Source organism: Pseudorasbora parva, chromosome 9 (genome assembly GCF_024679245.1).
Source record: "Pseudorasbora parva isolate DD20220531a chromosome 9, ASM2467924v1, whole genome shotgun sequence".
Taxonomy (NCBI): domain Eukaryota; kingdom Metazoa; phylum Chordata; class Actinopteri; order Cypriniformes; family Gobionidae; genus Pseudorasbora; species Pseudorasbora parva.
The window spans coordinates 7,408,841-7,480,929 of NC_090180.1; the positions used below are offsets into that span (position 1 = coordinate 7,408,841).

Consider the following 72,089-nt stretch of genomic DNA (forward strand, 5'->3'; position numbering starts at 1 on the left):
TCTATGGACAAATGAAAGAAAGTCGTAGGCAGTTTCACAGACAGGGCTTAGATTAAGCCAGGATTTGGCCCCATCCATCCATCCATGAGACTGAACTGTACAAATTCTGCACTAATATAGAGGCAAATTCTGAAACCATAAGAGTAGATTTGGAGTGAGTTGGACCACAGCATGGTCTCTCCTTGTGTGGTTGAACCCCCTCTGTTTGAGGCGCTGTTGGAGAGCTCATTAAAAATATGATGGACACTGTCCTCTGCTGGCAAGACAGCGAAAGCCTGCTTTTATAGCAAACATACTACACTCTGATCTGTGTTTGTGCTACAAAACCAAAAACAAGACCTGCCATATACCAGCTATATGTGCAGTCCATTTGCATAGTCCTCGAAATCATTTGGCAAATTAGTGTTAGTAATCATGTAGCCTTGGCAAACATGGTGAGCTTTAGAAAAGCCTACAAGCATGGGGTAAAATCCAGCCCTTAGAAGCACATAGCTCTGAGTCAAACTTTGCGATTGTCAAGTTACGAGTTTGTAACTGATGTGAAGAGTTTGATATATCCACCACCAAAATTCAATGGATACACACGCATTCTAAGATAACAGTTTTATTAAATCCTGAACAGGAGAAGGAGCAAAAAAAGTGCACAAAAAAGGAGTAGAGAATTAGATTCAATGAAACGAATGTTCTAGGAACTTCCAGGTTCTTACCCTGTGGGAAATCAGACGAATAAATAAAGAAAACAATAGCTGCCCTCAAATGACTCCTATACCTGTACTCATACATTCCTCATTATTCCTTACTTTACTTTTCTTATTCATCTTAATCTGCTTATTGCATAACAAATTACTACTAATATAGCTGTATATGTTATTTTATCCATACTGATGCTGTAAAGGTATCAGTAAATTTTTCCCAAAGCTGAAATTTGTGAGAGATTACTTTTTTTTTTTTGAGGAATAAATGGAAATGAAATATCGGGCAGGAAGCCTCATTTATTTTCCATATGTCATCCACCTGCTCGGCAGAGAGTCAAAACTATTGTACGATATCTATACAATCAAGCATACATCACAATGACATATAAGCCAATTACATATTTTCTGCATTCACCACATTTCAGGTGGCATTATCAAACCAACAGCTATTTTGAACAAAAATCCAGGCGTTATTTCAATTTTTCCAGCTAAACAGATTTCTTCAGCAAGAGATATCATACCGTCATGTCTTCTAGCAGCTGACTATGGGATTTCCAAATCTCTCTGCAACAAAAATATGAAAAGATCCTCTTTTGTAGTGGTATGAGATCTTCGCATGATAAAGTTGTACAGCTGAATTATTCAGGCTCTCTGGGAAGTCTCTGCTCCTATCTAAGCAGAAATCTGAGTAAGTACAAGCTAATACAGAAAAAGATGGGGGAAAGCACTAATCTTAGCATAAGAATTCCTTTTTAACAACTCGGCACACACTAATACTGCTAAGTCTGCTTTGTTCATAGCAACTGAAACACAAAGTGGATAGAAAAATAGACCCATGTTGGCACTAATTGATCTTTTTTTCATATGTATTATTTTTGTTTTGGGCTTTTCTGTCACTTTTATTTATAGGGATGAAGTTGTGAAAATGTTGCAAGCTGGAATCAAGCAGCATTCACATGAGAGTAACAGCTAAAACACCTCTCCGAAAGCACCAGCTATCTACGTGCTGTTCTTTCTCCAAAACGCCTGAAATACATCAAATCAAATACGCTAGCTAGCATTAGCCTCCATATACTATGTGCATTTGGATTATGGGCCTCAGGAAGACAGATTTGACAGGGCTGAGGTTACCATAGTGAAACATTCACTAGAATTACTGTGATTACTGTGTCTCGGGAAGAGAAGAAGAAGTGTTGAAACCCACTTCAAAAATTCTCTTGGACTCAGTCATGGAGCCCCAGCATTTGAGCACAGTCTCAGTGCTGTCTGCCGCACTCCCTCCAGTCAAACTGCCACCCACTCACCTACACTGGACTCTTTGAAACTTCAGCCAATCAGGATGCCCCAGGAGGCATGTGTCCTCAGTGGTGGCGGATGTGACAGGGGCATTCATGCGATATGGGAAGAGCTGTAAAGCAGAAAATAGATAGAGGGAGAGGGAAAGAGAGAGACACGGAATAGAAAGAGAGAGAGAGAGAGAGAGAGAGAGAGAGAGAGAGAGAGAGAGAGAGAGAGAGAGAGAGAGAGAGAGAGAGAGAGAGAGAGAGAGCATAAAAAGGAATAGCAAAAAAAGCAGTTAAAGAAGGGAGAGCGCATGGCTGTGAAAGAAGGAGAGAGCAGTGAAAAAAGGAGGAAGGAGAAAGGGGGAGGGATGGGAGACAGACAGAGAGAAAGAATGGGAACATTCCTCCTTCAACACCTCGCTGTGTTTCTAAAAATAGAACAAACCTGCAAAGATTCTGGGACCTTCTTGACATTGATAAATTTTCCCTGCTCTTCAAAAGGGCACAATTTGCCCGTGCAGTGGGCCATGATGCAGTCTGCTCCTCTCAAAGCTTATAGTAACAGCCCATTAAAATGTACGAAATCTCTTTCTTTCATAAAACAAATCAAATGTGCTACGATTAACAATAAGATCGATGAGACCTACAGAATGCAGAATGCTCATAATGAGCAGGTTGTAAAACGTAGCGTGGGGGGGGGGGGGAGTTTGCAATTTTGGTTTGAACCCAGACAAAATGTTTCAATGGGGTTTTCAAACATTTAATTCAATATAAAGTGTAAATTATAAGTTAGCACATATTTCAAAAAGACGCAAAAGATTCATATGTTCGTATGAGGAGGTTACCATAGCAACAGTACACAGCTTCAGTGTAGGCAAATCAATAGTTACTGTTGTAGTCTCTCAATTCACAATACATTTACAAATAGTTGATATTTAGGAAAGGACCTAAAAAACACTTGGGTTGTTCCCAAGCGGCAACCTCCCTTGAAGCCAATACGGAAGTGACTTAAACAGCAATTCATCGGGGACAGGCTCCAGAAGGGAGCAGAATCTCATTGAGCTCCATATTAAAATGTCCAGCTTTACAGCAGAATAAAACATGTTTACAGCCTGGTACAAATTGTGATTTTGGTCTATATAGCTAATTTTGCCCTTCATAACAACTGTGAGGGGGTGATTTTTTATTTTTATTTTATAACTCATTCGTTTACATTATATAAAGCCTTAAAGTTCTGCATAATTAAGGGCGTGGCCACTTTGAGTGACAGGTGGAAGGCTGTTTGTCTGCTGTCTGTTAATCACCTCAGCTCCGTCCACATTCCGGCTCTTTGCCCATTTTCTAATAGAGCTCTGTTTCCACCGAAATGACCTGGAACAATTTGTCCCAGGAAATCTTTTTTTTTTTTCATAGACCTGCTGCTGTTTGCATTTCCATCGCGGTCTAAAGTGCCGTGAATATTAGTCCGGTGACATGGGACTGCACGCAACCAGTTCCCGCTGGATTTTGTCCTCCACAAATGAACTTAATAAAGCAAACAACGCTTAATGCACGCAGTGCAACAGACTTTTAGGCTGAAATAAAATGCTGCATGAACTCAACCAATCAGCATGTTCAGCACCCAGGTCCCACCCCCCGAATGTTCCGGAACTTGTACTACCTTGCGAGCAGGGCCGTTTTGAGGCGGAAATTTTTATCTGGAACTTTATTTAGACAATGCACGATTCCTGAGGAAAGTCCCCACGGTGGAATCGCGTCTTACGCCGCATTCACACGGGGCGTAGGCGTTAACGCTTCCCATTTACTTTGAATGGGTGACATCATCCGTTGCCGAACTGAATTGTGGGTTCCGTGGCGGCGCTTCACTCGCGTTGCAAGCGGCAGAAGTTGAAGAATTCTCAACTTTTCAAGCGCCAGCGCAGGCGTCATCCAATCTGATTGCCGTATGCAAATGTCCTACAGCAGACACTAGCCAATTGCGTTCATTACAGCTCCGTGAACCATCCAGACCATAGACCGTTAAAAATCCATACGCAGCTCCCGGACCACTATGTGATATTCTTCCCGCTGTCGGCGCTTTTTCAGGATTTAATGTACTTAACAGCTTCGTGCACCTGTGCAGTGCGCTGACAACAACTACACGGGCAATCGCACTCACACATACAACCAAATAGGCATCCATTTCGTCTTACAGACTAGCTGTCATAAAAAGGCGCTTTTTTGTGTTGTGTTTTGGTCCAAGCGGTAAGTTAATGTGATTGGCTGTTGTCACTATGACGATCGCGTCAGCACCCAGCTTCAGCCACGCCCTCCGTCAAGCGTTAACGCCTACGCCCCGTGTGAATGCGGCGTTAGGCATCACAACAATGTACAGCATAAACAAAATGGATATTTGTTTAGAAATTTGCTTGAGTTTAAGTTAAGCTGTTATTAAATTATTTCTGTTTTTAAAAAGTTATTTAAGTGAGTGTAAGAAATAGCACGAATGTAAAAATAAAAATAAAACAGTGACACAACTAGATGTCAGTTTAAAAGCAATTTTAAAATAACAAAAACTACGACTTTATTCAGCATTGTCTTCTCTTCCGTGTTTGTTTTCAAACCTCAAATAAAGATTCAAACGATCATGAATCAGCGGATTGATTCATGATTCGGATCGCGTGTCAAACTGCCAAACTGCTGAAATCACATGACATTGGCGATCAGAATTTTGAATCTTAACAAAATTAGTTTTTGTTATTTTTGGACCAAAATGTATTTTCGATGCTTCGAGAGATTCTAATTAACCCACTGATGTTTCATATGGACTACTCTGATGATGTTTTTATTCCCTTTCTGGGCATGGACAGTATAGTGTGCATACACTTGGATACGCTCTCGGACTAAATATAAAATATCTTAAACTGTGTTCCGAAGATGAACGGAGGTCTTACGGTTGTGGAACGACATTAGGGTGAGTAATTAAAGGGGGGGTGAAACACTCAGTTTCAGTCAATCTCATGTCAATCTTGAGTACCTATAGAGTAGTATTGCATCCTTCATATCTCCAAAAAGTCTTTAGTTTTATTATATTTATAAAAGAAATAAAGGCTGTACCAAGTCTTTCCGGGGAAAAACGAGCGCCTGGAGGCGTATCGTGTGGGCGGAGCTAAAGAATGACAAGCGCGCAAAGATTTTGTTTACTGATGTTTACTCACGCGACTATAGCCAACAGCAGAGACATTTGAAGCAGTTTTACTTACCGGCTGCTTGAGGAGCAGGACAGAACCTTTATATCTGGGACCGCTCCGTCAAAAACACACTTCTTTGGTATGATTTGGTAAAGTCCTGACAGCAGTGAACGGTGGAGATCAACTTTGCGACGCGACTGAAGCGATGTTGTGAAGCTTCCCGTCATTTCTGCGTTCAAATCGGTTCAAATGCAGCGCTGCCTTCCCGGAATGCTGTGCTGAAGCGTTGAAGTCGCTTGATGTCACCCATAGGAATAAAGTGGAGCGCAGCGCAGAGTGTTTATGGGCGTGCATTTCCTCTCTCGCTCTAGTCACGCGCGCACCCTACCGGGAGATACAAGGACCTTCCGCTCTTATTAACGTCAAGCCGACCCATACTTGAAAAAAACTCTCCGAAACTTGTGAGAAACCGGAAGGAGTATTTTTGACACAGAAATACTCCATCAAACCTCCAACATTAGTTTTTGAAACTTTGTCTATGTTTAGGATGGGAATCCAAGTCTTTAACAGTGTAAAAAGCTCAGTATGCATGAAACAGCATTTCACCCCCTCTTTAATAACGTAAATTTCATTTTTTGGTGAACTAACCCCAAGATGATTGCTGTATCAACCTGTGCAAAATAAACTGAAGCATTACCGAGTACACCTTTAAACTCGTTGACTGCCCGGAAAGTCATTTCATTATACATTCTTCTGCAGAAGATGACACAATTTACAACCCAATTTGAAGCATTTGGTTAGACAACACAAAACAGAAATGCCTCAAGGACCAGCTCACGTGCATTGTAGAGAGAGAGAGAGAGAGAGAGAGAGAGAGAGAGAGAGAGAGAGAGAGAGAGAGAGAGAGAGAGAGAGAGAGAGAGAGAGAGATAAGAGAGAATAAGGGAGAGGCCAAGAGAGACAGCAGGAACGAACAGGAAGAGAACATGGAAATCCATCAGCCCATCATTATTTATTCAGCAGAGCCCTGACAGAGAGTCAGAGCTAATAATCCAGCTGAAGTGAATTGAGCACCGTGTGTCCTAAAGAGCAGCGAGCAGCACTGCACCGCTTCACTCAGCGAATCAGAGTGGCACAGATCATGGTGCTGAGTTGCAGATGAACTGACTGACTGACTGCACAAAGTTTCCACCTTCTTCTCTCCACCTGCCTCACCTACTGTGAACTTCCTGGCGAAAGTTTGAGTGAAAGTGCCTGGAAGCCATATAACCCGAGGAATAATTCAACAAAAGAGCTCTCCACAGCGCCTTCTGCTCCAGTGTGAGCTTTCCACTAACAAACCCTCGGCAGCTGACGTGAACCCAGGGCCACCAGCCTGACGGGCTGCCCCTGGACGTGGGGAGCGATGAGTGGCGGCGCGCCCAGCGTGCAAGGCGTACGGCCTTCATCATTAGATTGGGTCAAAGCCAAAGGCCTTTGCATTAATCATGGAGGAGATGGAGCACTGCATCTAGGACCACATATGCATTGATATATTCCAATGATGCGAACCCTACAGCATCTCTCAAAGCTCCCAATTAGAGTTGGTTTAGAGCCATACCATGTGATATATGTAACAAGTGCTAACAGGTTACAGTCTAATTAAAGAGTCAAGGCTATGCATCAGCACTCAATCATTTCAATGAGAGCAAAGCCAGCTGCCGACATGGTAGAGCGGTGACCAAAAGTGCATTAGTAATTGAAAGTATGAGTGTATAAGAAAACAAAAACAAGGACAGCAATCAAATGTAGATTTTTCTGTTTTCTGAGAAAAACATTTCAATGGTATCGCCGGTGTAAAACTCACGGCCACCATCCTATGTTTTTTTTGGGTGGTTGCCAGGGTGTTGCCATGCAGTTGCTACTGTGTTTTTTATTTATTTTTTGTTCAGGCTCCAGTAAAATTACAAACTTTTCCCTGGTTACGTACTGCAGACTTATCACATATCCGCCATTATCCAATCGATAACCGCCCTACCTTTCTTTCTTTTTTGATAATCAATTTCCTTCGGATGTGCATCACAATATGGAACAAAAGATCAGTCGCTACTTTTGTTACGTTGCAACTTTACGTGTCTGTCAGCCAGTTAGGATATATTTACAGATATTTGGCACTGATCATTATGTGTCTAAACAGCAAGAACATGTTTATACACCAATCTGATTCCCTTTTATATGCAGTTATTAATTCAAGACAAATTTCATATCTGGTTATCTAAGTCTATAAATCTTATTTCACAACTGTATATCTAATTTTATTTTAATATCAAATGTAACAGAGTATTTGTTTATGTTGGTGCATGAAGAAATCTAATCTATAGAAATAATTTGAGTTGTCAAGCAACTGTGAAATGCACTTAGCAGCCAGGAGATAGAAAGGATATACCACATTAAATGAGCATAAATCAATATGCACTCACTGACTCGTTTTGTGATACGCTCATAGCAGGTTTTGGGAGCACATTTTTAAACACAATCTGAAGGCCATCAGAATTATTTAATTAAACTGCTGTGTGGAATCAAAATACAAAGTAAGAAATGGTATGAGCAACAATCTCCAGTATTTCCGGAAGAGACGAGCAGAAAAAGAACGAGCAAGTTTATTCACAAACTTGAAATAGCATTTGAAACCATTTTAACCTCTCCAAATGCATAAATCGACAGCCTATACAACCTTCCTATGCAGCTGCAAAGGTTTTACATGAGCAGGTAACTACAGCAGGCCACAGGGACACGTGCTTTCCCCTCATGTATTCACTTACGAATAACCAGGCTTCCTATAATGCATCAGTGAAATTGCTAAGAGTGAAATTTCAGATGAAGCCATCCTGGACTTATCTCTGGGGTGATGATGCAATAGGGCCTAGAGACTGGAGCAATGCAGCATTGGTAATTTACTTCAGCACACATCCCTTATCATTGCCCTCCCTGGAAATAAAAGATCACTCGTCAACAAGACCACATACGGTCAAATTCCCGGGCATTATTAGTTTCAAAGCTCTCAAATGGTACAATAAACAACATTTCCATTGCCAAAAGAGAGAAAAGCAGGAAAGCACCTAAAAATATTTCCCCAAAGACACATTCATCCTCTTTAACAATATACCAAGAAAATCCATTAGCCTTATTAATCACTGTCTTTTACTGGGCTGTACCAGCCAATTCCAAGCGCAAACTGCAATTTATTTTTCACCAACACCTCACGTACATTTCAGTAATGATCTGCAAGGCTTTTGGGCATGGAAGCATGCAGTCTAGATCATTGCTGAAGTCTTACACCATGCCACTAGTTTAGATTTTACAAATACTTAACAGTTGAGGCCAGTGGAAACTGAAGCAACGCGTCTCTGAACTCTTTCTGACAATGCAGTTTGTAGTGCACTCATCACGATAGCAAGAACTGCCTCTCATATTGTGCTGGTTCGAATAACGTGCTTTCAGTGATGAGAGAAAGCTTGTTAATGCTACAGAATTATGTGTAGTGCTGCATTAATTCAGTCTAAAGCATGACCTTATCTGCCAGCAGGGTGTATCAACATATTAGGAGAATGCACTTCTACATATTGTTTGAAAATAGCAATTCAACACACTTGTTAGAAAAACATACCGTACAAACCTAGATGCTTTGTGAAAAAGCACACTTTATTAAATATTACGTAAAGAATATATGAATTTACTCTAAAATAATTATGTGAACTGAATGTTATGTTTTCAGACATTTAAATGCGTATTAATTGCAATGAAATGAAAACGTTCTAGTTTACTTTAATGTGAATTTGAACTTGGCATGCTTTAAAACATATTTATCTTAATGTGTAATATAGTAAACATATTAACATTAAATGCATCTACTATTGAATAGTATATTACTAATAAAGGGATTTAAATTAAACTTTTAATTAGCAAATTCATTTTAAAAAATTGCACTTTGTAATAATGTCATGACATTGTTACAAAGTGCAATTTTTGAATATGTACTTCAGGGGCCATATTCACAAAACATCTTAAGGCTAAAAATTTAGAAGAAACTCCTAAAAATAATGGGCGTGTCAGTTCATTTTAGTAATAAAACTAGCTCCTAAATCTGTGAAATGTTAGGAGCAGTCAAGACTCCTAAGTCCCTAAGACCAAAAATCACAAACAATCATAATGGCTGTTGCTGACCTTTCTCCCCTTTCTCTCTTACATTTCGCTTCCTGTTTACACACTATCCTATCATAATAAAAAGGCAAAAATACCAAATGTAAATGATTTTTTTTTTTTTTTTTTTACAAATAATCTCTGATTACCTGTGGAAGTTGTTTCACGAGCTCAAACTTACAAATGATCGGATAGAGCAAATAGATAGAGTAGGATAGAGTAGACCTATCTCTCGGACAGAGAGATAGCTCTCCAAGCCCAAACCCAGAGTAGACCTACTCCCCCGAATCCCCGGCTGGACATAGAGTGAGGAGTCGAGGTGGTGGAGGGGTGCAGAAAACTGTCGAATTTACTAGGGGCCTACATTTTAAAATCTTTATTCGAATATGGCAACATGATACATTCTACAATATTTCAATCGCTGACAGAGACCCCTCCCCTATCAGCCAAGCACTGTGGGAATAGTTAGTAAGCGTGATTTCATCATCCATAGCAACAAGGTCAACCCCGCCCTTACTCTTAGCTGAAGACTTCTTTCTGTTCCTTAGTAAAAGTTGCCCTAAGCAGCTTTGTGAATAGGTTTTAAGAGAAACGTCTTAGCTAAGAACTTTAATTGCTATTTAGGAGAACCCTTCATGCTAAGAAAAAATGTTTTGTGAATACAGCCCCAGTATTTTAGGAAATATGTTTTCTTTAAGTACATATGTGGCGTTTTAGTTCATTAATATATCTACATTTTAAAGATTTGAAGTACACTACGAGTGCATGTTGAATCAAATTAAGTTATTTTTCACAAGGGAAGAGTATCTCCAGGTACATTGATTTTTTAATATTGATTTTAAGCAAACAAATGCTTTCTTTGCAAGCATTTATTAATAAGAGATATTGGTCAATTTCCCATAAGGAAAGGAGATGGGTGGAGGCAAAACTGCTTGACATCATAATTAAGTCTAAGATTTACTTACTGCCTTTAAATGCAATCCACCCATTGATTGCTTCTTGTTTTTTTGTAGCTGAAGCATTTGTAAATTGGATTTCTTTTGCTCCTGTAAAAGCAATTTTCTACTCCAAACTATGTAAAAAATATTAAAATTACTTTTGGATTTTATTGATAGTTTATGCAACAAGATACATCCGTGTTAATTCTTAATGTGCTAATGTTTAATTGCATAATAACTATCACTGTCTTTTAAAATTTGCAACACAAACAAGAGATCAGTATCTTGACTGACCTGGCTGTCAGTCAAGATACTGACTGTGGAAAATAAGTAACTGGAAAAGAAGGGCAATTAACACACAAGTGCCACCGGACACAGACCGCTGAGAAAGTCATGCCTGGAGTCTGCTAGAAGCCATGAGAATAATGGGTCCATTAAATTATGGATTTATGACTGTTGTTGTCAAGTTGGTTATCTTTCTACCTGTTTTCTTGTATGTACCTCTCAGCACCTTTTCTAGTTTGGAGCGGCCTAATTAGGTTCCAATATATGACAACATTGACTGCTTTCCTACACTCTAAAAAATAATTCAGTGGCTTAGTAAATATCACAGTAATAATTAACTTTATTAACTTAATACAATCTCTCAATATCATTAACTTGATGGTTTTAGTTAAACATACCAAAATAATTGACTAAAAATCCAACAGTTAATTTTGTCTAAAATGTATAGTTACATTTAAGTTTTTTTCACTAAAATAATTTAGTATTCAAATAACCAATTATTTATTTTAAATATACTTAATACATTTGCGAAATTTATTTCAAAATATTTGAGAATGGAGAATTAAACCGATCTGTTTAAAGAACCACAAATATTACTTAATTAAAATCAAGATTATTAATATTTAACACACACTAAAGAAATTGAGTCAGTTTACTCGATTAAAACAATGCGCCCCTCCCCCACCCTCTGACGTGACGACAGCTCGACGGTTGAGTGAGGGCGGATATTTGAATTCTCCTCAGTCACCAGAGCAGTTTCTTCTTCTCAGCGTCGCAGAATTGGGGCATTTCCTCTGAAATTCAGGTTTGTATGTTTTTTTTATTATCTATATAATCATTACTGTGCTTAAAGGCATTTTATTTAATTCAAAACAACATACAGGGACAGTGTGAGTCACCTTAAGTTAATGTGTGGCGTTGGTCTTTGAAACGCCTGCTGTGTTGCTCAAAACACACAACTTTATTCGTAAAGATAATGAATATTATGAATTTGGATGATAAAATCTTATTAAAACTGGGCACTGTTTGTTAATTGTCAGGTTATGGAGTCTGGCGCCTCGCAGCATCTTTCAGCTACAAATGAAACGCAGCGGTCTCAAGTTCAAAGTCCACCCGCAGACCGCTAACGTTAGTCCATCTCAGGCCCGAGGAACAGCGCTGATACGGTGGAAATGGGATAACAGACCGGTTGATTACACTTGAATTACTTTTAAATGTTTAATTTTTACTTCTAAAATGTTTGTTACATGAGTTTAAATGTTGTAAAATAACGTATGTCAAAACAGTATGCTGTAACGTTATTGCTGTACTCATCGACAATAAAGGCCATGTCATGTATAAGTGTGTTTGTGTGGACTGTGGAGTATTTTACAAAGGTTTAGAGGAAATTAAAGTTATACTATACAAGTTAGTAATACTCATAAATAAAAACAGTTCATATTAGTCATAAATATTGGTTTTTAAATGCCTTTTACCCATTTTTTTCTACTCAATTACATTTGTTAATGTAACAAATGCAGTTACTCAGATCTACTTAATTTTTTTACTTACATTTACTCAGTTCATATGGTGTCTATAATTGATTTCACTGCTTTAAAATTTACTCAATTTTTTTAGTGTAAAAATGTTTCACCAAAAAAATTGAGTAAATCATAGTATTAGTTTTTAGAGTGTATACTAAATATGATTATGAAGTCTAATGAAGAAAATTAAGGTCAGACGTTATCAGACACAAACATATAATAGACAATGTAGTTCTCTTAAAAGTTAATCTACACGTTTTGTGCTTTCTATTCAGATGGAGAGGTCTGGTTTTGTTGCTTGTTGTTTAGTTCCACAGAAGGCTAAAACAATGTCTCAAACTCTTGTTATAAAACTGTCTGACATCTGATGAAAAAAAAAAAGTCAAAGTGATTTGTGGTCTGCCTTTAGCATAGTCGAGTCAAGAGACTTTCATTGAACAGCTTTAATTTAACTTTGCATACTTTATTAAAAAACATTCACATATTTATGTTTTCCACAGTCCTTTGTTAACTTTATTCCACATTCTTGTTTATTAATTATTGTACTTCATATCTCAAGTACTATGACTTCAAAGGCACTAAAGACAATTGATAAGTACAATGGGATTTGCCAAGACTTGACATGCTCAAGGTTATATATGACTGTAAGTTTTCAGTTTGTAGACTAAATGTTGAATGATTGTGTTATTCAAGAAAGAAAAAAAACACTTGAGGTGTATAAAATTTTGAGATATACCCAGAACAATATGTGAAAATTCAAGGGAGTGAAGTGAATACTTCCTGAAGGCACTATGCATTTCATATCCGTTAAACTTCAGCTCACGGACAGCCAGTTCGCTATTCTGGAGTAAAATTTGTCAATGCAATATTGATAACTGACAGAGACCAATGCAAGAGCTGTCTGCAGATCCTTATAGCTGCTTCACTTGAGTTTCCATGACCTCCTGAAGACCCATCTATACTTTTTTCTTAGCATAGTTTTATTTGGACAACTACACTTAATAGGAATGGCAGTGCTGAATCTCCTCCATTTCTATTGTACACTACATGCCTACAAAAATGATTTACATTAACAAGACATTCAACAAAAAGGACACTTTGAGATGGATAACTGAATATATTGTAGTAATAATAATAATAATAATAATAATAATAAATATAGCTGCAAGCAGCCATTATCGGGGCCAAGCGCAAAGAAGAAGACAAGACATGCCAGCATGGCTGGAAGTCTCAAGCCAACTGCAACAATGAGCCATTAAGGACCTATTAAGTTGATTTTAGGCAAAATAGCAGTCAAATTTTAAATACAGTCAATAATAATGGTTTAATGGTTTATCACTTTCGACCAATAGGTGTCACTGTTACGAAACTGATGTGGTTTAGTCAGATTGAGATGACAATGACACATGCAAAGTTTGGTGTCAATATGTCAAAGCATTGCAGAGATACAGCCTCAAGAGTAATTTTTGCATCATGGCTCAACTCTGTTGCAGTGGTATATGAAAACTGTTTTGTCTATCAATCCGAAATCCATAAGTATTTGTCAGCATGGTCTGAAGACGATACGGATCAATTTTGGTGAAAATCGGACAAACGGTCTAGGATGAGTTTGAAAAAGTAGATTTTTAACAAATAACAAGATGGAGCACAGATATGTTTGCAAAATATGGCAAAATTGGTATCTATCTTCTCGGCATGAGCCAATGAATGTATTATGACCAGTCTCATTACAATAGGCTAATTTAATCAAAAGTTATTAGCATTTTTGTACATTTTATTACAACTTTTGACCACAAGGTGGCGCTGCCCCGAAACTTTTTGAATATCTTCGGGACATAGAGCGGAAGACACATACCGAGTTTTGTAATGATACACTAGTGCATTCTTAAATTATAGCATTAGCATTTTAAACCGTAATACTGCATTGAAGTCAATGGGAATTTCATGTTTTGTTTTATTATAGCGCCACCAAGAGGCACAATCCCACCAATTTTTTTATGTGTCCTCGTAGTGAGCCCATACATATGTGTGTCAAGTTTGGTGAAAATATTTCATTTTGTTTTGGAGTTATAGACATTTATATGAAAAAACACGTAAAAAATGACTGACACCTGACTTTGATTGGATTTTACTACCCCTTACTATCAATATTTTGAGATTTGGGCATTAGCGTATAGCTATCGACCTATGTTTCCGAACTTCTGAGGCTGGTTTCGTCTCGATCGGACTAGCGGTTTCGAAGATATCAGCAAATGTTTTTTAAGCACTAAATTACAACTCTGCGCAAACCATATGCCGAAACCTGGCAAGTCTGGTATCGTTGGAGTCGGCAAGGATTCAGGAGACCAAAAAACACACTCCCATCAAAATATGTCAACCACACCCAAAGTTATAAGCGTTTGAAAAAAAAAATTCTCCACTAGGTGGCGCTGTTTCGAAACTTCTCAGGCTACTTCAGGGCATCGTGGTGATGACCCATACCAAGTTTCATAACAATCTGTTCATGCGTTCATAAAATACAGCATTTTTGCACATAATTCAAAATGGCCGACATCCAAAATGGCCGACATGGTAAAATTGGATATCAGTCGACTCGGCATGACGCCCTGAATCTAATGAGACCAATTTTATGATTTTTGGATAAACGGTTCAGAAGTTATAAGCCAAAATAGGCATTTTTCGTATCTCCGGACAGGTAGGTGGCGCTGCGCCGAAACGCTGCATGTTGCTTCAAGTCATGCTTGTGATGACATGTACCAAGGTTGGTTTGAATACGATAAAGCGTTGCGGAGATATAGCCTTTAGTGTGTTTTTGCAACCTCCACGTAAAATTTGTTTGTGCGTTTATTGAAAACGATTGGACGAATCAACTTGAATTCCATAACTTTTTGTCAACATGCTCTGAAGATGATCTGTTTCAATTTTCGTGAAAATCGGAGCAACGGCCTAGGAGGAGTTCGAAAAAGTAGGTTTTTCAGAAAATTCAAAATGGCGGGAAAATTTGCATACCGGAAAATGACATCATAGGGTGAAATCGAATCGGCTTGAGCCAAGGAATCCGATGAAAAAAGAATTTTGTTTCTAGCCCTTAGGGGTCAAAAGTTATAAGCATAAATATGAGTGAAACTTTGGACAGGTGGTGGCGCTAGAGGGATTGAGTTAGAGGCACCAAATTTGCTATAGTGACAGCTCAGACTGGCCTCTATGAGTGCGCCAAATTTCACAACTTTTTACCATACGGTTCTATGGGCTGCCAGAGACTCCTATGGCGGAAGAAGAAGAAGAAGAAGAAGAAGAAGAAGAAGAAGAAGAAGAAGCAGAATAATAATAATAGGAACACTAACAATTTCAATAGGTGCCTCCGCACCTTCGGTGCTTGGCCCCTAACAAGCAGCCATTATCGGGGCCAAGCGCAAAGAAGAAGACAAGACATGCCAGCATGGCTGGAAGTCTCAAGCCAACTGCAACAATGAGCCATTAAGGACCTATTAAGTTGATTTTAGGCAAAATAGCAGTCAAATTTTAAATACAGTCAATAATAATGGTTTAATGGTTTATCACTTTCGACCAATAGGTGTCACTGTTACGAAACTGATGTGGTTTAGTCAGATTGAGATGACAATGACACATGCAAAGTTTGGTGTCAATATGTCAAAGCATTGCAGAGATACAGCCTCAAGAGTAATTTTTGCATCATGGCTCAACTCTGTTGCAGTGGTATATGAAAACTGTTTTGTCTATCAATCCGAAATCCATAAGTATTTGTCAGCATGGTCTGAAGACGATACGGATCAATTTTGGTGAAAATCGGACAAACGGTCTAGGATGAGTTTGAAAAAGTAGATTTTTAACAAATAACAAGATGGAGCACAGATATGTTTGCAAAATATGGCACAATTGGTATCCATGTTCTCGGCATGAGCCATTGACTGTATTATGACCAGTTTCATTACAATGGGTTAATTTAATCAAAAGTTATTCGCATTTCTGTACATTTTATTACAACTTTTGACCACAAGGTGGCGCTACCCCGAAACTTTTTGAGTATCTTCAGGACATGGAGCGGAAGACACATACCGAGTTTTGTAACGATACGCTAATGCATTCGTAAATTATAGCATTAGCATTTTAAACCATAATACTGCATTGAAGTCAATGGGAATTTCATGTTTTGTTTTATTATAGCGCCACCAAGAGGCACAATCCCACCAATTTTTTTATGTGTCCTCATAGTGAGCCCATACATATGTGTGTCAAGTTTGGTGAAAATATCTCATTTTGTTTTGGAGTTATAGACATTTATATGAAAAAACACGTAAAAAAGGACTGACACCTGACTTTGATTGGATTTTACTACCCCTTACTATCAATATTTTGAGATTTGGGCATTAGCGTATAGCTATCGACCTATGTTTCCGAACTTCTGAGGCTGGTTTCGTCTCGATCGGACTAGCGGTTTCGAAGATATCAGCAAATGTTTTTTAAGCACTAAATTACAACTCTGCGCAAACCATATGCCGAAACCTGGCAAGTCTGGTATCGTTGGAGTCGGCAAGGATTCAGGAGACCAAAAAACACACTCCCATCAAAATATGTCAACCACACCCAAAGTTATAAGCGTTTGAAAAAAAAAATTCTCCACTAGGTGGCGCTGTTTCGAAACTTCTCAGGCTACTTCAGGGCATCGTGGTGATGACCCATACCAAGTTTCATAACAATCTGTTCATGCGTTCATAAAATACAGCATTTTTGCACATAATTCAAAATGGCCGACATCCAAAATGGCCGACATGGTAAAATTGGATATCAGTCGACTCGGCATGACGCCCTGAATCTAATGAGACCAATTTTATGATTTTTGGATAAACGGTTCAGAAGTTATAAGCCAAAATAGGCATTTTTCGTATCTCCGGACAGGTAGGTGGCGCTGCGCCGAAACGCTGCATGTTGCTTCAAGTCATGCTTGTGATGACATGTACCAAGGTTGGTTTGAATACGATAAAGCGTTGCGGAGATATAGCCTTTAGTGTGTTTTTGCAACCTCCACGTAAAATTTGTTTGTGCGTTTATTGAAAACGATTGGACGAATCAACTTGAATTCCATAACTTTTTGTCAACATGCTCTGAAGATGATCTGTTTCAATTTTCGTGAAAATCGGAGCAACGGCCTAGGAGGAGTTCGAAAAAGTAGGTTTTTCAGAAAATTCAAAATGGCGGGAAAATTTGCATACCGGAAAATGACATCATAGGGTGAAATCGAATCGGCTTGAGCCAAGGAATCCGATGAAAAAAGAATTTTGTTTCTAGCCCTTAGGGGTCAAAAGTTATAAGCATAAATATGAGTGAAACTTTGGACAGGTGGTGGCGCTAGAGGGATTGAGTTAGAGGCACCAAATTTGCTATAGTGACAGCTCAGACTGGCCTCTATGAGTGTGCCAAATTTCACAACTTTTTACCATACGGTTCTATGGGCTGCCAGAGACTCCTATGGCGGAAGAAGAAGCAGAATTATCGGGGCCAAGCGCAAAGAAGAAGACAAGACATGCCAGCATGGCTGGAAGTCTCAAGCCAACTGCAACAATGAGCCATTAAGGACCTATTAAGTTGATTTTAGGCAAAATAGCAGTCAAATTTTAAATACAATCAATAATAATGGTTTAATGGTTTATCACTTTCGACCAATAGGTGTCACTGTTACGAAACTGATGTGGTTTAGTCAGATTGAGATGACAATGACACATGCAAAGTTTGGTGTCAATATGTCAAAGCATTGCAGAGATACAGCCTCAAGAGTAATTTTTGCATCATGGCTCAACTCTGTTGCAGTGGTATATGAAAACTGTTTTGTCTATCAATCCGAAATCCATAACTATTTGTCAGCATGGTCTGAAGACGATACGGATCAATTTTGGTGAAAATCGGACAAACGGTCTAGGATGAGTTTGAAAAAGTAGGTTTTTAACAAATAACAAGACGGAGGACAGATAGGTTTGCAAAATATGGCACAATTGGTATCCATGTTCTCGGCATGAGCCATTGACTGTATTATGACCAGTTTCATTACAATGGGTTAATTTAATCAAAAGTTATTCGCATTTCTGTACATTTTATTACAACTTTTGACCACAAGGTGGCGCTACCCCGAAACTTTTTGAGTATCTTCAGGACATGGAGCGGAAGACACATACCGAGTTTTGTAACGATACGCTAATGCATTCGTAAATTATAGCATTAGCATTTTAAACCATAATACTGCATTGAAGTCAATGGGAATTTCATGTTTTGTTTTATTATAGCGCCACCAAGAGGCACAATCCCACCAATTTTTTTATGTGTCCTCGTAGTGAGCCCATACATATGTGTGTCAAGTTTGGTGAAAATATCTCATTTTGTTTTGGAGTTATAGACATTTATATGAAAAAACACGTAAAAAAGGACTGACACCTGACTTTGATTGGATTTTACTACCCCTTACTATCAATATTTTGAGATTTGGGCATTAGCGTATAGCCATCGACCTATGTTTCCGAACTTCTGAGGCTGGTTTCGTCTCGATCGGACTAGCGGTTTCGAAGATATCAGCAAATGTTTTTTAAGCACTAAATTACAACTCTGCGCAAACCATATGCCGAAACCTGGCAAGTCTGGTATCGTTGGAGTCGGCAAGGATTCAGGAGACCAAAAAACACACTCCCATCAAAATATGTCAACCACACCCAAAGTTATAAGCGTTTGAAAAAAAAAATTCTCCACTAGGTGGCGCTGTTTCGAAACTTCTCAGGCTACTTCAGGGCATCGTGGTGATGACCCATACCAAGTTTCATAACAATCTGTTCATGCGTTCATAAAATACAGCATTTTTGCACATAATTCAAAATGGCCGACATCCAAAATGGCCGACATGGTAAAATTGGATATCAGTCGACTCGGCATGACGCCCTGAATCTAATGAGACCAATTTTATGATTTTTGGATAAACGGTTCAGAAGTTATAAGCCAAAATAGGCATTTTTCGTATCTCCGGACAGGTAGGTGGCGCTGCGCCGAAACGCTGCATGTTGCTTCAAGTCATGCTTGTGATGACATGTACCAAGGTTGGTTTGAATACGATAAAGCGTTGCGGAGATATAGCCTTTAGTGTGTTTTTGCAACCTCCACGTAAAATTTGTTTGTGCGTTTATTGAAAACGATTGGACGAATCAACTTGAATTCCATAACTTTTTGTCAACATGCTCTGAAGATGATCTGTTTCAATTTTCGTGAAAATCGGAGCAACGGCCTAGGAGGAGTTCGAAAAAGTAGGTTTTTCAGGAAATTCAAAATGGCGGGAAAATTTGCATACCGGAAAATGACATCATAGGGTGAAATCGAATCGGCTTGAGCCAAGGAATCCGATGAAAAAAGAATTTTGTTTCTAGCCCTTAGGGGTCAAAAGTTATAAGCATAAATATGAGTGAAACTTTGGACAGGTGGTGGCGCTAGAGGGATTGAGTTAGAGGCACCAAATTTGCTATAGTGACAGCTCAGACTGGCCTCTATGAGTGTGCCAAATTTCACAACTTTTTACCATACGGTTCTATGGGCTGCCAGAGACTCCTATGGCGGAAGAAGAAGAATAATAAATAGCTGCAAGCAGCCATTATCGGGGCCAAGCGCAAAGAAGAAGACAAGACATGCCAGCATGGCTGGAAGTCTCAAGCCAACTGCAACAATGAGCCATTAAGGACCTATTAAGTTGATTTTAGGCAAAATAGCAGTCAAATTTTAAATACAGTCAATAATAATGGTTTAATGGTTTATCACTTTCGACCAATAGGTGTCACTGTTACGAAACTGATGTGGTTTAGTCAGATTGAGATGACAATGACACATGCAAAGTTTGGTGTCAATATGTCAAAGCATTGCAGAGATACAGCCTCAAGAGTAATTTTTGCATCATGGCTCAACTCTGTTGCAGTGGTATATGAAAACTGTTTTGTCTATCAATCCGAAATCCATAACTATTTGTCAGCATGGTCTGAAGACGATACGGATCAATTTTGGTGAAAATCGGACAAACGGTCTAGGATGAGTTTGAAAAAGTAGATTTTTAACAAATAACAAGATGGAGCACAGATATGTTTGCAAAATATGGCAAAATTGGTATCTATCTTCTCGGCATGAGCCAATGAATGTATTATGACCAGTCTCATTACAATAGGCTAATTTAATCAAAAGTTATTAGCATTTTTGTACATTTTATTACAACTTTTGACCACAAGGTGGCGCTGCCCCGAAACTTTTTGAATATGTTCGGGACATAGAGCGGAAGACACATACCGAGTTTTGTAATGATACACTAGTGCATTCTTAAATTATAGCATTAGCATTTTAAACCGTAATACTGCATTGAAGTCAATGGGAATTTCATGTTTTGTTTTATTATAGCGCCACCAAGAGGCACAATCCCACCAATTTTTTTATGTGTCCTCGTAGTGAGCCCATACATATGTGTGTCAAGTTTGGTGAAAATATTTCATTTTGTTTTGGAGTTATAGACATTTATATGAAAAAACACGTAAAAAATGACTGACACCTGACTTTGATTGGATTTTACTACCCCTTACTATCAATATTTTGAGATTTGGGCATTAGCGTATAGCTATCGACCTATGTTTACGAACTTCTGAGGCTGGTTTCGTCTCGATCGGACTAGCGGTTTCGAAGATATCAGCAAATGTTTTTTAAGCACTAAATTACAACTCTGCGCAAACCATATGCCGAAACCTGGCAAGTCTGGTATCGTTGGAGTCGGCAAGGATTCAGGAGACCAAAAAACACACTCCCATCAAAATATGTCAACCACACCCAAAGTTATAAGCGTTTGAAAAAAAAAATTCTCCACTAGGTGGCGCTGTTTCGAAACTTCTCAGGCTACTTCAGGGCATCGTGGTGATGACCCATACCAAGTTTCATAACAATCTGTTCATGCGTTCATAAAATACAGCATTTTTGCACATAATTCAAAATGGCCGACATCCAAAATGGCCGACATGGTAAAATTGGATATCAGTCGACTTGGCATGACGCCCTGAATCTAATGAGACCAATTTTATGATTTTTGGATAAACGGTTCAGAAGTTATAAGCCAAAATAGGCATTTTTCGTATCTCCGGACAGGTAGGTGGCGCTGCGCCGAAACGCTGCATGTTGCTTCAAGTCATGCTTGTGATGACATGTACCAAGGTTGGTTTGAATACGATAAAGCGTTGCGGAGATATAGCCTTTAGTGTGTTTTTGCAACCTCCACGTAAAATTTGTTTGTGCGTTTATTGAAAACGATTGGACGAATCAACTTGAATTCCATAACTTTTTGTCAACATGCTCTGAAGATGATCTGTTTCAATTTTCGTGAAAATCGGAGCAACGGCCTAGGAGGAGTTCGAAAAAGTAGGTTTTTCAGAAAATTCAAAATGGCGGGAAAATTTGCATACCGGAAAATGACATCATAGGGTGAAATCGAATCGGCTTGAGCCAAGGAATCCGATGAAAAAAGAATTTTGTTTCTAGCCCTTAGGGGTCAAAAGTTATAAGCATAAATATGAGTGAAACTTTGGACAGGTGGTGGCGCTAGAGGGATTGAGTTAGAGGCACCAAATTTGCTATAGTGACAGCTCAGACTGGCCTCTATGAGTGTGCCAAATTTCACAACTTTTTACCATACGGTTCTATGGGCTGCCAGAGACTCCTATGGCGGAAAAAGAAGAAGAAGCAGAATAATAATAGGAACACTAACGATTTCAATAGGTGCCTCCGCACCTTCGGTGCTTGGCCCCTAACAAGCAGCCATTATCGGGGCCAAGCGCAAAGAAGAAGACAAGACATGCCAGCATGGCTGGAAGTCTCAAGCCAACTGCAACAATGAGCCATTAAGGACCTATTAAGTTGATTTTAGGCAAAATAGCAGTAAAATTTTAAATACAGTCAATAATAATGGTTTAATGGTTTATCACTTTCGACCAATAGGTGTCACTGTTACGAAACTGATGTGGTTTAGTCAGATTGAGATGACAATGACACATGCAAAGTTTGGTGTCAATATGTCAAAGCATTGCAGAGATACAGCCTCAAGAGTCATTTTTGCATCATGGCTCAACTCTGTTGCAGTGGTATATGAAAACTGTTTTGTCTATCAATCCGAAATCCATAACTATTTGTCAGCATGGTCTGAAGACGATACGGATCAATTTTGGTGAAAATCGGACAAACGGTCTAGGATGAGTTTGAAAAAGTAGATTTTTAACAAATAACAAGATGGAGCACAGATATGTTTGCAAAATATGGCAAAATTGGTATCTATCTTCTCGGCATGAGCCAATGAATGTATTATGACCAGTCTCATTACAATAGGCTAATTTAATCAAAAGTTATTAGCATTTTTGTACATTTTATTACAACTTTTGACCACAAGGTGGCGCTGCCCCGAAACTTTTTGAATATCTTCGGGACATAGAGCGGAAGACACATACCGAGTTTTGTAATGATACACTAGTGCATTCTTAAATTATAGCATTAGCATTTTAAACCGTAATACTGCATTGAAGTCAATGGGAATTTCATGTTTTGTTTTATTATAGCGCCACCAAGAGGCACAATCCCACCAATTTTTTTATGTGTCCTCGTAGTGAGCCCATACATATGTGTGTCAAGTTTGGTGAAAATATTTCATTTTGTTTTGGAGTTATAGACATTTATATGAAAAAACACGTAAAAAATGACTGACACCTGACTTTGATTGGATTTTACTACCCCTTACTATCAATATTTTGAGATTTGGGCATTAGCGTATAGCTATCGACCTATGTTTCCGAACTTCTGAGGCTGGTTTCGTCTCGATCGGACTAGCGGTTTCGAAGATATCAGCAAATGTTTTTTAAGCACTAAATTACAACTCTGCGCAAACCATATGCCGAAACCTGGCAAGTCTGGTATCGTTGGAGTCGGCAAGGATTCAGGAGACCAAAAAACACACTCCCATCAAAATATGTCAACCACACCCAAAGTTATAAGCGTTTGAAAAAAAAAATTCTCCACTAGGTGGCGCTGTTTCGAAACTTCTCAGGCTACTTCAGGGCATCGTGGTGATGACCCATACCAAGTTTCATAACAATCTGTTCATGCGTTCATAAAATACAGCATTTTTGCACATAATTCAAAATGGCCGACATCCAAAATGGCCGACATGGTAAAATTGGATATCAGTCGACTCGGCATGACGCCCTGAATCTAATGAGACCAATTTTATGATTTTTGGATAAACGGTTCAGAAGTTATAAGCCAAAATAGGCATTTTTCGTATCTCCGGACAGGTAGGTGGCGCTGCGCCGAAACGCTGCATGTTGCTTCAAGTCATGCTTGTGATGACATGTACCAAGGTTGGTTTGAATACGATAAAGCGTTGCGGAGATATAGCCTTTAGTGTGTTTTTGCAACCTCCACGTAAAATTTGTTTGTGCGTTTATTGAAAACGATTGGACGAATCAACTTGAATTCCATAACTTTTTGTCAACATGCTCTGAAGATGATCTGTTTCAATTTTCGTGAAAATCGGAGCAACGGCCTAGGAGGAGTTCGAAAAAGTAGGTTTTTCAGAAAATTCAAAATGGCGGGAAAATTTGCATACCGGAAAATGACATCATAGGGTGAAATCGAATCGGCTTGAGCCAAGGAATCCGATGAAAAAAGAATTTTGTTTCTAGCCCTTAGGGGTCAAAAGTTATAAGCATAAATATGAGTGAAACTTTGGACAGGTGGTGGCGCTAGAGGGATTGAGTTAGAGGCACCAAATTTGCTATAGTGACAGCTCAGACTGGCCTCTATGAGTGTGCCAAATTTCACAACTTTTTACCATACGGTTCTATGGGCTGCCAGAGACTCCTATGGCGGAAGAAGAAAAAGAAGAAGAAGAAGAAGAAGAAGAAGAAGCAGAATAATAAATATAGCTGCAAGCAGCCATTATCGGGGCCAAGCGCAAAGAAGAAGACAAGACATGCCAGCATGGCTGGAAGTCTCAAGCCAACTGCAACAATGAGCCATTAAGGACCTATTAAGTTGATTTTAGGCAAAATAGCAGTCAAATTTTAAATACAGTCAATAATAATGGTTTAATGGTTTATCACTTTCGACCAATAGGTGTCACTGTTACGAAACTGATGTGGTTTAGTCAGATTGAGATGACAATGACACATGCAAAGTTTGGTGTCAATATGTCAAAGCATTGCAGAGATACAGCCTCAAGAGTAATTTTTGCATCATGGCTCAACTCTGTTGCAGTGGTATATGAAAACTGTTTTGTCTATCAATCCGAAATCCATAACTATTTGTCAGCATGGTCTGAAGACGATACGGATCAATTTTGGTGAAAATCGGACAAACGGTCTAGGATGAGTTTGAAAAAGTAGATTTTTAACAAATAACAAGATGGAGCACAGATATGTTTGCAAAATATGGCAAAATTGGTATCTATCTTCTCGGCATGAGCCAATGAATGTATTATGACCAGTCTCATTACAATAGGCTAATTTAATCAAAAGTTATTAGCATTTTTGTACATTTTATTACAACTTTTGACCACAAGGTGGCGCTGCCCCGAAACTTTTTGAATATGTTCGGGACATAGAGCGGAAGACACATACCGAGTTTTGTAATGATACACTAGTGCATTCTTAAATTATAGCATTAGCATTTTAAACCGTAATACTGCATTGAAGTCAATGGGAATTTCATGTTTTCTTTTATTATAGCGCCACCAAGAGGCACAATCCCACCAATTTTTTTATGTGTCCTCGTAGTGAGCCCATACATATGTGTGTCAAGTTTGGTGAAAATATTTCATTTTGTTTTGGAGTTATAGACATTTATATGAAAAAACACGTAAAAAATGACTGACACCTGACTTTGATTGGATTTTACTACCCCTTACTATCAATATTTTGAGATTTGGGCATTAGCGTATAGCTATCGACCTATGTTTCCGAACTTCTGAGGCTGGTTTCGTCTCGATCGGACTAGCGGTTTCGAAGATATCAGCAAATGTTTTTTAAGCACTAAATTACAACTCTGCGCAAACCATATGCCGAAACCTGGCAAGTCTGGTATCGTTGGAGTCGGCAAGGATTCAGGAGACCAAAAAACACACTCCCATCAAAATATGTCAACCACACCCAAAGTTATAAGCGTTTGAAAAAAAAAATTCTCCACTAGGTGGCGCTGTTTCGAAACTTCTCAGGCTACTTCAGGGCATCGTGGTGATGACCCATACCAAGTTTCATAACAATCTGTTCATGCGTTCATAAAATACAGCATTTTTGCACATAATTCAAAATGGCCGACATCCAAAATGGCCGACATGGTAAAATTGGATATCAGTCGACTCGGCATGACGCCCTGAATCTAATGAGACCAATTTTATGATTTTTGGATAAACGGTTCAGAAGTTATAAGCCAAAATAGGCATTTTTCGTATCTCCGGACAGGTAGGTGGCGCTGCGCCGAAACGCTGCATGTTGCTTCAAGTCATGCTTGTGATGACATGTACCAAGGTTGGTTTGAATACGATAAAGCGTTGCGGAGATATAGCCTTTAGTGTGTTTTTGCAACCTCCACGTAAAATTTGTTTGTGCGTTTATTGAAAACGATTGGACGAATCAACTTGAATTCCATAACTTTTTGTCAACATGCTCTGAAGATGATCTGTTTCAATTTTCGTGAAAATCGGAGCAACGGCCTAGGAGGAGTTCGAAAAAGTAGGTTTTTCAGAAAATTCAAAATGGCGGGAAAATTTGCATACCGGAAAATGACATCATAGGGTGAAATCGAATCGGCTTGAGCCAAGGAATCCGATGAAAAAAGAATTTTGTTTCTAGCCCTTAGGGGTCAAAAGTTATAAGCATAAATATGAGTGAAACTTTGGACAGGTGGTGGCGCTAGAGGGATTGAGTTAGAGGCACCAAATTTGCTATAGTGACAGCTCAGACTGGCCTCTATGAGTGTGCCAAATTTCACAACTTTTTACCATACGGTTCTATGGGCTGCCAGAGACTCCTATGGCGGAAAAAGAAGAAGAAGCAGAATAATAATAGGAACACTAACGATTTCAATAGGTGCCTCCGCACCTTCGGTGCTTGGCCCCTAATAATAGGAACACTAACAATTTCAATAGGTGCCTCCGCACCTTCGGTGCTTGGCCCCTAATAATAATAATAATAATAAAGTACAATTACTCTGTGACTAGCCTACAGGTTTATAAATATTTGGCATAACATAATAGCAACACTATGCAAATGAATGATTTCACTCAACTTAGCTATAGTTTTAATAAAAGCAAATGTATTAAAGATACATAACTTAATTACAATAAATAAATAACACTAGTAACAGCTTCCACTTATAGTGCCTTTGGGTCAACTAACCATTTTATCTTTTCACGCCACAAAACTAAAAACATTCTGTGTCCTGTCCACAAATTCATCATTAACAAATAGACACACACAAAAAAATAAATAAATAAAACCGTTTATATTCAACATAAGTCGCATTTTTCAGCGACAAAATTAGATCAAATAACTCACGTTGCTATTCAGATTAAATGGCAAAAACATACCTTATCGTTCATCAAACGTGTTGAGATGTGCCATCTATGGTCAGGAGAAAAGAATAAGGTGTGTTACTGTTATAACTCACAAATCAAAAAATCAGAAACCAAATATATTTGCATTAACTTGCCTGGCTGTCGTGGGAATTCAAAATTTGCTCATGATGTCTTAGACTACTTGTTTCCACCCGGTCGAAAAACAAGGACGCACAGTGCACCATTTATAGCGGTATCATAACACTAATAAAACTTCCAAATGCTGTTGTAGTTTTAAAGCAAGACAGGAATTAATAACCACTCGTGTGGAAACTAAAAATGAACACACCACTTCAGAAACGCGTTTATCCTAAACTGCCCGTGTGGATTGTGGAGGATCATCATGAGGTAACGTTAAGTAACTTACTATACTAAATAACTGCATACAACAATCAAAGAAAATCATAAAGAGGTTTTGAATGATAGATCACCTCCTAAACGTGTAAAGCAATTATGAAATGCAAAAAAAAAGTTATTGAAATGTAATTCCCACCTGTTTTAGGTTGTAAAACACATATATCGTGCCATCGGTTCTAAATATATTCCTATGAAGGACATTAAAATGGTCCATTTGGACTCCCATCCTGATCTCCTCATCCCTGTGAATATGCCTGCTGACACGGTGTATGACAAAGAGACTCTGCTCAGGTGAGTTTATAAGGGTTCTCCATCAACTCTGTGCTCTTTTATAGATCAGAGAGGTTTTGTTTTTAATTTAATCATATTAAAAAGTACATTCATCTGGAATCATTTTACTGAGATCATAATTTAGTTCTGCTATATATTTTATTGTTTTACCCTAGTCCCAGACACAAATTTAAGAAATTCTTAAAAAATTATTCACTTTGTTTTTTATTCATTTGCAATCAAGTCCAGTCAAATATAGTATATATAGTTGTTGTTTTTATTATTATTGTTATAGCTAAACAGAAACAAGTAAATCACTTTATTCCAAAAAATGTTTAAAATGTACTTTTCACCAGTTAATGCTAAAATGCTATATATATATATATATATATATATATATATATATATATATATATATATATATATATATATATATATATATATATATAAGAATATCAGTCCGAAATTGAGAATGTTGTGCAATGATATAATTTACAATGTTGTAAATGCTGAAAGTGAACCCAAAAAGATTAGGTGTCAGTCCATGCTTAATTCATGATAATATTATTAAACACAGAGAAGAAGAAAAAAGTGTCAAATTGTACGTTTAGAGGTACAGCAGCTTGTCACTGGGGCAGTACCCTTAAAAAGATATTTTTGTGACATCAACTTTTTTATTCCTAAAAGGTGCATATTAGTACCTATACAAATATGTACCCTTGTACCTTTTTATGGTAAAAAAAGGTACAAATATATGTCCTTTTAAGGGTACTGCCCCAGTGACAAGCTGTGGTCCCCCCTACAGGTGTGCAGGTGGATACCTATAAGTGTCCAGGGGTGGTAAATCATTGTTAATTTTCTTGGAAAACCCACATTGATTATCTCTGTTCAAAATTCCAGCAATGAATGTATTTTTTAAGAAGACTTATGCTGTTTGGTGTAAGTCAGAATTATTCAATTATTTTTTCAATCAGTTTTAGGTAGTATGTTAAATTATGGGATGCAAGCTTGCTGTGGTAATCAATCAGTCCAATCCAAATCACAGCTTGCATGTCTGCAAACTGCAATGACAGTTATGGGTGTAAGAGAATATATATCACTTCAATTAATTTTATAGAGTCCCACTTTGTAAGGGCAACGTTTACAAAAGCAAATGTGTGTGTGTGTGTGTGTGTGTGTGTGTGTGTGTGTGTGTGTGTGTGTGTGTGTGTGTGTGTGTGTGTGTGTGTGTGTGTGTGTGTGTGTGTGTGTGCGTGTGCGTGTGCGTGTGTGTGCGTGCGTGCGTGTGTATGCGCGTGTGTGCGCGTGCGTGCGTGCGTGCGTGCGTGTGTGTGTGTGTGCCAAAATAGCTTCCCTGCGCTCTTGCATTGACTTCACTTCTGATGATGCGTACTGGTGTGAGGGTTGTACGACCTGTCATCACTCACATGAGATCACAGCAATAGCAAACCACAGTGATCTAATCAATTTCCAAGATGCTTGGTATCTGAATATGGACTTGGATATCTGTCACAATAGGGAAGAAAAGACCAAAGTCTAAGTCAAATGTGCCCTTTGTTGAAGAAACACCCATAAATGCATGTATATGAATATGAATATTCCTCTGCCTATTAAAAATAGAGAAAGTTCAAAAGGGCAGTTTATGCTGTTGAGACTAAAGCCCATTGATATTTGTTCGGATTATTAATTGCAACAGTGAAAATAAGGGTTGACATGTTTTTGTTTGCTCTTGCAGTGAGCTGAGCATTGAGAATTGGATTATGCCAATGGTCTATGCTGGACACGTATCCCACGTAGCTTGGTTGCATCCGTACTGGGCTCAGCAGATCAAAGAAGGAGAGCACTCCATGTGTGTGGGGAGAGATTCATCCACAACCACCATCAGGTCAGGTGCAGCATATCAGCATGTAGCCATGAGATGGCAGCAGACGTTCATTTACTATTAATAAGAACGAGACCTCCACCCTGTCAGGAAAAATTGTGCCGTTAGAATCGTGTTTAAAATCTTTCATAAGAAATCTTTCTCTTTGCAGGGTGACAAGCAGAGACGATTACTTTTTGAGTGACGCTCTTTACGTTCCACTGAGTCAGCTGGAAAACCCAAAAGAGTTACAATTAAATGTCATCCGAGTGGATCCTGTCAACAGTTTGCAGAAAAGGAGACATACAAATGGACAAAGCAGTGCTAAAATATGCAAAGCAGCTGTAAAGGAAGACAGTGATGTGCAGTTCAAAAGGGACGCCCCATGCAGTTCCTCTTATCAACCGCTCGATGGCATCACTGCATCAGAAAACGCCAGTGACGCAGTCATGAAGGCTGATGAGGGGTCAACAAGCTACATTACAGACAAGCTTTTAGCCGTTATAGAGCAAACCGACCCTTTCATACTTGACATTGACTTGGATTTTTTCTCCTGTAAGAACCCTTTCAAGGAGATGTATACACAGGTAGAGTGAATCAAGGAAACACAGGAGACTAGTATAGTCTCTATTCATTTGTTTGCGATAGCGAATCATTTTTCATATATTCTCACGCCTACATACTGATATAGAAAAAAACCTTTCTAGACAAATGGAAGATATTAATTTTTACGGCTTAAATGGAAATAGTTTATTCATGACTCATATGGAGTCGATATATATATTTAAAATCCTTGGCATATAGTGAGGAAAATGTTTTTTGAAAGTAGTCTCTTAATCTCACAAAGGCTCATTTTTGTTGATCAAAAGAGTATTATTGTCAAAAAAAAAAAAATGATTATATTAATATATTTTCAAATGCAATTTATGTCTTTTGAACTTTCTATTCATCAAGGAATCCTAAAAAAAAATTACCCAACAGTTTCAACATTGATAATAATCATAAATATTTCTTGAGCAGTAAATCATTATATTAGGATGATTTCTGAAGGATCGTGAGACACTGAAGACTGGAGTAATTATGCTCAAAATACAGCTTTGCATCACAGGAATAAATTACATTTTAAAATATATTCAAATAGAAAACAGTTATTTTATATTTTAATAATATTTCACAATTGTACAGCTTTTTTGTATTTCTAATAATATAAATGCAGCCTTGGTGAGTAGAAGAGACTTCTTTTAAAACATTACAAAATCTTACCGTTCTAAAACTTTTGACCAGTAGAGTGTGTATATGTATTCAATGTCTGTTTACCACTGTTACAGGAAGAGTATGATCTTCTTCAAGAGTTGTACAGCTTTAGCAGGCCACAGCAGGATCCAAATGAGGTAATGAAGATTCCTAATTAAATGAACTGGAACTAATCATGAGGTGTTCATTCAGTCTCAGCCAAAGAGGATTTAGGCATTCCTAGGCACTTTTTTCACTTTTATAAAGCTGTAGCAACAACAATAATGTTTTGACAACTGTCCTAGTTAAATTTAACTTTTAAATTTAACTGCTGTGCAGTAAATTGTGTAAAATTGTGTATATATTGACCGTAACAATAGCTTTTATCAAAATTTTCAGAACTTGATTTGTTGACATCTTATCACACCCGAATGCTGAACAATGCTGTTTTCTATTTGAAATGTATTTTAATCGTCAATTATATTATCAGCATGACAATGTGAGTGAAAATCTTCTTTCAGAGGTAAACTTAAATTGCTTAGTGTTGTCACAATCACAAATGCACAGTACACTACCATTCAACAGTTTAGGCTTGGTAAAAAAAAAAAATCTTTGGGGTAATGGGAGTAATTTCTTTTTCTTTTTTTCTTTTTCTTTTTTTGGGAGAGAAAAAATGTGTCATGTATGCTCTAAATTCAATAAGACCAGGTATAATACCTGGTACAAATGCTATCCTTTATGTTAAATGTGGTCTCTGGATTTTTGGCCTCAGTGTATTATGTTGAATACAGGACACATAAGAAGGCACATTTTCCAAGGTGGCATATAACAGTCTTCTTTACAGATCTATTTGTTGGTTTTCAGGAGGAGCTTTTGGATTGTGTAGAGAGACGCACACACCAGCTTGAAGACCTGGAGGCTGCATTTGCTGACTTGGTTGAGGATGACAGCCAGGAAACTGTTGAACGTTTAGCAGCAAACCCAGGGTACGCATTACTGATCTCATTGAGACTGTAGAGTCACAGGCTCTGTGATTTTTGATTAAAGCTCCATATCAGCGCAATATTGGCATTGATTGATTGCTATACGTATATGGTCGATATGCATTTAATCAAGCAGAAGATGACAGCCCATTGATCCCACCCCCCACCCCGTTTCTATCTTTGCAGAATGAAATCTCTTGTCAGCCTTGTACACAGCCTTAAGAAACGAACACAGTCACCGGACTATGAAATGGTGAAGTGTGTGTGCGTGTGTGTGTGTGAGAGAGAATCATGTTTGTCAAATGTCTGTAATTCAATGTAATCCCAAATAGTCTTTTAAGCTTTCAGATACGACACTGATGTATGTATAAAAATAGAATTAGTATCCTCTTATTTTGCCTTATTATTTTAATACATTTCTCTGGCATAATATCCATCTATTTTACTGTAGAGTATGCATGCAGTTTTCTGAAATGTGTCTCATATCCAAACTAGTCACGTTGTGTCTGCTTGAGATCATTTTGAATTTGAACAGTGTTAAAATAAATCAAATATGAATACTTGTCAACAAATCCTAATATGAAATTTCATTACATTTGTTCATGTTTAACTTCAATTTAATATTTAATATAATAGTCATATGAGACCCCAAACACAAACAATGTAAAATATATTGATGGAAGATCTGTGTGTGTGTGTGTGTGTGTGTGTGTGTGTGTGTGTGTGTGTGTGTGTGTGTGTGTGTGTGTGTGTGTGTGTGTGTGTGTGTGTGTGTGTGTGTATATATATATATATAAACTTTGTATGTATGTGTATACACACACTCACACTCACACACACACACACACACACAGTAAAAAAGTAAAAAACTATTATGCTGAAACATTAAGAAAAATAAATCTAATTCAATATATGCTTTCTAAAACAAGTAAATATATCTTAGGTAACTGTATCTTGTTTCAAAGATGTTTAGATATTTTTTAATGAAAAATGAGATGACATGATACTGATTAAATACTGATTAAACAAATAATGTTTTACAGTGATGAGGAAAAATAATACTCCACCTGATAATTAAATGTTAAGTATGTTTGAGCTATTTAAAGGGTTTCCATGGCAAAAAATTCTGTGATTGTCAAACACGAATGAATGAATTTAAGGCACACATTTTCATTACACAAAATGTGCCACTCAAACCAGCAACAAAGAAAGGAACAAACAATCATCTGTACATTTCTGTCTGGTGATTGTGCAACATCAAAACGCATTTATAATATCAAAGTGATGTGTCAGACTCAGAGGTAAATATGCGTAGGTTATGAAGGGTTTCTTCTGATCATGTAAATGAATGTTATCACTTCAAGAAAACCAATGAAAAATATAATTTATCATATTTTTAGATTACTGTAATATATTATATCAAATATAAATCTGATAATGATGATGTATGGACCATTTTTTTGTGAAATGTCCACAGAATCAGAATAATTTGAAATGTAAAATGTGGAACCCTGTATTGAGGGTCCTCAAACAGAACATGAGGGATAACAAATTTGTTTCATTTGGTTTGTAGTGCTGAGGCACGTTGCCAGTGCCACAGGCTGATATAATTTGTGCCTGTGGTGTTGCGTCTAGGTACATCAAGCTGGCTTGACCTGTGATTACTCCGAGCTCCCTCACCACATCAGCAGTGAGGAAGAGATCCAGCAAATGATCACGGCCGTGCAGCTCTTCCTAGAAGCTCTGCCCAAGCCCACCATTGTCACTATATCAAGGTACATCAGTCATTAGAGCATTTGGATGTCTATTTTGTCTCTCCTTTTAAAAAGTACATTGCGTATTTTAATCTTTCAAGTATGATTTGTTACATCCTCTAGGGTTACCAGTTGTACCAGGTGTTGTTTTTTTTCCCTCAGAGAAGCATCAGAAAAATCATATTTCTTGTTTTCTTTTTAGCCTGCATTAATTAGCATTGGAATTGATAATATAATGACTGTTTGTAGGCTGGTTGATGTCCCAAAAGCAAATGAGACAGATGGTGTTATGTGAGACTTATGTGTGTCTCAGTGATCTGTTAGCATGGTTTTTAATGAGCATAGACTCAACATCACACTCATCAATCAGACTCTTATCTCTGTGAGTCAGGGGGAGCTCGGCCCTTCATGGTCCATGAGAATATTTTTCATTATCTAGTCTTTTAATGCCCATTTCTCTGACTGATGGTGCATCGCCATGGCGGACACGCACCATTTTTTATTTACTTCAGTTATTTTATATAGTGGAGTGACCACCAATGGTGGTCATAACCTCAATGGCCTGTGTTAAAACTAATGATTTTCAAGATTTAGAAATGCTTTTGAAATTAGATTCTTATGCTTACAGAGGCTGCATTTATTTGATCAAAAGTACAGTAAAAACTGTAATATTGTTAAATATAATTTCAATTTAAAATGTGTTCTGTTTTATATATATATATATATATATATATATATATATATATATATATATATATATATATATATATATATATATATATATATATATATATATATATATTCCTGAGATGCTAAAGCTGAAGTCATTGTAGTATGCTGATTTATTGCTCAAGAAACAGTTGTGCTGCTCAATATTTTTGTAGACACCATACTTTTTCTGGATTCTTCAATGAATAGAAATCTCAAAAGAGGAGACTATTTAAAATGGAAATCTTTGGTATTATTATTATTATAAATGTTTTATTGTCCCTTTTGATCAATTTAATTTGTGTCCTTGAAAGTATTAAGCATTTTTTAAGTACTTACCACAAACTTGCATATTTTCCTATATAAGAATTTAATACAATAAAATATAGAGGCAGCAAGTGAACATTTTGTCCTCAAAGATGATGTGTTAGAGGCAGGAAAAATGGGCAAGCATAAGGATTAGAGCTTTACAGTTTAGAGTTTGACAAGGGCCAAAAGGTCATGGCTAGATGACTGGGTCAGGGCATTTTCAAAACCACAGCTCTTGTTTCCGGTTTGCAGTGGTCAGTATCTATCAAAAGTGGTCCAAGGAAGGAACCGTGGTGAACCGGTGACAGAGTCATGGGTGGCCAAGGCTCACTGATGTACGTGGGGAGTGAAGGCTAGCCCGTATGGTCTGATCAAAGAAATGAGCAACTGTAGCTCAAATTGCTCAAAAAGTTAATGCTGGTTCTGATAGGAAGGTGTCAGAATAAACAGTGCATCGCAATTTGTTGAGTATGGGGTTACATCGCCACAGACCAGTCAGGGTGCCCATGCTGACCTGTCCACCGCCGAAAGTGCGAACAGTGGGCACGTGACCATCAGATCTGGACCACGGAGCATTGGAAGAAGGTGGCCTGGTCTGATGAATCACATTTTCTTTTATATCACATGGATGGCTGGGTGCAGGTGGGTCACTTACCTTGGAAAACATTTCACCAGTAAGAAGGCAAGCCAGCGGAGGCGGTGTGATGCTTCGGGCAATGTTCTGCTGGGAAACCTTGGGTCCTGCCATCCATGTGGATGTTACTTTGATGCGTACCACCTACCTAGCATTGTTGCAGACCATGTGCACCCTTTCATGGAAACGCTATTCCCTGGTGGCTGTGGCCTTTTTCAGCAGGATCATGCACCCCACCACAAAGCAAAAAAAAAGTAATGAATGGTTTGAGGAGCATAGCAATGAGTTTTTAGGTGTTGACTTGACCTCCAAAATTCTCAATCTCAATCCATTCGAGCGCCTGTGAGATGTGCTGAACAAAGAAGTCTGATCCATTGCAACTTACAGGATTTAAAGGATCTGTTGCTAACATCTTGGTGCCAGATACCACAGCACACTTTCAGGACTCTAGTTAGGAAGGTGGTCGTAATGTTATGTCTGATGGCTGTATATATTTCCATCTTGTAATATACAAGTTTTAAATGTTTCTTCAATTTCCGTTTTTTCTTTGTCAGATCCAGTTTGGATGAGTATTGCCCGGCAGAACAAGTGGATTCCATTCAGACCAGTGTACTGAACATTCTAGAGTCCCTCTTTGGCTGCTTGGATGTTCACAGAGAGTATGAATCAATACCATCAGAGAGCACATCAAAGACCCCATGAGGAGGGAGGTTACATTTCAACAGCAGCTGCGGCAGGATTTTCACCAACGGCTGTTTTCAGAGAGTGTATGTTGCAAAGCTTTTAAAACCGTACTGAGATTTGCTGTGTACTCACTGCTATTGTCTGCACTGAGTGCAAATGTAACTTTGATTGAGATGTATGGATGCGAATGGAAACCTAAATTTAGTGTCCATCTGGGAAACGGTTTTTAATTTAAAAGGTTTGTTATATATATTTGAAGTGCATTGATTCACGATATGAGAGGCTGCCAATGTAGAGTGGAAGGGTTAGATTTTAAATTAAATACTGAGTAATAATTGTTCTGCATTGCCACCAAAATGATGTTTTATTTGCACTGTAAAGTATAAACCCGGAGATGTTCATATAAATTCTGTGCTGCAGTCCTTCACTGTGTATCCATACTTCAGTTTGGGAATAGCAGAATAATTGAGACAAGACAGCATATCTCCTCTCTTTCTGTGTGGCCCTTGTGTTTCAGCTGTCTTTTGTCTGAAGCCTGAGGCGGTTACCAATTCATCTGAGCTTTGTATGTGGCACCCACAGACTTCTAAACTACCACGAATATTCCTGACCTGACTTAAAATTTGACTGCATGATGCACAAATGTGCAAGCAATAAAATTGTAAACCCATAAATAAAAATTGTGTGATTATCTTCTCATCCTTGTGTCATTCCAAATTTGCATGGATTTCTTTCTCATGTGGAACATATGTATTATGGGAAAAAAAGTATATTTTTGTTTTTGTCCATAAAATAGTCAGTGGAGTTCCGGGTTGTTTTGGACCCCACTGACTTTCATTATTTGGACAGCTGAAATATTCTGCAAAATCTTATAATAGTATAAAGACATTCATACAGGTTTAGAACGACATGAGGGTAAAAGATAAAAGGTTGGGGTGAACCTTTAACTATGAAAATACTATAACAATGTAAATGTATTAGTCTGATAACTCACCATGGTATAAGTCCTTATTACCTTATCAAACTAATATGTTTACTTAAAAGGACAACTCCGGCGAATGTTTAAGTTTATCTTGATTGTTATACCTTGGTGAGTACAGTCTGTAGAAATAAAAACTAACCGGATTGGTGCTTGCAAAACAGAGCTATTATAGTTAACGCCCAGAGCCCCCACTCAGCTAAAACGGCAGCTATGGGGGCATAAGCTTAAAGGGTGTCTTTGTGCCTCTTAACAGACATGAAATGCAATTAAAATGTCTGTCCAACATGAACAGGGCCCTTACATGACAACGAGATGCATTTAGCTACTAAGCCATTGTTTAAATTCACCTGTTTTAGACGGCTAGCTGTGTCTCACGCTGAAGTCCTGTGGGGAAAAAGGAAAATAGTCCAGTTGGGAAGAGCGTTGTCTGTGTGAAGAGTAATCTCATTGCTCTGCTCATCGGCTCGTTGGTTCTCAGTATCGAACGTGTCCGAAACAAACGGTTTTTCGATTGTACTGCTGATACGAGAACCGCTGTACGTTCGGTTACTCGTGCATGCTCAGTATCAGCGGCTCGTGAGTTCATCAGTTCTCTCAGCAAAACATGTCTCAGTTCAGTGAACGGTTGGAGTTATAACATAATTCAAGACATTAGTTTATTTCTATTCGGATGGACTGTCACTCATGTGAGAAAGTGAGCAACTAAAATAACTTGTGGGATCAGCGCTGATATGAGAAGCGAACCGTTTAGAACGATTCAGTCCGATTTGGTGAACTGGTTCGACCGGTTCACTAAAAAGAACCGGTTAAAAAGAGCGATTCGTTCGTGAACCGGACATCACTAGAGTGATGATCTGATCGGGCTCACAAGTGAAGATGAAATGGTTCGTGTTTGTGCCTTTCCGAATTGTGGCAACAGAATGCGAACATGTGTAGCGAACGCTTTGACAAGGATGACACAGACACAACATAGTGGGCCGGTTGAAGAAAAATGAGGGTGGGTGCAACCACTGTGGAAGTAATGTAAACTTTATTTATCCTTCCATTTGGGCACACACGGCTTGAGGAAAGATGTGCAGTAATAAAATAATCATGCTTTACACACACAACGCTCTTCCCAACTGGACTATTTGCCTTTTTTCCCACGGGACCTCAGCGCGAGACTACAGCTAACGTTAGCAGTCTAAAACAGTATTTAGGTGAATTGAATCAATGGATAAGTGGCTAAACACATCTTGTTGTCATGTAAGGGACCTGTTTATGTTGGACAGACATTTTAATTGCATTTTATGTCTGCTAAGAGGCACAAAGACACCCTTTATGTTTTTGCCCCAAAGCTGCCGTTTTAGCTGAGGGGGGGCTCTGGGCGTTAATTGTAATAGCTCCGTGATTTCACAGTTAGTAGTGCAGGATATTAGCCTGACAAGCCAGACCCACATCAAGATGTTTGGTCTGGAAACTCACCATAGACAGGGCGCAATCCGAGGGGCGGGATAAACGGTTGTCTTTCAAACTCCCTCTGCATGCGATAGGATAGCGCTACACCAACCAGAGCAACATGAAGGTGAAACAGAGCTTGTTGATAGATTAAACATTCGCCGTATCCGGTCAGCAAAACTCTGAACACATCTTCCCTTCTTAAGAATGACTTCAGTGCCGTTCTTTGTTCTTTTCTCAGAGAAAAGCTTAACTCCAAGTCTTCCAGAGTCGTGGTCAAACCTGATTTGAAAGACCGCCACCGTTCGCCAGCTTCTGTGTTTACTAGAAGTACGCAAACGCAACTTGGCCGTCGTCATTATGGCCCCGCCCACCGACTCTATACACGATGTGATTGGCCCGTCCAGAGTGAGGGGAATACAGCTCAGAAGGGTATTGAGAGTTCCTAGACGACACTTGCGGGCAGATTAAATTTGCTGCCGCTAGGGTGCGTCTAGATTTCTAGGCTAGCAGGATATTGGAGTTTGACATTGTGGTGTTACATAAACTCACAGTGCAGGTTCTCACAGAGGGCATAAGGAGACATTGGTCACAGTTATTTCTACCAGTCACTAAAAGGCACAAGTTGATTGGTTGCTCGACTAATCGGTGGTGACAACAGCAATTGGGCTGAATCCCGTGAAAGAGATTGCTGCATTGCCATGTTGCCTTTGAATCTACAGCATCAATAACACTACTCTCATCTACATGACAAGAACATATTCTCAACTCATTCTAAAGGGTAAAATCAATTCAATTAATTATTTGGCATGCATTGGATTTGTGTACAATGTGTTCTTAATGCATACCTGCAAAGATAACCAGGACGTCTCTGTGTTTCGACATCTCTCTGATTTCAGAATCTTGTAACAATGCTTGTAACAAATGAACAATGCAACAGTTGACATCAATTAGCAGGCTGCTTCAAAGCTGCTCTGACTTGCAGAAAACAGCAATTACTAATGTTCTGTGCCATTACATTTATGACTTCTGAGCATAGAGGTACATGCACAAAAATTGCTTTATTCAATTTACTTCAGATGAATACAAGCTTCCGTGATGAATTAATATGACCTGCCATTTTAGATGCTCTCAGAAGAGCAACTATGACGCATGCTGGCTTTCTCTCCAAAAATATGTACCATTAACAGTAATCTCAGGCAGAATTATAGTCCTAATATTGGTCTGAGTAAATGGTTTGCACTGAATAACACAGAGCACAGGTGGATGTCTAAATTGTTTTGATCCTGAACTCATCCCAGCTCTAAGTTGTTTCCTCTGTTCTGACTTGTGCACAGGAAGCAGCAGTGGAGGTATAATTAAATACAATTAAGGTTTTTATCTTTTTTTACTCTTTCTAATGTACATCATTTTATTTATATTCAGAAAAATAATCTGAAAAAAGAGGTCAGCCAGCTAAATCTGGCCAATAACAATAGATATGCAAATGATGCAGTCATTTGTTTCTGTCAAAAATGTATCTGAAAGTGATAACAAAAAATGAATAAATAAAATCTTACACCTCCTGTAATGGAGCTCAGTGATAAATAATTATGTCCAAGATTATGAAAAGTAGAAATACTTCAAAAGTAGTTCGAAACACAAGTGCTTCGTATTCCTCATACTTTCATATTTTAATTAATAGATCTAAAAAATAATAAGTCAAGTGATGTACTTTCAATTAAAAGTACAATAAATCCTTTCACTTTGAGTAAACTTGTTTTTAAAGATTTTTTTCAAAGTAGTTATTTTTTGTCATAAGCAGACATGTTCCTATATTTCATTTAATCTGGATAAAAGGGTGCTTTTTCATTGAAAAGACTAAATGATATATATATAACTCAGTAACCTTGAGTCATCCGTCCTCAGTCTTTTATGGTTTTCCTCTGACATGATACAGTAAATTGGCTTCCTGCATGTTATGCCACGCTGACATTGATTTGGAGGTCAAACAGTTTTCAAATAGTTATATTTTAAAGGTGTCATGAAGTGGCTTTTTTATTTTTGTATATTGTTGTCTGATGTCAACTTATGATGTTTGTGTGGTTTTTACATTCAAAAACATTATAATAAATAAGTAATAGGCTATTTTATAGCCTGGTTTTGAGGCTCTCTCCTGAACGCTGGGTTTTGATGGACGTGCCGCACTGGAGACTTGGAAATAAACGGCCACAGCTAGGATTGGATAAGATTCGCATATTTAATTTGCTTCAGCTCCCTCATCATTACAGTATGTATGGGAATTGTTTGGAAAGCGTGTGGGATTGGAAAATGGCAACCAGATTGAACGGCAACGCAAAACGTCTTCAGACAAACCCAATTATTTATCTGTCATCCACCCATGATTGATTGAAATGTCATTTTTTTATTACTTGGCCCCGTCCGATGATTGGATATAAGCACGAGCCATGCATCACACACACACGCATGCCAAGTACGTTGCAGACAGCATAAACAAAACAGTTTTATTTTTCCTTTAAATATCAAGTCAAGAGAGTGAGCAACGCACATCAAGGAATGTTATTTCACTATTTATACATTTTAGTCGCCCGTCTAAAAAACACATAGCCCCGGGACGGTGGGCTTTGCGAGCCCTGGCTCAAGTCTGACCCCGAATCGCAATGAATCAACAACACCTAAAATAAAGGATTCATCAGCCTTTGACAGCATGCTAATGTTCAGTTAGACACACACACACAATAGTATCAAAGGATATGTAACAATGCAATACTATTTAAAAACATATTTAAAAACATTTAAACAAATAAAGTACAATTTTACTTACATTAGTGTGTTGCTTCATTCATTCATGTAATCTCATCCTGTCTGCAAGTCACTTGTCAAACGAATCCGTGATGTAATGAAGTTACCTGATGTGAGCTGGATATTCATTAAAAATAAAGTTCATCCATGCATTCATAATATTGGAACTGTATTGCTGTACTCGTCGACAATAAAGGCCATGTCATGTACAAGTTTGTTTGTGTGGAGTAATATTCATGAATAAAAACAGTTAATATTAGTCATAAATATTGTTTTTTAAATGTTTTTTACCCATTTTGTTCTACTCAATTGTATGTGTTAATGTAGCAAATGAAGTTACGCCAATATACTTTTTTTTTTTTACTTACATTTATTCAGTTCATACAGTGTCTGTCATTGATTTCACTGCTTTAAAATGTACTCAATTTTTTTGTGTAAAAATGTTTGACAAATTATTTTTTTTTAGTAAATCATAGTAGATGTTTTTAGGGTGTTCATAATATTGGAATCTGAATGAAGCCTATACGGTATGTTTATTGCTTAGAAGTTTGATCTGGTTTAGCTAGACCTATATCATGTCGGTTGGCGGGGCTACAGAATGAGGCTTACTTCTTATTCTGTTGAGGCGGTGTTTCATCAGACGATGACATCAAGGTCTGGTATATTCTGAGATCGATCGTTTGCTGGACCTGGTGTCAATAAAATCTTTTCTTTGACTAACGAGGAATCTTTCAGCTTTGAAACTTACAGGATTTTCTTATATTACCTTTTATATATCAAAAGCTCAAGGGAAAGTGGATTTATCAATTAATGACCTCTCTCTTTATTTTTTTATTTTTTTAACAATGATGAATATATGTATTGTATTTTTATATACTTTTTTTCAAAAGGTTCCAGCTTTTTTAATTGACTTTTTTTTTTAAAGCAGCTTGGCTTTTTTTTTTAAGCCCTTTAAAAATGATCAGACTTTTAATTCAGAAACAGAACATATATGCTAATCACAGAAATGCTATTCAAGTAATTTTCATTGTCACTCAATTACATTTTTTTTATATAGGCTATATATAAAAAATGAGTGTGACTTCAACTACAAATTATCAAATAATCTTATCTGAGACAGGACCAACAATAAAATTCACATGCGCTGTGTCAGAAATGGAAAGCACAGGATTGTGAGATGTCAGAGGCAGTGAAGGATGCATGTGTGCTGCCTTCAAAGATCGACCAGTTGAAGGTCTCTAAGAAGACAGGAAGTGAAGCTAACATTAGACTCAGACTTGGTTTGATGTCTTTCTGCCTTGAAATGTGTCAATAAACCTTTGAATTTGTATTGCATGAACCGGCCTCCTTGTCATTCCTGACTAATTACAACAACAAAAGAAACAGAACAATGTCTAAAAGCTGATATGTGACAAAGTGTTAAGAAAACAAGCTAAATAAAACACAGAACCAAAGACCCAGTTGTTTTTATAAGCTGTTGACCAAAAAAACAGGCATTAAGGACACAAAAGTGGATACAGGCAATTGAAGGGGGAAATGAAGGCTTTAGTGTAAGTTCTGCCAGGAAGATTCAATCTTATGTCACGTGTCACTTTCAGACCTATAATCAATCACGTCCTTATCCACAGAGTGAAAGATGGTCACTTACACACGTCTGAGTTTCCAGATGCTGATGCAGACAGTTACCTCCAACCCTCACCACCACCAGGATGGTCCCCTTCCATACCTCCCTGGGGGTCGGCTGCATCCCTGCCTTCATCTTCAGGCAGGATATGCAGAGTCCGTTACCCTCGAAACGAAAGCTAAGGACAGGGCCTACGACAAAGAACTCTAATTATCATACTTGCTGGGCTATCAATAAATTGGTTACTTTTTGCAGTACATCTGCCTTCCGAATCTTTCTGGTAGAACTGGAGGGGAACGTAATCAGCGACAGGAAATATAATATATAAAACTGACATTTGGATATTTGACTTAACAGTGACAAAATGTTTACTACACACGTAGGCATACTGAGTGTCTGGATCCCAAAATGTACCCATTCTTCCCTCTTAATCTTTACATCTTATCCACTTTTGTCTCCTAAACGCTCACTTTTGGGGGGTCGACGGAACAAAAACTTAGTTCTGTGCTTTTTTTTAGCTTGTTTGCTGTTACATATCGGCTTGTAGACATTGTTCTGTTTTTTTTTATAAGTATAAGAAATGACAAGGCGACCGTTTCACACAATATAAAGTCAATGGAGAGCGTTGGTTTGTTTTTGGTGGTTTTTTGTTTTTTTATGAGTGGGGCATAAAAGGGAGCGAGCGATGTCATAGAAGCCCTCGGTGGGCGCTCCCCCGTCCCAGGCCCTGGGAGAATTCACATTCACAATGACGGCTGTGGTCCGTGATTAATGGCACTGGGAAATTAATGGCACATAGGAAATTAATAGAACAAACATGGTTTGTTCTATTAATTTCCTATGTTTACAAGTGCTGGGTTGGTAATCAGAACGATTATACTATGTCATTAATAATCAGGGCTGTTTCAAGCTTTATGAGAGAGAGAACATCTGTGTATGGAAGCATAATTAAAAGCTACATGCTATGATGGAAAACATAGTACAATATTTTATTCATGCAATGTATGGAGAGCAGGTTTGATCAATATTAATTCACTCTCTTATAAATTCCCACAAGGACCACTGCAAAGCAGATGGACTCAGATCAATGCAGTGAATTAGATTCATATGTATTCATTTTGCAAACACTTTTATCCAAAACAACTTTAACTATACATTTTATGTGTGTAGCCTATTCCCGGAGAAATTGGGAATCTAATCTCTTAACATTGTTTAAGGGCCCTGATGATTGTCAATCAATATCTAATATTATGGCAAAGTCCTTTAAAATGTGGCATGTAAAGCACTGGTTTATAAGTGAGACTAAATGTCATTTGCGAACAATTGTCTTTTCACAGTATGAAAGCACTAAATGGAAACTTCATCTTTGAGGTGTGTTAGACATTATGAGACATTAAGTGTGTTGTTCCAGGTTGTGACTGTTCTCATCTGTACTAAATATCTCTACGATGAGATGCACGCAGGCAGCTCAGAAACACAGAACACACCATTCCCACAGCGGTTAAACTCCTTAATGAATACATTTTATTCACATCTCATTCCCTTTTCCTACAAAGTAATAACGTAGAGCAAAAATAAACTTGCCTCAGTGGCTCACCGTGATTGTGAATATCATCTTATGACATTAGCTTTGTTATCTTGCAGGTCTAATTGAAACTGGCTCTCACTTTCATGGTTCATTTGGTTTAGAAAATTATTAAATGAATGTTTACCATTTTCTTTCATTCTGTGTTTTTTTTTCTTGAGTGTTTTTTAAATGTAAATTTTGAATTTTGATGGGTACTTCCATCCAAAGCTAATATTAAATATATTCCATGAATAAATGATATATATAAATGAAGTATGAATATACATGAAGAATATACATTAATATACATGAATATACATGAAGCAACAAATGAATTAATTCACTTAATTCAAAACAATCACTCATGGGGGAGACAGGGCTCATTATAATATGCAAAGCTTATCCAATCATAGAAGTGGGCGTCTTTGTACTTCAAAGTCTTCAGTGCGGCACTCCCATAAAAACTGAGCGTTCCATGAGAGAGGTTCAAAAAAGTGAGTAACCTGGTTGCCTTAAAATTTTGAGTTTATTGAAATTAAAAAATTGAGTTGATACAATGAAGGACATTTGTTTAATAAATAGAAACTCAAAATAGTATTGTATCTGAACCACATACATCAACAAAATAAAACACACAATTACCCAATATGCTTACAAAAAGTTTTAATAATATTTTAATAAAGGTTGTCAAATCTCAAAAAAAAAAAATAATTCATTGTATTAACTAAAAATTTAAATTTCAATGAACTCAAAATTTTAAGGCAATAAGGCAAAAAAATGTACAGTATATATATATATATATATATATATATATATATATATATATATATATATATATATATATATATATATATATATATATATATATATATATATATATACTGACTTTCAGTATATACTGACCAGACTTTCATTCATAGATTGAACACAATGAACCAATACACACATCTGCCTTCAACAGCATTAGTTATTCTGTCACAGCGCAGTCATCAACATATGGAGTGATGGTGCCAGTTGGCTAAGTAGTTGCATATCATCATCATGCTGAACAGCTCAACTGAGCCCAGATGGATGATGCTGTTCTCACAGAGATCCAGTATATTATTCATCACATGTGTGTAAATTCAATCCATTAGGGAGATGTATGATCTATACTCAGCAGAATGTAATTGAGTCTCTTGTCAGGTATTTAGATAGCTCTTAGAAAATCCATTTATTGAGCTGGTTTGTTTCTTTGAGCAAAAAAGCACATGCATTTATTTTGGTTTTGCGGTTCCATTTGCTTTAAAATGGGTGTGGGGGATTGGCAGGCTCACAAATCACAAACTCAGAATCAGAAATAGCTTTATTGCCAAGTATGTTTGCACATTTACAAGAGACAGCAACAGTACATAGATAAATAAAATATGTGAATAAGACACACACGTATAGATTACAAAACAGACACATTTGTATGTACAGGTGTGCTACAAATAGAATGAACAGGGGATGGAATAAGACAAGGTATGGTATATAAATGATACTGGACATAATTATTATTGCACAGTGGGGAGAACCTTTAACTGTTTATGAAGTGCCTGGCTTTGCTGGTGCTCTGTAATCTGTTGCGAACGGCCAGGCAGCATAAGTTCAAAGATAAGGTAGCTTGGATTTGAGGGATCCACGGTAATTTTCTGAGCCTTTTTCTCACTCTGGATGTATACCCAGTCAACAATTTGATCTCACAGTGATCTCACAATGAGGATACTCATGATGTGGTCACAATGTGAGGTCACAGTGAGCTAAATGTGTAACCTCACATGCAGTGCACTCACTGTGTGCTCATACTACGGTAAATGTGAGGTCACAGCGCACTCATACTACGGTAAATGTGAGGTCAAAGCGCACTCATACTACAATAAATGTGAGGTCACAGCGCACTCATACTATGGTAAATGTGAGGTCACAGCGCACTCATACTACAATAAATGTGAGATCACAGCGCACTCATACTACGGTAAATGTGAGGTCACAGCACACTCATGCTACGGTAAATGTGAGGTCACAGCGCACTCATACTACGGTAAATGTGAGGTCACAGCGCACTCATACTATGGTATATGTGAGGTCACAGCGCACTCATACTACGGTAAATGTAAGGTCACAGCACACTCATACTATGGTAAATGTGAGGTCACAGCGCACCCATACTACGGTAAATGTGAGGTCACAGCGCACTCATACTACGGTAAATGTGAGGTCACAGAGCACTCATAATATGGTAAATGTGAGGTCACAGCGCACCCATACTATGGTAAATGTGAGGTCACAGCGCACCCATACTACGGTAAATGTGAGGTCACAGCGCACTCATACTACGGTAAATGTGAGGTCACATCGCACTCATACTACGGTAAATGTGAGTTCACAGTGCACTCATACTACGGTAAATGTGAGGTCACAGCGCACTCATACTAAGGTAAATGTGAGGTCACAGCGCACCCATACTACGGTAAATGTGAGGTCACAGCGCACTCATACTACGGTAAATGTGAGGTCACAGCACACTCATACTACGGTAAATGTGAGGTAACAGCGCACTCATACTACGGTAAATGTGAGGTCACAGCGCACCCATACTACGGTAAATGTGAGGTCACAGCGCACTCATACTATGGTAAATGTGAGGTCACAGCGCACCCATACTACGGTAAATGTGAGGTCACAGCGCACTCATACTACGGTAAATGTGAGGTCACAGCGCACTCATACTACGGTAAATGTGAGGTCACAGCGCACTAATACTACGGTAAATGTGAGGTCACAGCGCACTCATACTACGGTAAATGTGAGGTCACAGCACACTCATACTACGGTAAATGTGAGGTCACAGCGCACTCATACTACGGTAAATGTGAGGTCACAGCGCACTAATACTACGGTAAATGTGAGGTCACGGCGCACCCATACTACGGTAAATGTGAGGTCACAGCGCACTCATACTGCGGTAAATGTGAGGTCACAGCGCACTCATACTACGGTAAATGTGAGGTCACAGCGCACTCATACTATGGTAAATGTGAGTTCACAGTGCACTCATACTACGGTAAATGTGAGGTCACAGCGCACTCATACTAAGGTAAATGTGAGGTCACAGCGCACCCATACTACGGTAAATGTGAGGTCACAGCGCACTCATACTACGGTAAATGTGAGGTCACAGCGCACTCATACTACGGTAAATGTGAGGTAACAGCGCACTCATACTACGGTAAATGTGAGGTCACAGCGCACCCATACTACGGTAAATGTGAGTTCACAGTGCACTCATACTACGGTAAATGTGAGGTCACAGCGCACTCATACTACGGTAAATGTGAGGTCACAGCACACTCATACTACGGTAAATGTGAGGTCACAGCGCACTCATACTACGGTAAATGTGAGGTCACAGCGCACTAATACTACGGTAAATGTGAGGTCACGGCGCACCCATACTACGGTAAATGTGAGGTCACAGCGCACTCATACTGCGGTAAATGTGAGGTCACAGCGCACTCATACTACGGTAAATGTGAGGTCACAGCGCACTCATACTATGGTAAATGTGAGTTCACAGTGCACTCATACTACGGTAAATGTGAGGTCACAGCGCACTCATACTAAGGTAAATGTGAGGTCACAGCGCACCCATACTACGGTAAATGTGAGGTCACAGCGCACTCATACTACGGTAAATGTGAGGTCACAGCGCACTCATACTATGGTAAATGTGAGGTCACAGCGCACTCATACTACGGTAAATGTGAGGTCACAGCGCACTCATACTATGGTAAATGTGAGTTCACAGTGCACTCATACTACGGTAAATGTGAGGTCACAGCGCACTCATACTAAGGTAAATGTGAGGTCACAGCGCACCCATACTACGGTAAATGTGAGGTCACAGCGCACCCATACTACGGTAAATGTGAGGTCACAGCGCACTCATACTATGGTAAATGTGAGGTCACAGCGCACCCATACTACGGTAAATGTGAGGTCACAGCGCACTCATACTATGGTAAATGTGAGGTCACAGCGCACTCATACTACGGTAAATGTGAGGTCACAGCGCACTCATACTATGGTAAATGTGAGTTCACAGTGCACTCATACTACGGTAAATGTGAGGTCACAGCGCACTCATACTACGGTAAATGTGAGGTCACAGCACACTCATACTACGGTAAATGTGAGGTCACAGCGCACTCATACTACGGTAAATGTGAGGTCACAGCGCACTAATACTACGGTAAATGTGAGGTCACAGCGCACTCATACTACGGTAAATGTGAGGTCACAGCGCACTCATACTACGGTAAATGTGAGGTCACAGCGCACTCATACTACGGTAAATGTGAGGTCACAGCGCACTCATACTACGGTAAATGTGAGGTCACAGCGCACCCATACTACGGTAAATGTGAGGTCACAGCGCACTCATACTATGGTAAATGTGAGGTCACAGCGCACCCATACTACGGTAAATGTGAGGTCACAGCGCACTCATACTACGGTAAATGTGAGGTCACAGCGCACTCATACTACGGTAAATGTGAGGTCACAGCGCACTCATACTACGGTAAATGTGAGGTCACAGCGCACTCATACTACGGTAAATGTGAGGTCACAGCGCACTCATATTATGGTAAATTATGCGGTGAGTGTGCCATACGCACTCAAACGAGTGAGCAAATTCAGACAGCCATTTTCATTTTTAAGATATCTTTTTATGCAGACCTAAAGCATTTGATGCTGTGAAATTAGAAGCATTTAGCATGTCAAATGTTCCGCGTTTTATTCAGCAGCTAGTGACCAAAGAGATATTATATCACTCAATCCAGAAATAATGAGACATTTATGTGTGTATAGACCATGATCACCAGAAAGCTCAAAGAAAGGCTTCGTGTCACGCTTAAACTGATCAATAATACTCAGAGGTGACCTTTTGCTGTCCTGATGATGAATTCGCTTCTTTCTCTTTCTTTCTTTCTTTCTTTCTTTCTTTCTTTCTTTCTTTCTTTCTTTTTTTGGACCAAATGGAATTAATTAGCTCTATAGGTCTTAATAACTTTTATTTTTGTGTAACATAAAAAAACACAAATAATGAGCACTTATCTTAGCCATTGCAATACCCTTTAAATATATATTTTTAAAGTACATTTTAACCATTTGACTGCGCATGCTAATAAGGTAAGGTCCTACAATGTACCTTTAAGGTACTAAAATGCAGTCTTAAAGTACTGATGTGTACCTTTTAGTGTGCTAATATGCACAGATATGTATACGTATGCATATCTTTGCTAATATGTACCATATAGGGGTGAGTAAGGTACAAATTCACTTTTGTACCTTAGGGTACCGCCTCAGTATCAGATCTGTAACTTTTTTTCTGACAGTGCTGTTAGTTTTTTTTTCTACCCCTTTCCTTTTTTTATTTCCCATTATTTAGCAGTTGTCTATTATGTATTTTTAGGGGTTCAAGCATGAAGTGCTGAAACCCTATTGTAATTGTACTTTTTTTTGTTCTTGTTTGTTTTTCCCCCCACTATATGTATAATGTACCATTACTGGATGCATTTCATGACAAAAATAAAAAAAAATAACAAAATTGGATGAATATAATTTCAGGTATGTTGCAAGATTAAGAAGCATTTTATTTACAGCGAAGACTGCATAAAATAACTTTGTAACAAAAGGTCATAAGACAAGGTTTCTATTAAAAAACAAAAAATGATACACTGTTTGTTAATAGGCCAGAGGAGAACTGGCACCCCGACTGAGTCTGGTTTCTCCCAAGGTTTATTTTTCTCCATCATGCCCTGATGGAGTTTTGGTTCCTTGCCTCTGTCGCCTTTGGCTTGGCTTGCTCAGTTGGGGACACTAAAATTATGATCTAAGATATTCAAATAAATATACAAATAAAATGTATTAATTAGGACATATTTAATCCTATAAACTATCCAAATCAAACTAGCCAAATCAAATTATGTTGCAATATTGTCCTGTTTAACACTGTAAAGCTGTTTTGAAACAATCGTCATTGTAAAAGCGCTATATAAATAAAATTGTTTGATTGATTGATTGATATAAGACTGACAGACTGTTTTACATGATTTTTTAAGGTGAAAAAGATTGCCTGAGCAGACAAAGGTTGCTGGAATTGGCTCTTATTAAATTAGGCATCTGTCCAAGAATAATATTCTAATATTCTTCATGCTTTCAAGAAATAATAATAATAATAATAATAATAATAATAATAATAATAATAATAACAATAATAATAACAAAGAACGGCACTGCTTCTTCAGTTCTGCTTTAAACTGGTCCAGGCTCTGTACTGCTCTCAGCTCACTGGGAAGGAGGTTCCAAAGCCGCGGTGCAGCCGAGCAGAAAGCTCGATCTCCCTTCACATACACACACACACTGGTACGAAGCCTGGTGGTGGGGACTTGAAGAAACAGGTGGCCTGATGATCTGAGGGTGCAGGTGGAGGATTTCAGAGTGATGAGTTCCTGTAGATATGGAGCTGCATACGGTGATGCATTTATGTGTGAGCAGGAGGATTGTGTAGTCAATTCAGGATGAAACAGGAAGCCAGTGCAATGTGTAGGATGGAAATTATGTGATTATATTTACGATATCCTATTTGCTATCATATTTACGTTATATTTATAATAACAAGATAAATATAATATTTATCCTATTTTAAATGTAAATGAATTAAAGGTAAACAGAAGAGCTTAATGTTTGAGCTCTTTCATCTGAATATTTAATTACCAGATAATGAAGGCTTATATGAAACTGTCAAAAAAAAAATAATAATAATGGAAAAAAAAACATTTTGAAACTGACTGAATGATATTGTTGTGTAGACTCATTTGTATCCAAGGTGCAAAGTTGCCTTCTGAAAGTCGAATATATACCAAACTTGTTTACTGGCCTTTAACAGAATGGAGAAAAAAAACTGATTTTAATCAAATAAGAGCTAAATAAGGAAAAATGAGCATAGGTCAAATTCGGGTTGGTCTGGAACCTCACCATAGACAAGGCTCAATCCAAGGGGCGGGATAAACGGTTGTCTTTCAAACTCCCTCTGCACACGATTGGATAGCGCTACAACCAACCAGAGCAACGAAGGTGAAACAGAGCTAGTTGATAGATTAAACATTCGCCGTATCCGGTCAGCAGAACCCCAAACACATCTTCCCTTCTTAAGCATGACTTCAGTGCCGTTCTTTGTTCTTTTCTCAGAGAATAGCTTAACTCCAAGTGTTCCAGAGGTCAAAGCTGATTCGAAAGACCGCCGTTCGCCAGCTTCTGTGTTTACTAGAAGCACGCAAACGCAACTCTGCCGTCATTATGGCCCCGCCCACCGACTCTATACACGATGTGATTGGCCCGGCAAGAGTTTGGTGATTACAGCTCAGAAGGGTATTGAGAGTTGTTAGACGACACTCGCGGGCAGATTAGATTTGCTGCCGCTAGGGTGTGTCTAGATTTCTAGGCTAGTATCCCCCCTCCTTTCTTTGCCAAAAAAAAGACTATAATGATACTTCTCAAGCCTTAGCCAAGCTTAAATTGCTAAGGAAAGGAACCTTTCACAAATAATTTCAGGTATTTTTGAGGAAGACTCATTTATAGAGACAAAGCCAGTTGGGCGCAGAGCCAATGTCAATGTCAAAGCTCATGCTCAATTAGAGGCAATCAATTTGAGAGTTCAAACAGGAGAAATACAGAGAAACCCTGTGCACTTCTTCCCTGTACAGGATGAAATTGCTTCTATTTTACACATTTGCATTTCTATTTTTAAGATATGTTTTCATGCAGACCTAGAAATCATTTGATGCTGTGAAAATTAGAAGCATTTAGCATGTCACGTGTTCAGAGAAAATGTGTTTTATTCAGCTATGAAAATGTAACCAGTGATCAAAGTGATAATTATTAAGGCACTAATGAAGCAGCAATCAGTCATTCAATCTTAAAATTTAATGAGACATTTATGTGTGTATAGACCGTGATCACTAGAAAGCTTGAAGAAGGGCTTCATGTCACGCTTAAACTGATCAATAATCAGAGGTGACCTTTTGCTGTCCTGATGATGAATCAGCTTCTTTCTTTCCTTTTTTTTTTTTTTTTTGGAACCGAATGGAATGGATCAACTGTATTTACAAAGGGTTACATCTCTAAATAACTTTTATTAGTAAAAAAAATAAAAAGATAATGAGCGCTTTATCTTAGCCATTGCAATAACTTACTGCATTTATTTTTTTTAAATGTTGGCCAATACAAACTGAATGCCAGTCTAGATGGATATAAATTTAGGTGTGTTACAAGCCTGATAAGCATTTCATTTCCAGTGAAGACTGCATAAAAGAGATTCTATCAGACTGACAGACTGTTTTCCAGTTTTTTTTAAGATAGCTTTTTTTTTTTTATGACATGAATTTCATGTCGCAGCTCAGGATAATCGCTATAAGAGTGGTCTCATCGGCTTCTGGTGCCATCAGCTAATTGGTGTAGTCATGGCTTCAGAGAGCTTTGTCATGTACAGCTTAGACGATTAGCCCCAAACCACCTGTAATTTAGGAAAGAGTGCCAATGGTCAAAGATGGCAGAATTTAAATTGTGTAGGCCTACCAGAAGGTCACCAGCTGAGCAATTATCATGGCTAACAGGAATACCAATGGATAGATTTCTCCAGGTACTATATATACTATAGACATTAGCCTGCAGAGAGAAATAATCACAATATGTTCTTTAGTATATTCAGTTGAGTTGGCCTTGATTTAAAGGTCCAGCGCTGTCATTGGAAGAGAGGAAAATCATTTATATAAATAAGAGCTTGGTGAATGTGCAAAGTGCAAACTGACAGAAAGATGAGAGTCTATGCAGCACAATAGGTTAACCTTCACAAAAGCATGTAGAGATTTGCCTTTTAAGCTCTATGGCTCTGAAGCTGGGAAGGAAGGAACATGGAACCAAATCTAAAGTAAACCAAGACAGTATAGTATGTGAAGTAGAGCAAAATCCTCAACAGGGAATCATATCAGCTATCATTTTAACAATTCCACAAGAAAACCTGTGAGGCATAATTGCTATTTTGTATCTTTTTTTATTGCACAATCAGATGGTATTGCAAAAAAAAAAATATAAAAATAAATTCAGCCTGAAACACATTTTTCAAGCTGCAGTGGTCTTCAGCACCAACCTGCTAACAGAACATAATCATATTGTGCATGTGCTTGAGTCACTGAATCACAACACACAGCATAAATATTCGGTCATATAATGCTTTAAATATTGGCACTTTTGATGTCTTATTCAGCAGATAAAATGAATGAGTCTGATATACGAGTAAACACCAAAACAGTATGTCAATGAACTAAAAATATCTGAACTGGATCCTTGAGTCATTCAAATTAGCTCACATTTTTTTATGGTCAGCACAGACATAGTATCACATTTCTCTGGGCATCAAAGTGCACAGCTATGCAGTATAATCAGATCTCCTACATCATCATTGTCCCTTTGTTGTCTTGTGCTATCTTGCAAGCCAACATCTCACAATCAGTATCTTAACGTCAAACAGAAAACCTTATACACACAGAGAGGTCAGTCCATACCAGCAGCAGCAGATCTCCTTAAAGGTCTTCCTCATTTCTTGGCTTCTGAAGGCATAGATGAGAGGGTCTATGACTGAGTTGCACATAATGAGGATCAGATACATGTTAAAGTGAGACATGAAGCAGATGCAATAAGGGTTCCGGGGGCAGGAGATCATTAGGATGAGGTGTAAGAAAAAGGGAGCCCAGCACACTACGAATACCCCCAGCAGGATAGTGATGGTGATGGCCCCCTTCATATTAGCTGCCTGCCAGATAGGGCCATTGCCAGGGAGGGCAGCAATGCGCTTCATGTGGAGCCGGGCTAGAAGAAACATGTGGACGTAGAGCGAGGCCATGAGCGCCAACATGGTGAAGAACATGCTGATGAGGCAGATGAGAACGGTGGTGCTCTCTGAGTACACGATGAAGAGCACGCCGGAGACTGTGCAGAAGGTCCAGATGCAGGTTATGATGATGCCCGCCCGCCGCTGGGTCATGATGTTGTGGTAGCGCAAGGCGTAGAAGATCGTGATGTAGCGGTCCACCGCGATGGCCAACAAACTCCAAATGGAAGCTAAGAGCGAGCTGCAGATCATTGAGTCAAAAATGTTGTCCATGTTCTTGATGATGCTTTCTCGGTTGGTCAGGTTGCCGCCCGTGATGAGCGCCATAACGACCGTTTCTGAAGCATTGGAGACGCTGACCAACAAGTCTGCTACAGCTAAACTGCAGATAAAGAAATACATGGGAGAATGAAGGTTCTTGTTCTTGACAATAGCGGCAATCACCAGAATGTTCTCCAGGAGACTGACAAGCCCGAGCGCGAGGAAGACCTCTGTGGAGATGAGCAGCTGCTCATAGCATCCAGAGGCTGATCCTCTCTCGCCCTGATCGGGCTTTCCCACCGGCAGAGCTCCCTGGCTGTGATTCCGGTATGAATGATGCAGTCCATGATGATGTGAGGTGTTCATGTCTCTGAATATCTAATATATCTATTTCAGTCTGAACCAGGTTCACACTAAACATCCTCCAGCATGTAGATCAAAGAAAGCAGATACTGTAAAAACATCCGTCATCTCACCTCAGTGATAACTCTTCCTCCAAAGCAGCAAAAGCATCCAATAATGGGCTGTAATAGCCTCCTACATAAAAACACAAGACGAATCGAGAGTTTAAAAAAAAAAAACATGCAGACAGAGAATTAGAGGATTGGCGACAGCGACAAACTGAAATAATCTAAAAACACTGACTCTTTAGAAGTGCACACAGCAGCATGCAGTATTCAGAAGGATGCATGCAGTCTCCAGAGTGCTTCCAGCACTTGGCAGGCAGTCGAGTGAGATACTCTTGCCCCCACAGCAACACTCTGGCATGCTGAGTGCAGGTTCCTCCCCCAGCTTTCTCCACCAATGAGAGGGTGAATGTAAGCTAATATCAGAAGGAGGTAAATTGTATGAATGGGGTTGCCTCTGTCTAAAGGATAAAAAAGAAGTTGTTTTCATTGAGCATTTTGGTGGCATGTTGTTTAAAACAATGATCAGTATACCTTGTGAGCAAAGTTAAAACTAATTAATTTACATTTTGGACAAAATATTGCTTGTTATTATGTCCATTTTGCTCAACCAACGGAAAGGTTCCAAACAACAAGAGCAGTGTTCCACGTCTCCGAGTAACAAAGTGGTATTTCGTTACTGAATAAATCAGTGTTTAGAATGGATTGGTTCTCATAAAGCAACAAGTTCTCATGAAATACGTATATATATTTATATATAGCATGAATTGTATTTGTCATGCAATTTATACGGCAAAATTAGTTTTTACGATATGCATTGTCACCCCATTGGGTGGATTTAGTGGTGTGGAGTACGTGCAGATATATACGTATAAATAATTTTAGGCTTATAAATTGCACTCATTCATGCTATAGATATGTATTTTCATGAGATCAGGCTGCATAAAAGTCACTTGATTAGTTTCTAAAATATATATACTTCATCCTTCATTATAACCTTCATGTATTTATTCAAAACCCTGACCATTCAGAAACAAAACAAGTAACCTTCTTAACCTAACCTTATATATATACTGTTATCTGATGTCAAATAATGACGTTCATGTGGTTTTTACATTCAAGAACATCATAATGAATAAGCAATAGGCAATTTTCTACCCTGGTTTTGAGACTCTCCTGAACACTGGGTTTTGATGGACGTGCCGCACTGGAGACTTAGAAGTAAATGCCTACGGCTAGGATTGGATAAGATTTGCATATTTAATGAGCTTCATCTCCCCTGTCAGTTCACGGGAGGGATTGTTTTGAAAGCGGCAGCTGGAATGATTCTCTGACAGGGCTCTCAAAACCTATTTATCAAACAAACACATTGATTTATCTCTCATCCACCCACTATTGATTTATTTTTGTATTACTTGGCCTGCTCGATCGGTGGATATAAGTGTGAAAATAGCCTTGGGACGTTGGGCTTTGCGAGCCTGCCCCATACATGTCCAATCAGATCCAGAATCGCAATGAACCAACAAATAAAGGATTCTTCAACCTGTGACAGCATGCGACGTTATTATACATGTACACGTAATAAAAATACAATACTATCACATATAATAAAACATAAAACAAATAGATGAAGAAACACGCTGGCATTCAGAAAAACACAGAGCTGAACACAACACTCCCCTCCCTCCACACACAGCATCTCAGAACAGGAGAAAACTAGACGAGCCGTAATAATGCTGTACGTTTCTTGTAATAATTGATATGGCAACCAGTAAATACACAGTGTGCGTGTAAGTAGTATTTAAAACAAGTGTGTTACAATCAGTCCCACATTAGGGTGTGCCCCTCTCGCCCCTAATATGCAATAATACCCGTTATTTACTTACTTGATCAGCATCTAACAAATCACCTCATTTGCATTTTACAGATGCTTAATGAGGCTCATGAATCATAGCTGTCTCCTCTCTCTTTAGCCTATTGATCATACAGTTTTATGTGCCCAAACACAGACGATCAATTACAGTCAGAGAAGCCTGATGAAAGGGACTGACCCTTTGTGATCGCCACATGGGAATGGACACTATGAATACTGCACAAACAACAGCTAATCCTTCTTAGCGGAGAGGTGGGCTAATACAAACAGTTTTTCATTGAGCAAAAAAAAGAGAAACTGAAATAGAATAAAAATGAACAGAATTAACTGACCAAATCTAAAAACACTGACTCTTTAGAAGTGCACACAGCTGAGATAACAGTTCATGACATAATTCAACAAAATAATCTGTATAGCCTATTATAAGTAATAATTCTAAAGTGAATAATGGATCCATAATATTGATCAGTTCCTTGAAATTTAGCCTTTAATACATCATTTTATGCTCAATCAAAACACATTAAGTCTAAATGATATATTTTATTTTACATTTCTTTGATGTGGGTAATTATTAGAGCGAGATTAAGCGCTGATTTCTTCTGAGTACAGAGTAGTGAAATGATAATGGCACATTTACATTTTTACTTGCAAAATGTAAAATCTAATTAATTCTGAATCTGCCTTTTTTCTGTGGGTCAAGAATCAAAGGGACAATAGCCATTATGCCTCAAATCAATTTGCACATAACACTGATCTACAGCCAAAATGCTTCTGAAATAAATGTTGTCAAGCTTTACTAATTCTGGGTCACTGGGTTATTGGCCTCTATATAGTTTTTAAGATATGCTATTGGGTCAGTATACCACCATTGACTCGGCAGTCACGAAGGATAAGTGAATAATAAAGGAAAGGGATCTTAGTTTAAAACAGAAATTACTAAAATACATATTTAATTAATCTATGACTAAGTTTGGAATACTTGCTTTTTAGGCAATATTTTTTTTATTTTAAATCACATTTATTTTGCCTTTGTCCCAGAGAATGTGCAGCTATCTATATCAAAATTGGTTTACAAAATACAATTAAGTTGGTTAGTGAAAACGCTGAAAATTTATCTTAAATGACAACCCAGCTTTAGGGGCCTTGTTTATAAAACAAGTTTTCACCTAAAGAAATAATATACTGGCTACAATTAATAATTACAAATCAAAATTAAAATCAATGCTTATTAGCAGTGCCAATGTCTCAAGAGAAAGCTATTTTAGGCATACTTGTGATCTCTATTATCGCTGATTTTATATGTGAAATAATTCCTACATTCACATGTAATCAATTAAACATTTTTATTTTTGAATAAAACATTCTATGTGCCTGTTAGTTCAAGGACAGGACATACTGCATACATGGAACTGTGGATATTAAAACTCTCAAGGCTTGCTGAAAATAATCTGCAAGAAGGTGTATAGTCACACTCATTACTTTAATGCGGTGGGTTCAATGTGGTTGCAAAAACAGTAAAAAAGGTACAGACCTATGTAAGCATCATAACACATGAGTAATAGTGTTGCCATTAAATTTGCATAGTAAAATATAATGTACAACCCCAATTTCAGACAAGTTGGGACATTTTGTAAAATGCAATCGGGGGGTCTGCTTGGTTACAAGCATTCTTCTATTGTGTAAAGCAGAACAAATAAATGTAAACTGGTTTGGAACAACTTGAGGCTGAGTAATTTATGACAGAATTTTTATTTTGGGGTGAACTATACCTCTAACTGACAAAAGTATTAAAGGGAGAATCTTGAAAACTACCGTGATTAAATATTGGAACACATAGGACTATTATGTATTATTTCTGTGTAGTAACTGAGTTTACTAATGCTTTTATTGATAAAATCCACTGGTGGTGGTGATGGTATTCCTGCCTGCTGGATGTGGTACAGGGTAATGGGTTCAAGCTCACTGGGAGGCTGTTGATATTCTGGTGGCACTCGCTTCTTTCTAGTAGGTCAATTTCAGAGGGCAGAACAATTCCACATTGTCACAGCCACTATATCTGATGCCATTAAGGCATGCATCTGTACCCTTAAGAAAAAGAAGTATACTTCAAGTTAATTTTATAGAGCATACTTAGGGTAAGTTCACCAAAAAAATGAAAATTCTGTCATTAATTACTTACTCTAATGTCGTTCGACACCCATAAATGGTAAATGGACTGCATTTATATAGCGCTTTTAACAGATCCTATGGCCATCCAAAGCGCTTTACACATCCTCACATTCACCCATTCATACACCGACCGCGATGTCAGCCATGTAAGGCACCATCCAGCTCGTCAGGAGCAGCTGGGGTTAGGTGTCTTGCTCATGGACACCTCGACACTTGGTCAGGTGGAACCGGGGATTGAACCACTACCAACCTTTCGGTTTGTAGACAACCTACATGAACCACTGAGCCATTGCCGCCCACCCATAAGACACCCGTTCATCTTCAGAACACAAATTAAGATATTTTTGTTGAAATCCGATGGCTCAGAAAGGCCTTCATTGACACCAATGTCATTTCCTCTCTCAAGAAAGGCTCTAAAGACGTTGTAACAAAGCCAATCTCCCTACAGTGGCTCTACAATCATTTTATGAAGCGACAAGAATAGTTTTTGTGCGCAAAATAATCAAAATAATGACTTATAAAGAGGTGGCTGATTTCAAAACACAGCTTCCTGAAGCCTCGGAGCTTAATAATTCTGTGTATCGATTAATGATTTTCATGATTCATGACGTCTTTAGTGCCCTTTATGGGTCTTGAGGGAGGACTTTAGGGGTCTTTAGGTAATGTTCAAGAATATTTTTATGTATACTTTATGTAAGTATACTAATATCAATGTGTAATAGCAGTAAACTTCTAATAATACTGCTTGAGACTAAATCGGCTTACTTTTAGTATATAAGTGTACTATATAATATTAAGTATATAAGTGTACTTTAAGTGTAAGTAGTAAACTTTAACTGCACAACTACGTTTCTCATTTATACTGCATCTGTACTACAAGTGAACTTATAAGTATAGGCCTATAGTAGTTTACAATTTAAGTACAAGTAGTAGCTTATATTTTTAGTTTATGAAACACTTTAAAGTGTACTTTTAGTAAAGCACTGGTGTAATAGTTTATACTGCAAGTATAATTGTAAGATTTCATAAGGTAAATTCCATCTACCACCCATGCTTGTGACAACACTTTAAGTCATCTGCAGATAACATGCTGCTCTGTTTCTAAATAAAATGAAATAAAAATGTCTGGATGTCAGATTAAATGTCATGTTTTGAGGTTGTTTTTTAAATGTTTTTGCCTGAGTTTTTATTGTTAATCCTTTAGCATGTTAATTAGTTCAGTTCATCTTCCTGATTATCGCCATAGTTACCAATTGATTTAGTATTCTGTTCAGGTGTGTTTCGTTAATTATCTTGTTAGCTCCTTTGTTTACCCTTGTACTTAAGCCCTCACTTTCGGTTAGTTTCTTTTCTTACATTGTTTGCTGTGAGTGTTAACATGATCGTGGTTCTCCTTGGTATTCGGAAGTTTATTATTCAATTAGATTTTGTTTACTTCCTTACTGTGCGCTTCCCTATAGCCACCTGACCATGACATTCAAAGACAAATGAGCTCTCATTAAAAAGGTCCTGAAGCTATTAGTGTATTTTGTTAATAAAATGAACATTGTATTCTCTGCAATTCGTGTGCAAATGACTCTCAAAACCAAACAGAATATTTTTTATGTTTTAAAATCAATCATAATTGATAGGAAATGAATCATTCCTGAATGGTGGTAAGATATACCATGCTATTTTATTTTTTTTGGGAAGTTAGAGTTTGTTCCGGGTGAATTAACAAGAAAAGTGAAAGTGTCTCGATAAGTAGGCCGTAGTGGACAGTGGGACGGTGTCCAGCTCTGATTTGCTGATTTTATGAACCAAGATAATCAAATCATAGGCAGAAACCTTTTTTGTAGTTAAAAGGAGGGCAGAGGCTAAAAACATGATCACAATATTGATTCTGAAGTTATAGGAAGAGGTTAGTTAAATCTGTTCATTGCATGACAAATGAACAAAAGAAATAGGTAAGCTAATTATTTCTCATAATTTATCTTGAAATGATTTCCTATTTTTAATTATTGGTCAAATATTTTGTATGTGAACATACAGAGATTTTGGTTGTTGAAATTATAAAAACTTTACATTCAAATGACTTAAAGTCCCTGTAAAGGCAATTCTATGAAAAAATTGTAAACACATTATAAATGTTAGAAATGTATTGCTAAAACACATTGCAAAGACTGTGAACTGTGAAGTACTAAATTGTGGAGTTAGACCGTTAAACAGTTTTTCACCATTGCTATGCTCCGGATTTTCTAGGCGGGGCTAAAACGGTGGCTCGATGACGCACTGGAGCCTCTTATCCTGACCCCGCCCCAACTGTCGATGACACACTGAGGCTCATAACTAGAGCACATTCGCATCCGTTTGCCGCTCAATCGCGAGTACTTTTAGTTACTATAGCCTACAGTTTGCTAGCTAGCTATGCCTTCGTCGCGGAAATGCGTTACCTAGTCACTTACAAAACAGATCGGGGTCCTTATTTAAATATCCGAAAAATGATCATATCAAGAAGAGGTGGATTCATTTTATGAAGAGCCACTTTGATGGAGAGCTGAGGATCACCACCAACAACCGCCTCTGTAGTGATCATTTTACACAGGATAGTTTTATAAACTTTCATCTGAGACAACTGGGATTCACTGATAATCCGCTGTTACTGGTGAATGGGGCTGAACCGACTATCTCCCACTTTCATCCTCCCGTCCCGCCGACAGCCGGTGCAGACATCATCCGCAATAACGTTACGAGCCCACCAATGAGTGTAAGTTTCCTTGTGTGCTTGTGTTATAATTACAGCACGTAACGTTATATTAGTCCACAGTACCTAATCCTGCAACCCTCTAACGTGATATTGTTTTGTTTATATAAGTTACATCAATATGATTCCTTAGACAATTGATTTCAACTATTATATCTGTAAACCTGTATATATTATATCTGTAATATCTGTATTATATCTTTTAGTTTGATATGTGACTATAAAGTGGCAAAATACACTTTATTCTATGTTGTTTATTGCTAGCGCTACGTTTAAAAACATAAAAAAGCACGGACCATTCTGTTGCAGATCGAGGGGGATGATGTCAATGTCCTCTAACGCCGGTTTCACACTGCACGCGCAAGCAGTGAGCAGGAGCAGCGCATATGGAGAGCGGGAGCCGCGTGCTGTTGTGCATTCACACCGGCAGCGTTCGTCTCGCACAGATGAACCGCGGCTCGTTCTCCTCCGACACTGTCATTCTCGTGATTTATGATGGGAAGCATATGTGCTGTAAATGCGACCGTTTTCCACTCTGTCCCAAAAACTCATGCCTATACCATGTTGTATAGGTTGTTTACATGATAAAAGTAACCTTAATATGCCTCTGGGTTTAATCATTTGTGTGATTATTAACGGTGAGTATAATTAGGAAACGGTGTGAATGCTCTAATCTGTTAACATGGGCGCCGAAAAAAACATGCGCTGCTTACGCCCTGCTAACGCATGCAGTGTGAAACCGGCCTTAGCAGAGGTGGACACTAACTAAGTACATTTACTTGAGTACTGTACTTAAGTACACTTTTTGAGTATCTGTACTTTACTGGAGTATTATTTTTTCTGGAAACTTATGACTTTTACTTCACTACATTTGAAAGACAAATATCGTACTTTTTACTATTAAGGTCGAAAGTCGTTTCTGTAGCAGCTCTGAAAGTCGGCGGATGATTTTTTTCCTTATTTAAAAGGTTTTTATTTGTTTTTGTTTCAAACAGTCTGTCAGGAATCACTCTTATAGGGTCATATACATTTCACCAACTTTTTTTGAACACTGATCAGTTCATAGCAAAATGGAAGAAGACGGTTCTTAGGCACAAGTGTGTGCACTCATAGCCATAGTTTGAAAGGATGTTTCAGTTTTTTTTTTTAAATCAAGATTAGTTTAGTTGGCATATACTTGGTGCATGTCTTATAAAATATAAAAATATATAAACGTCTGGGAGAAAGAGAATGGCAAAGTTGGGAAAATATCAGATGTATTGGATCCGTGACTTCGGCCTTAAAGTGACAGCAGCTTTGTAACTTATATACAAGTAATTAAATGAGTTTAAGTTAGTCGTATGCTAGTATGTCAGATGGAGCATCACTGACTGGCTTAAACCATGATGACAGTGTGCATTTATACAACTATAATACAATAATGCTGCAACATAAAAAAGGAAATTTACTTTTATACTTAAGTACTTTTGAAAACAAATACTTCTGTACTTTTACTTGAGTAAAAATCTGTTTTTACAACTTTCACTTGTAACGGAGTAAAATTTGACCAGTTGTACTTTTACTTTTATAGTTGTGTACTTTGTCCACCTCTGGGCCTTAGTTTGTTTCTGGCTCTGGAGCATAGACCGGAGGTAGCTTTCCCGCGAGTCGGGGTGGTTTCGGCGCAGCCAGCGGACATGCCCCCAGTGTTTGAGAGCAGAGAATACTGCTCATTTTTTCAAGATTTTGATCTCTTATTTTATTTACTTGGCGACTTTTCATTCAAATTTGGCTGGGTGGTTAATAACATATTTTTCTGTGGTGTGACAAACTCAGATCACATACTTAATTTTGACTTTAGAGGGTCTTTAAAGCTGCACTATGCAACTTTTCCATCCGCTATAGGTCGCCTATTCAAAACAAAGGCATAGTCTGATGACGGCAAGTTTGAGCTCAGAATCTTGGGACATGTGGTCTTTCCCTCACAGCCGGTGGAAAAGATTTGGGATAGGACTTGGGCAGAAATCATGTTCATGGATGCGATTATTAAAGTTACTGTAGTATGAAGCAGAGCAGGGCCAAGTGTTGTGGGAGCTGAGCAAGGCAGCTGGAGCGATTGTTGTGCAGGGCTTTTATTATGTCGGGACATAGTCACCGGCGCCATTTATGCTTTTCCAGTCATGAGTATGAGATAATGCAGCTCTATCATATTAGATACATTTAAGTGTGCTGAATTATTGTAAATTTATTGTAAGTTGTTACTCTGTGCATTTGCTAAGTGGCTGCTGTGAAACTTGTTCACACTGCTAAGAGTAAAGCATTTCTGCCAAATAAAACCGGAAACCGAGGGTAATGCAGATATGACACAACTGACAGGTGACTCCCTTAGACGTCCCGGTTCTTTGGTTAAAATAGCAATTTTCTTAAAATAAAGAAATAGTTGGAAACATTTGGGATATTGTAAGAACCCAACTAAATAAAATATATTACACTGACTATTTTACTCCAAAAATCCTACATAGTGCACCTTTAAATAAAAAGAGGATGGGATGATCACGGTCATCGCTCGGTCTCATAGATCCATAGTTATGGGCATAACTTATGATCTATTTCGACCTCACCACGATATTATCTTTGATGACTTATACCACCAGGGTCACAAGAGACTATATCTTTTCCCTCCCCTGTCAATTTAGCCACAGATAAAACAGCAAACCCCAAGGGATTCGGATTTGTTGCATTATATAAAATCCTGTGAATGTGCATAGAGAGATCCAAGAAGCTGCAGCACAGATGTCTGAGAGTGTTACCCCTTTAAGTGCCACCCTGAAAGTAGCCATGCTACTGGTAGAATGAGCAACTATAGGGATAGGTAGATTTTAGATGAAATACGCTTGTGAAATTGTATCCACTATCCAATGAGACTATCGTTGTTTAGACACATGTTTGCCAGCATACTTCTTGTCAAAGCATACTAATAAGTGCGTGTGTGACTGGCGCAGTGGACGGGTGCTCATGTGTGCATGCTCTAATAGGACAAACATTATCTAACCCTGTACCTGAACAAAGGGTTCTGGATGTAAAGCATTAAGCTCAATTACCTGATTTATTATATAGGCTAAAGGGACCTTTGGCAGGAATGATGGGTTTTGATGTTGTTGTTGCGCAAGCTATTGAAGTTCTGCACTGTAAAAAAAAAAAAAAAATGTTGGTTTTTGTTGGTTTAACTTAAAAAAGTAAGTAACCTGGTTGCCTTAACATTTTGAGTTTATTGAAATTAAAAATTTGAGTTGATACAATGAAGGAAATTTGTTTAATAAATAGAAACTCTAAATTTTATTTTATCTGAACCACATAAAACATTTGATAAATCCTGAAAATAGCACTATTTGGCATGTTTCACTGCATCATCAGAAATAAAACACACACAATTACCCAATATGCTTACAAAATCTTTTAATAATCTTTTAATAAAGGTTGTCGAATCTCAAAAAAAATTCATTGTATTAACTCAAAATTTTAAGGCAACCTGGTAACTTTTTTTCTAAATAATTTTTTACAGTGTGCCCTTTTCTTGAAAGAACAGGCAGGGAGAACCAGCTTATTTGCAATTAAAGGGACACAAAAAAAAAACTGTGTGTTTTTGCTCACCCAAAAAAAGTGGATATTTTAACAGGCCATAATACATAATCTGTGGGGTATTTTGAGCTGAAACTTCACATAAGCCCCATTTCCACACTGTACATTTTTTTGTTGATTTAACTTAAAAAAGTAAGTAACCTGGTTGCCTTAAAATTTTGAGTTAATTGAAATTAAAAATTTGAGTTGATACAATGAAGGAAATTTGTTTCATAAATAGAAACTCAAAATATTATTGTATCTGAACCACATAAAACATTTGATAAATCATGAAAATAGCACTATTTGGCATGTTTCACTGCATCATCAGAAATAAAACACACACAATTACCCAATATGCTTACAAAATCTTTTAATAATATTTTAATAAAGGTTGTCAAATCTCAAAACACGTTGTATTAACTCAAAATTTAAATTTCAATGAACTCAAAATTTTAAGGCAACCAGGTAACTTTTTTGATTTAGACCCTGGTACCTGCGGTCAAAACACACTGAGTACCACCCCAAAGTCTGATTACTTGAAAATAATCAAAGACATTTGCTGTACTGTTTTCAACCCTTCTTTCAAATTTTTCAAATCTTTCTTATCAGAAGGGCTATTTGGAATTCTTAAATATAATGAGATTCGGAAGGCCTGTAGGCCAAATGTGTGGCACACCTTTAGTACAGTGGGGGAAGTTGGGTCTGATTGGTCAGTTTGAATGTCTCACATTAGGGTTTCAGTCACATAATCAGGGGAGAGATAAAAGGAAGATTGGAACTGTTGCTCTGTCTCCTTTATTCTCTGGCTCTCTCTTAGGGGGCCTTCTCTTTAGCACTTCTCTTCCTTGCTCTCTTTTTCTCTTTGTCTCTCTCTCTCTCTCTCTCTCTCTTTCTCTCTCTCTCTTTTTTCCCCATCCCTCAGGTAACATTCTATTCATGCTGTGTAGGATAAATGGTATATGTTTTTTATCATCTCATACATCTATTTTGTAAGTGTAACCAGAACCAGATTTTGTCATTAAATTCTTTCAATCACAAATGATTCGCTTTTGTGTTGACTTTGAAGTGCTACTTATATAAATCCAATATAGTAACATTATAGCAACGCTCCCACATATTTTGCTATTGTAACTGCGCTTTTTTCCGTCGTAGGTATAAGAGTGGATGGTTATAGATGAGAAATGGTTTTCTACAATCTTGCTGATAACGTTTCTTTAGTCTTTCTGCAGCCTGAACCACTGTAAGCGACCCACCCTTACACATGCTGGGAGCTGGAGTTTCCAAAGGAGGGAGGTAGGTTAGTGTATTTATACAGTATACTTTATGATTGAGATCTCTGGGATTATTAGCCTGTGCTCATTCCACACCCCATTAGTTATGGTTGGCAGTTTCAGATTAATTTGAATGCACAGCACATTCACCGTAACAAAACAATGAAACAGCAATCAAGTTACGGGCTATTGTAGAAAGAGCTAAATTAAGGGAAGATGAAACATCTTTCAAATTTTGACTATTTACTGACCAAAGTCTGAACTGTAGAGAAAGGTGCTTCTTACCTATTACTTATGTTCTCATAATTCCATTTCAACCACAATCTATTTGCCTGCCTGGGCTGTAGCTAATGTGGTACGGGATTCTAGGAGGACAAAAAATAATTAGTATTGTGCATGATGCTAGTTCTCTCAACATTCATAGTCCTCTTTAGGAGATGATCCCAGCCAGAGCTGCTAGGATATTCAAGTTCTTGCTGTGGGCGTCCGGGGAATGGGGGGTGAAGATTGTGAGTTGCTTACGACTTATTTCATCAAATTTGTTCAATCCATGCTCAGGGCATGCAATAAAAAGTTGTGATTGACTGAACGCCACAAGCGGCTCCTTGTCTCTGTTGAATTCCAAACATTAAGGACTCGAAAGAAGACAGCTTTGATAAGAAAAATACCAATAAATATTTTTATAATATAATATTCATGGTGGGATTACCATATATGCAATATACAGTCAATACACAGTGCCCAGAATACCAAGCTACAGCTATGGCCTGGAACAGAGACAGCTCCATCAGAATTCTTATTAGCTGCAACTCTGAACTGTCAATATCTCACACCTCAGGCTATATATTAGTCAACTAGAGCTCCTCCAGTCTAACTAGGGGTTCAAACAGAGCACCAAATGACTCTCTCTTCTGTCTTCTACAAACTATATAGCCTCTCCCAGCTCCATTATCAAAGCATACAGGGTCAGCACACAGGGAATATGTCCAGAACGTCCTACAATGGTGTATTTTGAACAACCTGACCCTGAGCACAAAGCACAAATAGAGAATATGTTGAATTTCAGGAAGCCACAGGACTTGCCCTGCAGTGTAATAACTATCCAGAGACTTCTAATGGTTCTTCTTCAATAGCTCTACCATGACACATAAGCACATTTATTTCCTGAAAAAAAGCTAATAATAAGAGTGGTCATCAAAACCAGACTGTCAAAGTTCAACCAATAGTTGAACAGAAAATTAAACTACACTTTCAGCACTCGCACAAGTTAACTTATAAACATGTATCCAGACCTTCAACAGGCCAATGTACATAAGAGCTTATATATACAAAATGAGGTGACAGCTTTTTCAAATGAAAAAAGAGTGCAATAATAATATAGGGAAAAAAGTTATGGTACAATATATGACCCCAAAAAATGCAAATGTTAATTTTATGTTAAACTTGAAATTGCAAAAAAGAGAAAACAAGCATAATTGTTAAATGAAGAAACCAAAGTCGGTAATGCTTTAGATTACGGACCGGAAAGTTCTGTGTAGAGCCCGTTTCACACTGCGATTCCGGCAAATACACGGATAATGCGACCCGGCATTTGTTCCCGGGCCTCTAGATTTGGTCCATTCTCACTGCAATATGTGACCGTAATATGTGCGCTATACCGTAATATGTGCGCTTTCACACACAACCCGTAACGGTCCCGGATCGAGTTGACACATGACATCCGGATGTGACGTATAATGGCGAGCGATCTCAGCTTCAGCGCGGATAGTAAGGAGCTCCGTGGTCTCGACTTGTCTCCAGTTTGCGCACATTTCTGCTTGTTTAATTTTAGTTTCTTTTGTATACGAACACTCTCTGCGTTTAAAACACCGACTAGCTCTTCTGGCACTGCAGGGTTGTATTATTGAAAAAACAAGCTCTAGGAGTCGCACGATAACTTTGTACACGTTGGGGCATTAGTTTCGGCTTTTGTTCACACAGCGCTCGTCCCAGATCGAACCTCACAATGTTACTAGGTCCCCGACCCAGGTTCAATTCGGTAATCAATTCCGGGACGTGGTTGCTTTCACACAGAAGGCGACCCGGCAATGTTCTGGGAATATTGCGGGTCTGACGTGCAGTGTGAAAGGGGCTAAAGTAAAGTGAATTTACAGCATAACTTTCTGTAATTATTGAACAAAATATAATATTGGGGGAATAAAGGGGTAACTATCAGGAAAATTAACAAATTATTTATACTGTAAGTTTTTTTTATTATTATTAAGGGGTTAATTAAGTTTTTAGTTACAGGGTAAGTACGAATTAAAGTTGCTCTTGTTCCCCTCTTGTTTCTTGTAGTTACGGGGTAAGTACAATAAACAACAAATACAACATTTATTTCTTTATATATATATATATATATATATATATATATATATAATATTATTATTATTATTATTATTATTATTTTTATTTCTATTAAATAAATTAACTGATTTCCAATAAAAATGCCCAGACGGAAAAAGGCACATTTTGTCCCTTTTTTGTTTCTCTTGCTTGTCTTCCTCTTATTCTTTTTCGTTATTTCTACTGATGGATCTTAAGAGGAATTTTCATTTGGTGAATAAACAATTTAAGTATAAAAATGTGAAATGGGTTATAGTTAAAACTGAACTTCAATCCAAAAATAGAATAGTTTTGATCAACCATGTCGAGGACCTCAGGCAAAAACAAGAACAAGTAGGTTCAAAACACTGAACTATCAGGTCAAGTCACATTCCAGACAAACCTGCACATTATGTAAATGACTATACAGTACAATGTAAAAGTGTTTAAGTCATTTTGAACTAACTGTAATATTGATATTCAATACCTAAAAGGCACTGAGCGAATTGGAAATTGATAATTTATGTAAAGTGCTGCTTTACAATCAATATAAAGCTCTGAAAATGTGACTTACGTTTAAGGACATACAAGCTCGAATAAGCACTTTTGGAAAGCTAAAATATATATATATATATATATATATATATATATATATATATATATATATATATATATATATATATATATATATATATATATATATATGAAGTACAAACACTACGCTTATTAGGTTTATGTAAAATTGGATATAAATGCAACTGCTTTAAAATGCTTGTTAAATATCAAATGTCTTTTGATATTTTGTATTATTATTTATTAAATAAAAAGTACACCTAAGTGTTGTAAATCTGTTTGTTTTTTTATGTTTTTTGAATAAAAGTTTCCGAGGGATATCAGATTGTGTGTTTGTGTGTTTATTGTACCTACCCTGTAACTACATGAAGGGAACAAGAGTCACTTTAATTTACAGCCCGCAGATTTGTACTTATTCCCCCGAATATTACATATTGCTCCCTTATACTTACATGTACTTACTTACTTTATAGTTATACTATAATTACCGAAGTTATGCTGTAAATTCACTTTACTTACGTAGTACTTTCCAGGCCGCAATCTAAAGCATTACCAGAAAGCATTACCTATCAGATACAATGAGTTTAGATATGAGATCCGAATGAATGGATGCTATTGGATGTGAGCAGAGTGCAAGCTGGAAGAAACAAGGAAGCTGATTGGCCATTGAAACTGCTCATGTCACATGAGCTGTGTCTTTTGGAAGGTCGCATTCAAAGGCTGCATGCGCCATAAGGCCATTCATTTTAAAAAAGTGAGTATGACACTCCAAATGCGCCCTTCTTTTACAGGAATTTGGAGTGTGTGTAACAAGTGCCCTCAACATAACGTTAGAGCGATGGACCAGTTTCTAGGTTGGTGGAGAACAGAATTAATACTGGCAGTAAATAAACCACAGAAGCATATGAGGAAAATTACTCAAGAAAATATATTTGTAATTTAACAGTCACATAGACAAAACAAACAAGATTTGGAGACGGAAATAAATTATAAAACAATAGATTGATAAAACAATAAATTGATAAACAAAATATGAATTCTCTGTGTTGTCTCTTGTCTTGTTTCTCTTATTCTGTTAAGATTTCGATTTCTTTTATTCCTTGAAATAATTGAATGTACGTTACCTCAATTGGCAGACTGTAGTAAGACCGTTAATTATTTATTTGTTTTCTGTATTTCAGACAGCTATTAAACTTAACTGTCTCTTTAAATTTGGGGATTTTTTGTTCTATATTGCTTTCAAACCAGAACCTTCTTTAACAAAACCCCGTAACAAGGTAATATAAACACAATTAACCAGTCAGCAAAACTGAAATCTCTAATCACATTGAAATGAAAAAACAAAACAAAATTAAATACAAAATATACATTTAACTCACACGCAATAACCAAATACCCTTGTTATAACTCTTTGTCTGAATTTGTCTTTCAAATATTGTCCAAGAATGGTCCTTTAACAAGTCCAGTGAGTGAGTGCCAAATCGGCTCAGTCCTACCAGTTCAGAGAAGTATCCAAAGGAAAGAGAGTTGTCCTCCTGAAGCAAGTTGATGCAACGCAACGAATGTCCTTAATACAGTGGATACAACAAAAGTGTGCTTTCCCAGGTCCAGGAATCAGCATTCAATTTTGGTGGCTCGCCATCTCAAATCCATGAGAGAGGTTTTCAACTCAAATCAACAAACCTGACCTGTTTTACCAAAACAGTGTCATTAATATATAACAATCTCATCAACTTTTCTTTTTCCTATTAAAACTGTGTTTAAATATGCATCACAACTTTTCATGTCAAGCATGTTATTTTACAGGCATATTGAGAAATGTATATTATACTCATATTGATATGGACATCAATATTCATTCATAGCTTAACAAAATATATCACTCAACATCTCAAAATAAATCATATGAACATGAAATATGAAAACGATTTTTACAACATGCATAATGATATGCAGGTAACAAAAAACACATCTTTTAAAGAAAAGAAAAATACAGATAACTCACCAAATCCCGAGTTTTCAGTTTTTAAAACACCCGCTTCAGATTCACAGGAGTTTCACAATCATCTAGCATCCACGTTTACATCGGCAATCATCATTCTACAATGATTTATCATCATCAATCATAAAGTATTATAAAGTTGTTTATAACAATATTAAATGAATTTTAACAATATAAACCTTTTTAATCCCGTTTCTGCATCACTCATCTCGTGTTCAGCGCATCTCTCGCACTTCCGTGAGTCATCCGCTTGCGTCATACACAGCTTGTGTTACGTGTAATACGTCACATGATCTCCGCTCAAATATGATAATTATTATTTTTATTTATACATAGTTAATTCACAATGTACTTTAATAGATCGTTTCAATATTTTAATTAGAAATACAACTATTAGACTATACAATTATATATATATATTTATTTTCCTAAGGCACCACATTTAACATGGGTTACATGTGCATGAGGTGTATCCTTCGCTGATGCAACTACTTGCAACTTGCAACAAGTAAACAACTGTCATATTTTTTTATATTATTTGAAAAAATGGCACCACCGCCATATATACACCTGCAAGCGTTGATTTGGTATTTAAATGTAAGTAGTTTAAGCTTGTATTTGTTTTTTAAGCTGTATTACCTCAAACAGATAGTTGTGGTAAACAGGATTATAAGAGTTTAGTGCTTTTTAAACATTTAGAACAGTACATTGCTGTCAATGCGAGAAACATTTCATAGTCATTTTCAAGTTATAAATAATTTTCGGTCATATAGCGTGCGAGCGCAACGAGGCTGAACATGTTGGCATAGCAATGTGATACTTCCTGCCTGTAGGACGTCTCATTTAATTCTGATCAAGGACACTCCGTATACTGCGTCCTTCACTGATGTCCTCCGGAGGACGCAGC

The 72,089-nt window shown here is 37.8% G+C and overlaps 2 protein-coding genes and 1 long non-coding RNA gene across 3 annotated transcripts; 1 reads left to right on the forward strand and 2 right to left on the reverse strand.

Moving 5' to 3' along the window:
- The first annotated feature begins 26,908 nt into the window (after positions 1-26,908).
- c9h5orf22 (chromosome 9 C5orf22 homolog) lies at positions 26,909-36,233 on the forward strand. The gene is made up of 9 exons (XM_067453033.1): positions 26,909-27,089; positions 27,244-27,389; positions 29,104-29,253; positions 29,402-29,816; positions 30,558-30,620; positions 31,327-31,448; positions 31,632-31,698; positions 33,081-33,220; positions 35,405-36,233. Exons 1-9 carry the CDS (start codon positions 27,021-27,023, stop codon positions 35,550-35,552), a joined length of 1,320 nt encoding a protein of 439 aa, XP_067309134.1. The 5' UTR covers positions 26,909-27,020; the 3' UTR covers positions 35,553-36,233.
- A 16,934-nt stretch (positions 36,234-53,167) lies between these two features.
- mc4r (melanocortin 4 receptor) lies at positions 53,168-54,898 on the reverse strand. The gene is made up of 2 exons (XM_067453034.1): positions 54,826-54,898; positions 53,168-54,717 (listed from the first exon to the last, which is right to left on the reverse strand). The coding sequence occupies exon 2, from the start codon at positions 54,544-54,546 to the stop codon at positions 53,566-53,568; it is 981 nt and encodes a 326-aa protein (XP_067309135.1). The 5' UTR covers positions 54,547-54,717; positions 54,826-54,898; the 3' UTR covers positions 53,168-53,565.
- Positions 54,899-70,218: 15,320 nt separating this feature from the next.
- Positions 70,219-71,619, reverse strand: LOC137089458 (uncharacterized). The gene is made up of 3 exons (XR_010907688.1): positions 71,362-71,619; positions 71,186-71,280; positions 70,219-70,868 (listed from the first exon to the last, which is right to left on the reverse strand). It is a non-coding gene; the product is annotated as an uncharacterized lncRNA (long non-coding RNA).
- Between the last annotated feature and the right edge of the window lie 470 nt (positions 71,620-72,089).

Bases quoted from the DNA above. Each gene is read 5' to 3' on its own strand.
- c9h5orf22 (XM_067453033.1), top strand. From the start codon at position 27,021: ATGAACACACCACTTCAGAAACGCGTTTATCCTAAACTGCCCGTGTGG. The intron at 27,090-27,243 runs GTAACGTTAAGT...CACCTGTTTTAG, and splicing joins TTGTGGAGGATCATCATGAG to GTTGTAAAACACATATATCG. The intron at 27,390-29,103 runs GTGAGTTTATAA...TTGCTCTTGCAG, and splicing joins GACAAAGAGACTCTGCTCAG to TGAGCTGAGCATTGAGAATT.
- mc4r (XM_067453034.1), bottom strand. From the start codon at position 54,546: ATGAACACCTCACATCATCATGGACTGCATCATTCATACCGGAATCAC.